Source organism: Benincasa hispida, chromosome 12 (genome assembly GCF_009727055.1).
Source record: "Benincasa hispida cultivar B227 chromosome 12, ASM972705v1, whole genome shotgun sequence".
Lineage (NCBI taxonomy): Eukaryota > Viridiplantae > Streptophyta > Magnoliopsida > Cucurbitales > Cucurbitaceae > Benincasa > Benincasa hispida.
In genome coordinates, this window is record NC_052360.1 from 42,137,364 (window position 1) to 42,209,452 (window position 72,089).

The window sequence follows — 72,089 nt, forward strand, 5'->3', positions numbered from 1 at the left end:
CTAACCGCATATCCAGTAGCCCTATCCTCACCTTCAGAATCATCACCGCAACATTCCCTTCCACCGTCGCGTATTGATGACCCACACGATTTAAGTGAAGGCACCTCTGCCCAACCCCAAAACGTTGCTGGCGAGACATCGCAGGCCCTACCCATTGTCACCTCCTTAGCTGCTGAGTTAGTAGATATGCAATCCCTCTTCTCCCAACAACAACAACTCTTCGCTCAGCAACAAGCCTTCTTCAACCAGAAATTTGATGTGGTAATGGAGCAAGTCGATGATATACAACGCAGTGCTACTACGTCAAGGGAGGCGTTGATCAATATTCAGCACAACATTTATAAGGTCCATTGACACAAAGACAAATTGTGGAGCACAACCATGAGTACTTTAATTTTCTGACAGCATATCTTCATGGTCCCATGGTGCCTCCGCATCTCAGGCAACACTTGAGTTTTGAAGAAGCTCCTTCAGTACCGCATCAGAACCCTCCTCCAGACCCTCTTGCTCCTCAACAACAATCTTTACATTTTTATGCGGCCATTCTATATTTTTATTCAATTCATTATTTTTCTAAGTTAACGAAATTCTTTGATTCTTTGTATAGGCCAACAATTTTTGTATTGCATTAATCTTTAATTATTTGTATACTTAATAAATATTCAATACAAATGAGTAAATATTCTCTCTATTTGTCGGTGCCTTTTTCTTTATCATTCTTTGTAATATTTGCGATGTTCTTAATCTTTCTTTTTGCATTATTCATTGCGCTGCCATGATGTATAATATGTTTACACTTAGAAACATTTCCCATACTTTGTAAATTCTAACTCACACTTAGTTAATTCGTAGCTTAGCAATACGTTACCTTTTACCCTTCAAAGTTCGGCTCAAACCTTCTTTTTGAAAATTTTTCCAAGTGTTTGCCTATTCTGTCCAAACAACGCAATGAGGACCTTGCGCATCTCTAAATTTGGGGGTGGTGAAAGTTTGAGCAGATGAGATCAAGATTTGCGGACTTTAAGAAAATGCGTTCATTTCAAAAAAAAAAAAAAAAAAAAAATCATATCAACTCCAATGTCAGCGCAAGGGAAAACTTCAAAAACATTCCCAACCTGATAAGAGTTAGTTGTGAAAGGAACCTATTCGTAGTTGGATGTTCGCATGACACCCGTTGGAACAAGCCAAAATGAATGTAGGTTTCCAAGAACAACGCAATATGAAAAGAGAAAAATGCAAAAAATAAATAAAAGAAACAAGAGACAAGTCCTCTAAAATTCATGAGTTAAAGTTGAGATTGACACACAACCGAAGTTGGATGTTCGCATGACACTCGTGGGAACAAGCCAAAACGAAGAGTGTAACCATGATCAATAGTCTCTAATAAATGACGCAAGATTTTACCACCACATACGGATGCATCAAGTTGTTTTGATAAAGAAGAGATAAACATTCTTTTTAAAACTAGAAAAGCATTTTTTAGCAGAAATTTGTAGTATAGAAGAATAAAGTGAGGCTTTGTTATGAATTAGCAAGGATAGAAGAAAATTGCGTTGTCAAGTAATGTGCCTAAGTGGAGCATTCGGAGCAACGAATCGACACAAAATTTAGGAGAGGAACTGAGCATTTTTGCCAAGCATATATCTAAATTTGGGGGTGTGATAACTTGTAGAAATACAAGTTATTTATACTGCTTTATTTAGATATTGCGGCCAAAAGAGAGTAAAGTTGTGTCAATTGTATGGAAATTGGTTAAGAAATACAATAATTATAAATTGTCGTCAATACACCCACTAACACCATCGCGATGGTAGAAAAGAATATTTCAAGTTTCTTTTGCAGGATATCCAGTCACCGTATGTGCTCATGGCTCAAGAGAGAAAGATTAACGCATCTACGTCGCATTGCGCCAATCATTCAGGAATGAATTGTGAACCCCGAATCCTAATTTCTCTACTTGAGTATGTTCTCTACTAAGACTAGTGTGATGAGTAGGTTGGTGTGGAAACTAGTGTGGAATGGTAGAGGAAAAAGTGGAGATTTGAAGAAAAGAGGAAATTTGGAAGTTTAACTCTTGGGAAAAATTTGGAAAATTTGGCTAAGTATAGAATTTTGTGTGGGATGCGTTGGAAGGATGCGTTGGATTATGGATGCGTTGGATGCATTTGATGCATTGGATGATGGATGCGTTGGATGCGTTGGATGATGGATGTGTTGGATGCATTGGTGAAGGAAGGAAAATGGAAGTGAGGCATTGGGATGGCACGAGGGCTAGAGGGTGGCATGCGTCGAGAAACCTCGGCCAAATGCCCAGTCATGTGTCGAGCAGCCTCGGCCAGCGCCCAGGCCATGCGTCGAGTAGCCTCGGCAAGCGTCAAGGTGCCCTGCCATGCAGCCAAGCGCACAGCCCATGTGGGCAAGCACGCCCATGTGGCCGAGCGATGGCCAGCATACGCCACACGCCCATATGTTGAAGCAGCACACCCATTGCCTAAGCACCCGGCCAAGCATGCCCATGTGTCGAGCGGCTAGCCCATGCAGCACGCCTATGCATTGGTGGCCAGCACCATGCGCCCATGCCAACCAAGTCGTGCGAGTGAGCCATGCGTCGAGTATGGACGGTCACCCTATGAATTGGTGATGGTTAGCTCCTTGTGATGGCTAAGTTGAATTGTAATGATAGTGAATTGGCTTGCTATGCGTTGAGTGGAGGCTATGCGTTGTTTATGGACTAGGTGTTGAGCATCCAAGAGTTGGACGCATACAAGGGTGAGGTCACATAGAAACGTCATCAAAACCATGTGTCTTCTTGGGAGGAAAGCCTTAAGCCTTAAGAATTTGAGGTGGTGGCATCAGATTGGAGGCTCATGCAATGGCAACATGGGAGTAAGACACTTAGCTTGCGATGATCACAGCATTGCATTGATGAGGTGAGAAGTAGACACTTGGCCATGCAGCCAAGTAGGTGGTGTCAAATCCGAAGAAGGTTTGGATGCCTATAAATAGAGCCATGAGACTTCATTTTTAGATCAAAATTCATAAATACCATAAAAAGAGTGGGAGAGTGGAGCAAACCTTGCGATGGAGCCAAATCCATGCGTTAGTCATAGAGGACACATTAGACAGTGAGGTCTGAAGAGGACGCATCAACTTGGGACGAGAAGTTCTCCCAATTTAATTGTGCGTTTGGAGTGATTCTAAAGCCACCAGAAAGCTGTGAAAGTCTAGTTTTCAGGATAAGGCTGCCGGAGGAAAAGCTTGAAGGTATCAGGCTGGAAACTGAGAGGAAGACAGAAGGGTAGGCTGTCAGATCAGCTTGGGCCAGTCTTGAGGATTCTGTTATTCCGGCCAAAGCACGAGAAGTTCTGAGCTCATAATTTAGGGTACGCTTCTTGAGACATTTTAGAATATTTTTGTAGAAGGAAGTATTTCAAAATAAGGTCCAGAACTATAAGCAATCTAACCTATAAATTGAATCTGGATTCTAGGGGTGAAAAGGGAGCCCGAGGTAGAAAAGGGAGCTACTAGAGTGAAAAGCTCCTAAGAAATCAAGGTGAGTGGCTAAAACGTTTTGACTAAAACATTTGCTTAAAATGTTTGACTACAACGTGTTATAGAAGGCATGGTTTAAAGAAGATTATTCTCATGCCAGCTAGTTTTACAAGTAATTTCCAAGCAAACCATGAGTTACGTTTTAAACGCGTGCATGTGTGAGAAATTGTTGAAAAGCGATTTATATGTATTAAATATACTCAGCATGCATTAGTACCTTTAAAGCCATGTTTTTATATGTGTTATACTTTACATGCTTTAAAGAGAGAGTCATTTATGACTAGTTTTACTTAAAACGCGATATCGAAGGACATTTGAGAAGGTATCTGCCCAACTAAATACTGAAGGACATTTGAGAATGTATCTATTGGTACTGAAGGACGTTTGAGAAGGTACCAAACCAACCAAATACTGAAGGACGTTTGAGAAGGTATCTGAACAGAAGTACCTAAGGTATGATGGTACTTAGTATGGCCATGAGCACGTAGGTAGAGTCAGAGATTGAGCAAAAGGGTTCTCTCTTGACTAGTAGTTGGTGTTGGGATCATTTTATCCACAGTAAGGATTATTCTCAACTGAAAAAAGTTTTACTGTTTTATGATTAAAACAACTTTATATGTTTTATGCTTGGAAAATATTTATACTGCAGTACAAGTATTGTAAAAGCTTATATTTCAGTTCAACTCTTTATTGAGATTTTGCATGAGAATCAATTATCTTTCTTAAGTCACTCGCTGGGCGTAAGCTCACCCCGTTTTCAAATGTTTTCTCCCCCCCCCACATGTAGCGGTCAAATCCTCTGAAGATGGCTTTGCATCTGCTCTGCCACTAAAGGAGTAAGAGATTTGTAACCTGTTGGTTTAGGTGGTTACTGTTAATATTGTACACATGTTGCTGTTTTTCATATAGGGACTAGGGTTTTTGGGTTTTGGGACTTGTGAATCTAGTGTTGTAATGACTTTAAATATGTTATGTTTCTGAATTAATAAATTTTGGCCTAAAGATATTCCGCTGTATATAAGTTATATTTTGGTATCAGAGTTATTCTGCAAGAGTTATTAGGCAGTAAGTATCAGCCAAAGGGTTGATAACTACTGCAGTCACGCCCTTCACTAGGCTAAGAGGGTGGTCTAGGGCGGGGTGTGATAGCTTGGTATCAGAGCATAAGTTTCTAGGAAGGTTAAAGTGTTAGCTGATACCAGCTTGGTATCAAAGCAAAGGTATACGTAAACTTGGGAAAGGTTTGAGCTAGTTTAACACTAAAGCATAAGGTTTTGGGTGAAAGAGAGAGTTCATGCATTAGATTAAGTCCCATAGATAAGTCCCTAACATGTGTACTTAATAATTAGGCAAAGAATGCTGATGAGAAGTGGCAGGCCGAGCAAGCAGACTGAGGAAAGGAATGTTGACCCTACCAGCGGAGGTCCTGAGGTTGGACGGGACCCAGATCCAAAAGGGGAAAAGAGTTAGAGACTCAGTAGAGCAGGAAGCAATTTCTGCAAACGAGCTGAGTACACCAAGGGCAGGTGTGGAACCCCAGATGGAGGATCGAGTATTTGATAGAATCACTTAAAGATTGGCGACAAGTATAGGATCGATTCAAAACGATCCAGAAAAGAAATTTGACGTCGACAGGCTGAAAGCTTTAGGAGCCACGACATTCGATGGAGCCACATATCTAGTAGATGCTGAGATCTGGTTGTATTTGATTGAGAAATGTTTTAAGGTTATGAGGTGCCCTGAGGACCGTAAGGTCAAATTAGCGGCATTCTTGCTGCAGAAAGGGGCTGAAAATGATGGAAAGTGATAGAAGCCAGAAGGAATAGTTCGGAAACTATGACTTGGTCTGAATTCATACATGCAGTTGAGGATAAATACTACCCTAGTTCTTTTAAAGAAGCAAAGAGGGAGGAATTCCTTAGGTTAACTCAGGGAGTGATGACAGTTGCCGAGTATGAACAAAGATTTACTGAGTTATCTCAGTATGCTCTTCCGATCATCGCGGAAGAAAATGAGAGGTGTAGGAGATTTGAGAATGGCCTAAGAAGGAAGATACGTACACCCGTTATCTCTATATCCAATTGGGTGAATTTTACTCAGTTAGTTGAGATCGCTATCCGAGTAGAGCAGAGTGTAGCAAGGGAAGATGTACTCCAGCCAGGTGAATGACAGTTTAGAATGCCTGGAGAAATGAGAAGTAAGAGATTTACACACCCGTTCTCTGGACAATCAAGTATAAGGAGTTTTGGACGCACGAGCCAAAAAAGTTTAGGTCGAAAGAGGTCAAGACCTGCAGCTGGACCGAGTGGTAGATCAGTATCAGTTCATGGTAGCGAGTTAGTCGCTAGTACAGGGAGGAAACCACTTTGTGTAAACTGTGGAAGGCCTCATACAGGAGTATGTTATGGTAATAGGAATGTGTGTTTTCAGTGCGGACAAACGAGGCATTTCAAGAGAGATTGTCCTCAGCTAGGTCATGGAGCACAGAGTGAGCAAAGAGGAGTTACCCAGCCTAGAGTGACCGGAACAAGAGGTGAGGGATTCAGTGTAGCTAAGCAGAAAGGGGTAGCTGGACGACCCCAACAGCAATAGCAACAGCAGCGGCAGCAGGGTAGAGTATACGCTATGACACACCAGGAAGCACTTCCAAATAGGTATGAGAAACCATCTACTAATAGAAATGACTATATCCTTAAGAAGTATCCAACATGTAAATGATTAAGGATGTTTCTATTAATTCCTATATTAATGAGGTTACCACTTTCATTAATAAGTTGAAATCTGTTAAGATAGACTTTAGTAATGAAGTGTATGTTATTTAGATGTTAATGTCTTTACCTAATAGTGAGGAAAACAACGAAGACAACAATGTCTAAGTCAATCGAGGTAATATGATACAAACCAAGAAATCTCATTTCCATCATATGACCTAGTTACAATTAATAAACCTATGTTGATAAGAATTATGGAATCCAAGCAATTAAAGACTTTTTTTTTGATTAGTTATCATAACATTTTTATTGTAATTTCAGTTTTATTTTCTTTTTATGCCCAGTTAATGTTTCAAGGTGCATAAAAAGGGTGGTTGAAAAGATGGAGGTTACTTTTCGTTAATGAACATGCATTAAAGACAGTATTATAAAATATGAGATTTGCTATTAATGGAGATGCATTAAAGATGTTGGTGATACTTACAAGTGCACGCGTTCAGTAATAACACAATAAAACAGTCAAGGGATCGAGTATCATCCTTTGAAAAGTAGGTTTCAAAAACTTTTAGCTATTCAGAGTTCCTTCTAATTTTATGTAGGGGGCCAAAATGTGATAAGATCTAAACTAAACTAGATCTATAGAAAATAAATAAATGAGAACACCACAATGAAACTAGGCAAAAAACATGTCCAAGTGTAATGATTTCGTTAATGATCTAATGTTTGAATCTTAAACTTATTATGCTCACTATAGACCAAGAAGTTTAATGTCTAGGTATCCTCTCTCGAGCTCAAACCTTTCTAGTTTCTAACCATTAATTCCCATTTGTATGTTTAACTTAGTTCTCTTTTTTTCACAAAGAGGATAGCATGAGGATTTCGTGGAGATTTGTTCTTCTGAAAAGGTGTTTTTTTTTCTTAATTCCTTTTCGTATGCTTAGTTCTTTTTTTTTCTATTATGTAATTTTTCCTCGTCCCAATTCAAGAAAAAAATCGATAAAATGCTTTTGCATTGGGATTCAATTCCTTCAATTGGTATCAGAGCCAATGAATTTGTCTTTGCTTTTTGTTTAGAAAATTCAAAAATTTTATGGTGGGTACAAATTCTGTAAAATTCATGTGATGGATACTGTCTAGTTCTGTTTTTTGGGTTTTGTATGATAGATGGTTTCAGAATTTGGCATTTAGATTTACATCTTTTGTAAACCCTAGAACATAACATCTTAAATAACATACTTAAGATTCATGGTTGTTGTTATTGTTGTTGTTATTGTTGTGTTGTTGTAAGGTGTTCTAAAAGGATGCTTGTGGAGTTAGGTTTATTTGGTTAATTAAGGTTAGCAAATGGGGTCATAGAAGAGGAAATGTTTCTAAGTTCTCAAGATCCAAAGAAGGAGGAACTATGTTGTGATTGAAAACTATTCTAAGGAAAAGGTACCTCTTTATTCAACTTGGAAATTCTAACACCTAGCCAAAATTTTGTGAAGTTATTGAGAATAAGGAAGCTAGGCATGGAACCTTGGCATGGCAAGCTTAGGCGATGATCTTGGCGGGCAAGTCATGGGAGGCTAGTCAAGAAAGGAGGAAGCTTGCAAGAAGGCCTAGGCGAGAAAGTAAAGGAAGTCCTAGATAAGGAGAATGGTGAGTGGTAGGCGATGGCATGAAGTATTGTGATAGCTCTCCAAAAAAGCTATTTTTCTTGGCTTAATCCATGCTTGTTCCTTGGTTTTATCGTTTAAATTGTCGGTTTTGTAGACTTTGAACAGTTAGAATGTAGGTCGGTCCATTAGAGTAAAAAAGAGACTTAAATGATAGAGTTAGGATGAAATAAATGGAAGCAATGAAGGCTCTAAGCACTCTAATTACATCAATTTTCATAAAAAAAACATGTATGTTCGTGATTTTAATATATTAGGGTTTCCAGTCACCTTTGATCATTCTCCCAGATTAACTGAATGCACCTCGAGTTTCTTCTTCAATTTCTATAGTAGACCACCATAGAAATCTTCTTTACTGATCTCAGATCTTAGATTGAGTGGTTGAACTCAAATTGAGAAGAACTTTGGTGTAAATTTGGGTGTTGGTTTGAAGAGGAAAACTTTAAAGGTTTCTTTAGAATTTTCAGTTGCATGAGTCTAATTCAATCGGATTAACTCTCTATTTATACAATAAAATTATGCAACACTTAATTAAAGGGTGCTTGACACTTGAAACTCCATTAATTTAATGGATTAGATGGTGAAAATTGGAAAATCCAACTTCCAATTTTAAATTAGTTTTTCTCACTTTTTGTTTAAATTTTATTTTAATTTTCATTAAAAATATAAAATAAATTAAAAGAAATAAAAAACCTATTTTCTTGAATTTGAATTTTGCAAATTCAAAATTTCTTAAAAAAACTTTATAAACAAATAATTAATTAAACAATTTTAATTAAATAATTAATTTAATATCAAATATTAAATTAACAAAATACCTAATCCGCACATGAATTGATTCATGTACTTCATATTTAAATCTAATTTAAATAATTTCAACTCTCCAAATATGTTTAATTTGTAAATTAAACATTTAATTATATCAAATATAATAATCCAAAGCCTAAGCCGTATTTGAACATTTCAAATTCTATCAACACGCTAAGGTTTAATCGTTTTATGAGCTTGTAGAGGGACCTAATGGACCTATAGATCATGAGCTTCAATGATTTGAGATTAATTGGCTAAACTCTTTAAGCTGAATTAATCAATATTCATTAATTATCAAGACGTACTATTATTGCTCAATAGTTACACTCTTCTTACTGTAGATATATTTTTGTCAACTTGATTTACCCACATTCAGTAAGTCGATCCTTCATAGGTCGTTCGTATTTATAACTAGGTCAAAATTACTATTTTATCACTGTAATACATTTTGCTCCCTAAGTTTCCACTGATCCTCTAATGAACAATTTGTTTATGATCCTACCAATAAATCGAATCCCTCATAGCCACAAGAGGGCGGGTCTCCTTTGTTCAAGACCAGGAGTCAGTACTTAAGAGAACAACCTAACTGCTAACCCTTAAACGTGTTGGATTTTATGTCCTAAAACTCATAGTCTGTAAATTGATTAACATATTCTGTTTTGTTTTTCAATAAAATTGTTATTGATATTGTAATCTTGAATCCAATAAACTAAGGTTCTGAGGCTATTTAATGTAGACTTGAACTTTATGTGATGACATAAAACATGGATCAAGTTCGAGTATTAGCCTAAAAATGGTCTATAGTATAGGGATAAGGTTGGGCGCCTTGTTCTGGGGACACTATGGATGTGGCCTACTTTGTAGTTAGTATAAACGATGTGATTCTGAATCGTTCATATAGAGATATGTGAGTGGGGGCATCCTATGCAATGAGTTTGTTTAAGATTGGATCACGACTTAGTCACTTTTGCTTTATAACACTGTTTACTGTATAAAACTGAGCTAATTATGAACTCCTGTTTATTTGGGATTATCCTTAGATATGCATGGGTAAGAGCAGCTCAACAACCCTGGCTCAATAAGCCTCCCATTTCAAGGGTAAGACTGGGTAAATAGCTGGGGATATAGGGTGCAAGATGGACTTCACTCCTACTCGTCTTTAATGGTAGTAGATAGGTTGTTCCCTTAAGTGCTGACTTCAGAATTAGAACAAGGGGCCCCACCCTCTCGCTAGGCTGAGAGGGACTCAATTTGTTGGTTGGACCACAAATCAATTGTTCTTTAGAGGTTCAGTGGGACTAAAGGAACAAGAAGTGTTCTCGGGGGTAAAACAATATTTTGACCCAGCGAAGACCACGAACAACCTATGAAAGATTGACTTACTGGTTATGGCTATATCAGATGGACAGAAATATATCTACAGTGAGGAGAGTGCAACTACGGGACTTTAGTGGAATGACCCGTCAGTTAACAAATGTTGATTAATTAGGTTAAAGAGTTTTACCGGTTAATCTCAGATTGTTGGAGCCCATGATCTGTGGGTCCATTAGGTCCCCTTGCTAGCTCATATGGATTAAATTTAGAACAGTATGTTGGATTAATTCGAATTGTTCGAATTAGAAAAAGGGAGTAAAACCAACAAGTATATGCGATATCGCTATCATGTTTTTTGTATGGCGCTCTATATTCAAATTTGATTTGAATTTTGAAAATATGAATGCGGATTCATGTTCGGGAGGTCAAAATTAGTCAAGAGGGTCAAAACTGTAAAAAGTCAAAGGGTTGACTTTTTTGCTAGGGAAAGTCAAAGTTTGACTTTGACCAAATGGAAAAAGACCATTTTGCCCTTGACTAGAGTTAGTGGAATTATCCAACATTTTTGTTGGATAATCCCCTAACTTAAGTGGACCATGTGTAAACATTATAGAATGACACATATCCCACTTTAGTTTAGTGTTTTGTGAGGTGTTGATCTTTGGTGAGTTTTTACATGCATTAGATGCATGTAATTATTTTATAAAAGGAATTTTTCTTTTGAAATAAACTTCTTCTTTTTCTCTTTTAGAAAGTTGACTTTACTATTTTATTTGGTTTCAAAATTCTCACCAATTCCCTTTTTTCTCACATTAACCTTGAACCTCCCTTTCTTCTCTTTTCATTCCTTCATTCACTGGGTCCCACAACCTGGTTCTGAGTCTAGAGGATAGTAAGAAAACTCTAGTGGTGGTTTGGTAGAGTTTGGAGATTCAGCGAGAAGAAGCATTTTTCGGGAGCTACAAAGGTTGTACACTATCTCTTTTAGTTTACTATTTTTTTTATTTTTGTTTTTTGCATGCTAGTTTCCTTTTAATTAGAGTATAATTAGATCATTATTCCGCTGCGTATGTCTCGTGTTCCATCAAAACAGGTAGGAGTGAATTTTGTCTTGTAAGACTATGTCACCAGCTATCTATCCCACCTTGCCCCTAAAATGAGAGGCTTATTGAGCGGTGATGTTGAACCAATCTCATCTATGTAGATTAAAGGATAATTCTGAATAAACAAGAGTTCATTGTTAGTTCAGGATTAAGATCGAGTTACCTTAGGTCATCAAATTGAAATAGTCAATTTTAATAGTAAATGGTTGTTATAAAGAAAAAGTGACTATTTCGTTGTCCGGTCTTTCCCCTAGAATGGGAGCCTTATTGAATGGTGATATTGAATCACTCTCATTAGGTAGATTAAAGGATAATCTTGAATAAATAGAAGTTCATAGTTAGCTTAGGATTAAGATCGAGTTACCTCAGGTCATCGAATTTAAATAGTCAATTTGAACAGTAAACAATTGTTATTGTGAATAGAATATGTTTAATGTTTACAAACTGCGAGTTTTCTGACATTCCCAACAAACTCCCACTTGGACTAAAACTCCAGTGGTTTTAAATGTATAAAATATACAATGTTGAGTATGAGAAAATAAATACAATAAACTACGGCATCTATATTCCCATGAATTCTCCCAATTTACTAGATTTATGAAGCTAGTCATCCTAGTCCCACACGGTGCCCCTCAAACACTTTAGTCGTGAGGGCCTTAGTAAATGGATTAGAAAACTTGTCTTCTAAGGCTATCTGCATGACGATCACATCTCTTATGTGTATTATCTCACTCATTGATTTGGGTTATTGGTTCTTTCCTTGATTTGGTTTATTGGTTCTTTGAGTTGGCAACTGCTCCACTGTTATCATTATATAGGATGATTTGAATATACATATTTGGAACCACTTCCAAATCTGTCAAGAACTTTCTAAGCCATACTACTTCTCTGGTTGCTTCACATGCAGCTACATATTCAACTTCCATGGTGGAGTCAGAATACAACTCTATTTAATGTTTCTCCATACTATAGCTCCTCCATTGAGAGTGAATACTATGCTTCTCCATACTCTGTTTAACTCGGTATTGTTGACTATTTTCTTGTAAACACAAGGTTCGTCAACATTCTATTCATTGCCATAAGATTTGATTGTAGTGTTAAACCTTAAATTCCAGGATTGAGATGCTTATGTTAACCCATAAATGGATATTGTAACCTTGCAAACTCGTTGCTCTTTATCCTATTCAATGAACCCTTCTAGTTGAGACATATAAATAATTTCTTCTAGATAACCATTCAAAAAGGTTGTCTTAACATCCATTTGCCATATTTCATATTCATAAAATGCGGCAGTGGATAAAAGTATTCTAATAGATTTAATCATGGCAACAGGAGAAAAGGTTTCTTCATATTCTACCCTCTCTCTTTGGGTAAAACATTTTTCCACTAGTCTAGCTTCGTACGTCTGTACCTTACCAACTTGGTCTCTTTTTCTCTTGCAGATCCACTTAAAACCGATAGATTTTACCCCATCTTGTTGATCTACAAGTTCCCAGACATAATTGAAGTGCATAGACTCCATTTCAAGGTCCATGGCTTTTGTCCATTGGTTTTTATGTACATCTTCCATTACATATTTAAAGGTCCATTGATCCTCTAAGCCATCATCAGGTATGATGACCTTGGCTTTTGTTAAACCCATGTACCGATTAGGCTATTGAAAAACCCTCCCACTACATCGAGGTATTCTCAATTCATGAGAAGGATGTGATGGACAAGTTTGATCAACAACTCTTGTTGAGGGACCAGCCTGATCAACAACTTTTGTTGATGTATCAGAATATTCTTTGGACATCTCATTTAATACTAGTTTACTACGTAGTTGATGAATTCTTATGTGGTCTTCCTCTAAGAATGTAGCATTTGTCGATACAAACACTTTGTCTTCTTAAGGATCATAATACATGTTGGATGGACACCAGCACGTAGTGGAAGGGAATCAGGATCCATAAGCATTCTAATTCATTAATTTTGGTTGAAAAGAAACATACTAAAAATAGAGTATAATGGGTTTCATGAACATACCTTGGCTAAACCAACGAAATCTCTATTTCCAGCTGCAAAATCCTCTGAATTCTTGTGTAGACCACCACAAGATCTTCCCTACTATTCTCTTGGTGCTCTAGATTGAGTTGTGTGACTCAAAATAAGCTGGAATCAAAGGGAATATGGAGAAAACTCACTAAACCAACCCATTGAAGAACACCTTCTTCATCCGAGTTTTTCAGCAAAAATTCTCTCTTCAATATATTGCATACTTTCATGCAAAGAGATGTGCTACATGGGATGCAACTCATGCTTGGAGTAAATCAAAGAAGAAGGTGGGTTCCTTGTAAGCTAGTTGAAGATGAAAAACCCATTTTCAATTTTGTGTAATTTTTCAATTTCCAAAAACTATTTTGATTTTAAAATCATATTTTATTTCTAAAATCAAAATTTATTAATTTTACAAATTAATTTCATAAATTAATTTTCTAATAAAATTAATAAATAATATTTTAATTAATTTAATATCTAATATTAAATTAATTTTTACACAAATTCATCTTCATATATTTAAATCATATTTAAATATATTTTCTCCAATTTCGTTTGATTCTAATTTGAATGTTTCAAATTAACTTATCACACTACTCTAGAGCTAATCCATTTCTGAGCTAGTAGGGGGACCTCATGGACCTATAGATCATGGGCTCCAACGATTCGAGATTAATCGGCTAAACTCATTAGACTGATCTAATCCCCATTCGTTAACTAATGGGTCACTCCACTAAAGCCCATAGTTGAACTCCCCTCACTGTAGATATATTATGTCCACTCGATATAACCATGATTAGTAAGTTAACCCTTCACAAGTTGTTCGCAATAATGGCTGGGTCAAATCTCTGTTTTACCCCCGAATTACCTCTTGTTCCTTAAGTCCCCACTGATCCCCTAATGAACAATTCTTTTGTGATCCAATCACAAAACCGAGTCCCTTTCATGCCAAATGAGAGGGTGGGATCACTTGTTCAAGTTCTAGAATCAGTACTTAAGGGAACAACCTCTCTACTAACCCTAAAGTGGGTAGGAGTGAATTCCCTCTTCCACCCTATGTCCCCAGCTATCTATCCAATCTCACCCCTGAAATGGCAGTCATATTGAGCTAGCGCTGTGATGACGGGCAGAAATGCACGTCATCTTAGGCTTTTTATGTAGAATTATTAGGATTGTTAAGTGAAATATGCAGTGAATTTGTAGGAATTCATGAAAAAATGAGTTTGCATCGTTCGACATCAAAAATCTCGGCTAACCCACTATTATGCGTTATTATGCATTCAATTGCTTATTTTTGTAGCTAACGCAAAAAGCGGATGCATACACGAAAGTCGGGCTATCGCAAAGACGATCGCATGCGGAGAATTTATCCATCGCAAAGGCAAATGCATACGATCAACGCATGGGTGTTGCAGTAATCGACCGCATGTGTCCATCGGATAAGAGTTGCGATCGTCAAGCGAATGCAGTCATCGTAAGATTGTGGCTACACGATGATATCCATAATAGCGAGATAAACGCAAGGTTGGTGGAATGGAAACATTAACACATACCTCGAGAGAATCAAAAGATAATGTTGACATTTCACCTACCATGCCATTAGCAGCAAATATTCAGAAAAGGACCAACGTGCCATGAATGTCAAAATCAGAGCAGGTCCATTAATGCTGTCGGCGATCCAGCTCTATAAATAGAAGTCGTCGAGCAGAAATTCAAATCATCCAAGTTTCTACCTTCGGGTGGATCCTTGTGATCCAGACGAAAGTGTGAAAGGAAAGCTTGAAAGTTCTTCATCCCCTTCATCCATTCCGAGTGACGACTAAAGCCTTCTCTAGGGTTAGATCTTGAGAGAGTCAACTCCACCGCCTTTCCATGGCACCACCGGCAGCCTTGACACATATCTGCTAGAAGCAAGAATTGCTTTCAGCTAGCCTTTTTCATTTCTCTTCTTTTCTTATATTGTATTGTATTATATTTTGGCTTTAGGAATTAATACATTTTGTGATCAATTTATTTCTATATTTCCTTCAACTCCTTCTCCATCTTCATTTATTAGCATCCATAATCTTCATTGCATCACTTAGTGAGACTGTTAGAGTATCGCATACTTAGTCATGCGGCATAGGAATATGAAGCATGTAGCAAACCACTGGGAGGTGTGCGTTGTGTGAGAGTGTGAGAAAACCTTATTTTCTTAGTGTGAAGCTGTAGCGATGCTTGTCTATAAGTGGACGCAATGCTTGTCTATGAGTAAAATTAGCAACAGCTAACTGCCTTGGAGGGTAAGTGGTTGTTCGCATTAAGCAATGTAAGCATTCACTAGAGATAGGAATAATCTTACGTCAGGCAGGTTTATGCGATTACCTTGTCTTATGAACGCATCATTCATCATTTAGGCATATTTGGGAGAGTAGTCTAAAAATCAGATCTAAGATTCGAGAGAGGGGATCAGATTGCATAAGCAAGAATGGGAAACTTAGAGATAAACTCCGTTTACTATTACACAACATGTGCACACTAGAGAGGATATTGCATGCGTCCAAGATGTAGGATACGATGGTATGTGGTCATCTTGTTTATGTGTGGGAGCAGATGAGCAGGAATAGAGACTTAGGAATAAGACCTCTCGACACTTCGCATATACATCGTATACTTTCTAGAATTAGACACAAGTGTGTGTAGCATGATCGTATAGCTTGCGTTGGCTTGGGTTGCCCTTGCGATCAATCTTAAGGGTTGCGATGAAGACATCCTCACATTTTATCTATTTTTCCATGCATTTACTACGTATCAGCAGTTGTCGTGTCTCTACCTCTCAATCATATTCTCACTGCTTAATTTGTTAGTTAGGAGTAGGAGTAGTTTGTAGCTTAAACCCCCCATCATTCTTTTATTCATCCGCCGCACACACATTACCGCATACCCTTTAGCTTCAAGTCCCTGAGTTCAACCTTGGATCACGCGAGAAACCTGCGTTCGTGTTATACATGGCACAGGCGTAAGAAAACGCTTGACGGGAACACATGGTCATCGCATACATTCGTTGATGCATAGTTTCATTCCAATGCATGACCACCGACGAATGAGAATCAATGCATAACCTATGACATGCATCGCATATTACGTTCACCCACATAATTTTAGTCATCAAGTCTTTGACGGCTAATTTTTGGTCACCACACTATTGAGCCAACCCTCATCTATGCAAATCTAGGGGCAATCCCAGATAAACAGGAGTTAATAGTTAGCTCAGGATTAAGGTCAAGTTACCTAGGTCATCACTTTGAAATAGTTAGTCTTGAACAGTAAACAATGTTATAAAGTAAGGGTGACTCATTTCGTGGTCCGATCTTGTACAATTTGAAATTGATATACGATTGAGGCTGTGAATCTCACCATTGCAGAGGTTATAAAGCCTTCCATTGCATATCAATTTGAATGCGGTGAGATTCACCATAGTTAGCTCAGGATCGGACCAGCAAATAGTAAACAATGTAGGAATCGATTGCATGCGGTGAATCTCACCATCGCAGAGGCGATCACATATGCATAGATGTTACGGCCATTAACCACATGTGTCCATGGAATAGAGGTTGTGACTACAGAGTATAACCATAATAGAGGGATGAATGCAAGGGCAATGGAATGCGACGATACTTCAGAAACCAAGCATGAACGCATACCTTGGGAGTATCAAAAGGTGATGTTGACATTTCACCCACTACGCCGTTATTATCAGAGATTCAGAGCAGGTCCATCATGTCGTTAGCAGCAGAATTTCAGAAAAGAACCATTAATGCTATCAGCGATCAAGCTCTATAAATAGAAGCTTTATAGCCCAACTTCAATTCATCTGAGCTTCTGCCTTCGGGCAGATCCGTGTGATCCAGACGAAAGCGTGAGAAGATATTCTTGAGAGTTCTTCATTCCTCCTACAATTCTGAGTGACGACCGTAGCTTCGTCCGAGATAGATCTCAAGAGAGACTACTTCACTGCCCATCCATGGCACCACAAGCAACCTTGACACACATCTGATGGAAGCAAGACATTGCCCATCTGGCCCTCCATATCTCTTCTATCTCTGTGTTGTATTACATTATGGCTTAAGAGATTAACACATATTGTGATCAATGCATTTCTTTATTTCCTTCGATTCCATCTTCATTTACCTCTTTTTATCTTCCTTTACTTTCATTCCAACGACTAAGTAAGATTGCTAGAGTATCGAATACTTAATCATGTGGCATAGACATATGAACCATGTAGCAAACCACCGAGAGGTGTGCATTGCGTAGGTATTATGAGAAAATCCTATTTGCTTAGTGTGAGCCTGTAGCAACGCTTGTCTATGAGCTAATCAGTAGCGACTAACTGCCTGAGAGGGTAAGTAGTGGAACACAAACAAAGTAAGTAGTGTTCCTAGAGATAGGAATAATTTTATGTCAACCAAGCTTTATGTGATTACCTTGTCTTATAAGCGCATCATTCATCATTTTGGCATACTTGGGAGAGTAGTCTAAAAAACAAAATTGAGGCTTGAGAGATTCAGATTGGAACGTATAAGCAAGAATAGAAGCTTAGGAATAAGTTTTGTTTGCTATTACACAATATATGCACCCTATAGATAGGATATAAAAGTATGCGGTCATATCGCATGCGTCCAAAAGTAGGATACGGTGGTATGCGGTCACCTTGTTTATGTGTGGGAGAATGTGAGCAAGAATAGAGACTTAGACATAAGTTCTATCGACACTATTGCTTATGCATCACATGCATCTTCGTCAAGTATGTATAGCATAATCGCATAGCTTGCGATAGCTGCGGTTACCCTTGCGGTCAAGCTTATTGATGCGATGAAGTCATCCCCGCCATTTTATCTATTTTCCGATGCATCTTATTACGCGTTAACAGTCGTCGTGTCTCTAACTCTCATAGTCAAACTTTCATTGCTTAATTTGTTTAGTTAGGAGTAGGAGTAGCGCATAGCCCCTAAACTTCAATATTCTTTTATTCTTTGCCGCAACACATTACTTCATAACATTTACCTACAAGTCACTGAGTTCGACCTCGGACCACCCCGAGAAACTTGCAATCTCGTTATACTTGGCGAGAGAACAAGAAAACTTGTGGCAAGAATGCATGGTCGTCGCATAAATCCCTAGACGCGTATTGCATATCTCTTAGACCAACGCATGACCAACGACACGTGGAGAACGAATAATCAATGCATATTTATTTACTCCATTTTCCATGCATCATGGAGTGACACTACATGATAGTTCACTCAGTTGGTCGTCTTCTAAATGATCGCGGGGCTTTTGCTATACAATAGCTTGCCTTCTTCTAAACGATTAGGCATTCTTCTATACGATAGACACTTGTCTGTTGCAGATGATGCCCTAAAGTCTTGTGTCCTGTAGTTTGTAAACAGTTTGTACGAATGCTTATGATGTATAATATATGATATTTACTTCACTTCTTGATTTTGCTCATTTGGATATTTTATTTGCTTTACCACAAACCAATAAACTAAAATCCCTGGTTGTCTTTATGTAACTTAAGCATGTATGTGGTGACATAAAGGTGGATCATGTCTTAAGTGATAACCAAAATGGTTTGTAGTATATGGATATAGGAGGGAGACCTTATCCTGGTAATGCTACAGATGCGGCCTGCTTTGTTGAATAGTTACAAATGTTGTGACTTGTCACAAACGGTCTGATCCTAATCATTCGTGTAGAGGACATACGAGCGGGGATGTCCTATACCTGTCTCTTATACACATCTAGATGTGTATAAGAGACAGGCCCTATACAAAGAGTTTGAATAAGACTTGACCACGAAGTGTTAACGTCTCATTATATAACGCCGTTCATGACAGAGATTTCACTTCCCTAGGATAACCGTAGGTAACATGACCTAAATCCGGAGTGAGTTGGGAACTCCTTCCATTGAGGGTGGTCCTTTGATTTGCATGGGTGCAAGTGGCCAGGCCATTAACTCAAACATACCACTTTAGGGATTCGTCTGATTTGGGAGCTGGGAACTCAACTACACAAGATGGAATTCACTTCTTCCGCAAAGCAGGGGTATGTAGATAGATAGCTCCCTTAAGGGCTGATCCAGGGGCTTGAATGATGTGACACCACACACTTTCTCAAGGCCTGAGAGGTGTTCACACATAGTAAGACTATGTTGTATTGTTCATTAGAGGAATCAGTGATACTTAAGGAGTGAGATGAGGGGAAAATTGGTAAATTGGCCCAGTTGTACTTAGGAGCATCTGTGAAGGGTTATCGTACTCACAATTGGTTATATCCCATGGACACAAAAATGTATCTATGGTAAGAGGAGTTTAGTTGCCAGTCTTTAGTGGAATGCCTGACAGTTAACGAATGGTGGATCTCTTGGCTATAGAGTTTAGTCAGCTATTCACATACCATTAGAGCTTTGAGCCATAGGTTCATAAGGTCCGGTTGGTCGCTTGGATATAAGTTGAAAATCAGTTTTTGGGTCAGTTTGAAATGTTCAAATTGACAAGAGAGAGTTCGATTATATATGATATATTGAACTGGTTAATTATATATGATATGATTGACTAGATGTATGAGATACATTAATTTGGAGGAAATTGAATATAAATGTGATTTATATCAAGTAGAGGAGAAAACACTATGGTTGATATACGATATCAAACTATAGGTTATGAATATAATATGATTATATTTATTATTTTATTAATTGGATGGTTATGAGGTAATTGCCTGACATTTTCTCCAAATTCCTGCGTTAGTGGGAAGTTCATTTCAGTTTTCATAACTGAAGAATAAAATGAAAATTGTTTTCATTTTGTAAGATATACGCATATTAGCTCACGGTGTGATTAGCAATTGATTGCATAGTACTCCATAGCCTATACGATAGTGCTTCAATTTACTAGACTATTTCACACCTGTGCGCGCTTTCTCTAAATGATTGCTTACCATTTCCTAGACGATCGCTTAACGTTTGAGCTAAACTAAACGATCGTATAGATGATCGCCTAGAATTTCTTAAACGATCGTGTAACTCGACTAAACGATCAAGCATCCCGACTATACGATAGTCTTTCACTTCTTCAACTTGCTTGATCTTTTGTACATGATAGTCTTTCCTTCTCACCTCTACCAAATCTGAACAAAGCCCACCGTTTGGATTCTCACTCCGAGAATACTGAGAGCTCCAAGTGGTGGTGTCGTCCCCATTTCCTGATGTTCGTGAGAAGCTGTTCGTGGTAGATGATGGGAGAGTTGTTGAACGATTGCCTGACATTCTAGTAAGAGGAGTTCGTTCGGGGAAAGAGTGAGATTTCGAGTGAAGAAAGTCTTCAACTGGTATGTTCTCTCAGTCTCTTGTATTTCATTCTTTAAGCATGCCAGTAATTTAGTGTTGTTAATGCATATCCGTTTATGTAAATGTATATGTGGAAATTCTATCACAATGAATTGGAAAGATCTACTTCCACTCCGAGGTACTCTTGTATAAGAGTTCTTTCAATTGGTATTAGAGTCAGGTTTCTGATATTCAAATTTTGTTGCTGTAAAGAATTGCATATAAATTCTCAATGGGTGAATCATGTCTACTCTCTGTTTTAATTGTTAAATCGGTTGTGGATGTGTGGATTAATGGAGTTTTCTTGGATGAAACCTCGATTTGTTAAATTCTTTGGGCATAATTGTAAAGGCCCTCATGTTTTTGGGCATAATTAATTACTATCGAGTCTGTAATTTCAAAGTTAATTTGAGTTTTGAGTCATTCATGAAGAAGCTTCATAGCAAGGGTTGCTATTCTTCAAAGAAGAAGACGATCAAGCGTTGGTCAGGTTGTGTAAACGATAGGTAGACGATCGCTGAGTATTAGATGCTTGGGTGTCGTTTAATGTGTGTGCGCACTAGATGATCGTATAGCTCAACAAGCCTCATCGCTTAGTTTCTGACTATACGATCACAGAGTAAATTGCGTGGTAAATCATTTACATATCGTGTGTTAAGCGATCGTCTAGACGATCAGGCTTCGTAGCCTCGTTGTGCTCTAAGGGATCGTTTAGCACTCGCGCTATCGTCTAGTGTGCGCTGCACGATCATTTACCTGGAAGCAATTATTACACAATGGGAGCTTCGCCCAGCGGTTCAAGACCCGGTTTGCTCGGTGAAAAATGTAATAGATAGAATTTTTCATTCCAGTTTTGTGTTAGTTCATCCCGGTCGATTAATCTGTGGTTTTATACATGTGATGTATGTTTATTTTATATGTCATATGGTATGCACATATAGAAAAGTCCCATCTTAGGTTATGCATTGGTCATGAATCATCTCTTTATTATAATTGTTATGATTTAGAGAAGCATGATTTAAATTACGTAAGAGCATGCTCATGCATCATATAATATAAGAGTTATATTTATGCATGCATAAAAGCATTAAAATGCATCATTTTTATATTATAATTGTTATAGTATAAGGGTGTATGGAAAGCATGTTTGCTTGGTTATTAATGTTGGGATTGGTGTCCTAATTTTTCCCGAGTCTCATTGTTTTCTAAAGATGCACATTTTTTAATGAATAAAATAAATGTTATTTAATTCTGGCATTTACTCATATCCAATAAACAAACCTCCTTGGTTATCTTATGTGAACTTAAGCATGTATATGTGATATATAAGTGGATCATGCCTTAAGTGATAACCTAAATAGGTCTGTAGTATAATGATTAAGGTGGGATACCTGATCCTGGTGACACTACGGATACGACCCGCTTTGTAGAGGTTTGCAAGTGTTGTAAACTACTACAGATGGTAGATCCTAACCATTCATGTGGAGATGTGCGAGTGGGAGTGTCCTATACAAAGAGTTTGTATAAGATCTAGACCATGAGATGACTAGACTTTGTATATAATGCCGTTAATACTAGAGACGTGCATCTCACCTAAACGACCATCACGACTTCAATCCTGAGTGGTTTGGGAACTCCTACCTTTTTGGGGACTTGTCTGATCTTGGAGTTCGGAACTCAATCCACAAGATGGAATTCACTCCTTTCCTGAAGCAGGGATAAGTACAGAGATTGCTCCCTTAAGGTATGATTTCAGAGCTTGAACATAGTGGCCACGGCTTCTCTTTGGAAGAGAAGACTCAGTCATAGTAGGACTATGACTTATGTTCATTAAAGGGATCAATGGTACTTAAGGAGACAGATGTAACTATAGAGGCATAACGGTTATTGGCCCAGTTATACTTACGAGCAATCTGTAAAGGGTTGTTGCACTGTTGATTGGTTAAGATGGACACATAATATATCTGTGGTAAGGAGAGTTCAGCTGTCTGTCTTTAGTGGAGTGCCTGCCAGTTAACGGATGGTGGATCCTGTGAATAAAAAGTTTAGTCAGTTATTCACATACCGTTGGAGCTTCGAGCTACAGGTCCATAAGGTCCCCTTGGTAGCTCAATGGATTCAGTTGAGGATCAGTTCTTGGTGTTGATTTGAAATGTTCAAATTGACAAGAGGTATTTTGATTATATATAATATAATCGGGATGATGTATGAGATACATCTAGTGGAGGATTTATGTAAATGAGATTTACCTTAAGTACGATGGAATATAAAAAGAACTATGATTTATATGTTTCATGAGATGAAATATTAAAACTATAGGTTATAAATATAATATGATAAGTTGATTATCATTTATATTTATAATAATATTAATTATTGGATAATTAATTCTTTTTCTTTAATAACCAAATGAGTGGGTGGTTATTGGATTCATGGTAACCGTGAGTTTAAAAGGAAAGTAGTTTCCACTTTTTGTAAAGATGATTTACAAAAGATTGAAAAACGTTTTGAGATTTCTCTTGGCAAAAAAGGGATCTCACGGAGTCTTCTAGTAAATACGGGTTTACTAAACGATTGCTGGGCGAGCTAAACGACCGTGCAGTGGCGAGCTAAACGATCGTGCATTATTTACTAAACGGTCGCATAGTTTTGCTAGACGATCGCTTGCCCAATGTAAACGATCGTGTGGAGTCTGTAGGCGATAGACCGAGCTAAACAATGAACTAAACAATCACATAGCTTTTGCTAGACGATCACTTATCTTTATCTAAACGATTGGGCATTGACCTATACGATAAGTCTCCACCATCTCCCACTTACCCAGTCGTGTACGCGATTGGTCTTTCCTCCTTTGTCTGCCTCATACCAAATCTGAACATAGCCCACCCTCTGGATTCTCACACTAAGAATACTAAAGTCACCTTGTTGGTGGTGTCAGACTCAACTCGACACCATCGAGGTTTTCTAGAGGTTGTTCGTGACCGAGGCGATCACTGAGGACAAGCGTGTTGTCCGTTCATGTTGCTAAGGAGTTCGTGGCCGAGGCGATCGTGCTGTGTTGCGGTCATGTAGATCGAGCATTTGAAGTTACTGTTATTCGAGCGGTCGTGCGCATCGGAGCGTGGAGACGCATCTGCACATGTTCGTACAGTTTTCCCTTTGTGCATTTGTAGTTTTTCATGCTGTAATTTCTCTTGAATTGTATTACCGTTTGTTTGAAGTCGACTGTAAATGCATTGTTCAATAATGATTGTGATTTGGAATAATATTTTTTCCGCTGCTCATGGAAATCTCGCTTTCGATTTCCTTCAATTAACTGTATATAAAAGTTCTGTACAGTAATGACCGAACATTGCAGAAGCATGACACATAGGTTATTTTATAAGCTTTATAAACACCTTGTTGTGTAGTAATGTATGTTTTTTTTTTTTCTTTTTAATGGTTAAAGAGAAACTAGAACTAAAAGCAATAAGAAAGACATGCATGCTCACTTAATTTAATTCATGGTTTTAAAAGTTTTAAACTTGGATGACATAGACCTAAGATCACGATTCTAATATGATTAGCAACCCTTAGGCTTTAATCTTTTAATCAGTTTAATAGGATTAAATTGACTAATAAAAGGTTAAAGTGTAGCAAATCTATCTATAAGGGACCTTTTGTGTCAGGCTGGTTCTGTCTAGGCTGGGGTATTTAAGTTGACGGAAACATAACACCCCTACCTGGGAACCTACCTGGAAAGGTGAATTAGTTAGATTTGATGCATGCATGCAAATTAAGGACAGTCCATTAAAGTGTTTAAATGTGACTACTTGAACTTGTTCTATTTCATAGACAAAAGTTGTTTATGAGCGGACTTAATAAATGACTTAGACTAAAATAAGTAGCCAGATTGTCTAGGTTAATGAACCCTAGGTAGAACATTCGGTGGGATGTACATGAGGCATAAGATGCTTCATTTAAACCTTTAATGTTTCTCCCTTATAGTTGATGCGTTATTTTATGAGGTGGAATTATGGATGAAATGCGATGATGAAAATGCATTGAGCACTGATGTTTTCTTAGTGGAGTCTAAGTGTAAACCCCACTGAGTTTCTTGGTAAGTCCAGGGTCGAACTAAGGGACTTGGAAAAGCAATATGCGGTGGTAATTTTCAGAAGATTTTGCGGTAACCGGTAACTCAAATAGTTGTTTGGTTTGTTGTTTGCGGTAATGAAAAATAAACAAATGTGGCGGAATTTCGAAAAGAGCTGATAAAACGAAAGATGTGATGAGTATGCAGTGAACGAGTTGAGAAGGGTTCGGTTAACACTTCCTAGGATGCGTTCATGTTATGCGACCATGCAACACACATACAATAGTAAACCATCTCTCGATGCGAATGCTATGGCTTCTAATGTTAGAACGCATGCGATATATGCGACAAGTCTATAGGACCTACACGTAAGCCTCTATTCTTATTTATGCGATGACAAAGTGACACACACACAAACAAGGCGACCATATAATATCATACCTATCTCTAGGATGCATGCAATGCAGGTTGACAAACAGAGCTTATCTCTAAGTCCCTATCTCTTGTTTATGCAGTTCTAATCTTGCTCTCTCGAGTCTAGATTCTAACCTAGCTTTCTTAAGTCTTAGGTTCTTTCTCTAGACTCTCTCTTGAGTAACTCTAAAGGTATGTTGGGCACAACATAAAACAAGATAATCGCAAGCAATGAAGATCCTAGGTCATGTTAGCTTAGTTCTTCTCAACCCATTCGATAAGTTTAGCTACTCATGCGTGCTAAGAGAGTGAACAAATGTAGATAAAGAACTTCCATTGTATAAATATAGAGTTGAAGTACAAAATAATAATGCAAGAAGAGAATAAAGAGCCTGGTAGAAATCTCTTGCTTCCCCGGCTTTTTACACTATCTTTTCTACTATTGTTCAAAAGATAATCTCGCTCTTGCGAGAGTCGGCCCGCTCTCTACTTTCTACGCCTCCAGGTTCTCTCTCGAGTTGCCCTGGGTGACCTGCCGACGTCTCCTCTCTTCTCTTGCTCTTCCTAAACAAAAAGAATGGAAAACTATGGACAAATTTATCTAAGTATCCGAACTGGTGAACTTGTGAACCTTGAATCGGTGAACAAGTGAACCCCTTTTCTGAAGGATGCCTTCGGTATTTATAGAGCTTTGGGGTGAAGGCCGGCTTTTCTCTTATGATTGCATAGATGGGATGGCTTTAATTCTCTGACTGATGCACCAAATATTTGTCACCGAAAAGCTGAGTGTACTTGTTATCGTTAGCGGCTTGTCAACTTAATTCAGATTCGACCGTCATCAACTTTCTATCCCATTGTGATTAATTATGCCTTTCACCTAGATGCACTCACCAAGTTGCGTCGGCCCTATGTGACAATCCTTCTTGAACAGATATTTACGAATACCAATCACCACAAAGCCTTGCGGTAATGCTGCGCTCGACCGACGATTTCTTGTGATTGCGCTTTTCGCCTTGCGTTAACGCATATTCTATATAAAAATACCAAAGTTAACTATTCTAATGCAACAAACGCATGCGGCCGCAATATTATGAACTTAATGCTTTTTGGACGCAATCTAACATACTTTATCAACGCAAACCTTCATTGTTTAATAACTCAGTGCTGTAATAATATGCATTTCTGTCCATTATCACATCCCCAAATTTAAACAATGCTTATCCTCAAGCATAAGATAAAGATTTACTTTAACAAGTCGACCGCAATGTTCTTTTCCTAGATTTCTCAAGGATACTTCATTCCACTCCTATACACCAAAATTTCCTTAAGTCTTATTCAAGTCTCTTCTTAAAATATTTCTAAGACCTAGGGACTGCAAGCTTAACCTTCAAAAGGACTTTACTAAATTCTGGTACATCGCATGATTTATTTCAAAAAGAAAACTTTTCCACCGGGGTGTCAAATGATTTTTATCCTTGCATATTTCTTGACATTATTATTTTTTTCTGACCTTGCGCTAATCCATGTGCCTTGCCTTCATTTTGGCTTGACCCCACGTGTGTCATGTGGTCATCCAACTACGAGCAATGCACTCTTTCTCAGACTAAGCTCATACCTACTTGGTAATGGAGTTTCGGACATTTATTTATGTGTTGATCCTGGCGACATACTTTCATTTTGGGTTGCTCCCACGTGTGTCACGCGGACATCCAACTATGAGTAAGTGCCCTTCACAACTTAACTTTTATCAACATGGGTTTCCCCATTGCGTTGACAGTGGAGTTGTTATTCTCAAAATTTTCTTCTTTTTCTTATTTTCTTCTTCTTTTTTTTTCTTTTTCTTTTTAGAAAAGAAATAGATATGTGATAATAGATAATAACAAGATGATGAAAGTTCACGAAGTAATGCTGTAGGATAAAGGATATTCAAAAGGATTGCATCCCTAATGAGGTTGAGTCATATAATAACTTAGGGACCGCTTATTCCAAGCTGGTCTTTTCACGTCCACGGTCTCCCTCTAGGAGTGTCCCCCTATAGGATGGCAGTGTGTTTCTTTATTTAATCTCCTGTAAGAGGATAAGGTTACTTAGTCTCTTTTCCTAATCTGCTTCTTCCCTATTGTGGGCTCATTAGGGCAGAACTTTGGTGCCAAAAACGAGGGGTCACATCTACACGAAATTGTTAAGGGTTAACAGTTTTGGACCAAATAAATGGTTTCTGTTAGGTTAAGTTCCAAGAGTTGGTTCTGCCTAATTGTTGAGAATGTCTCATCCCAGTGAAGGGCATCTGATCACCCCATCAATGACGTTTGTCCTACCTCGTTGGGGCATCATTGCAAAATAGAAGTCTTTCAATTAGGGTACTTGGAAACTATTTTACTAAAACTAATTGGTTAAAATGTCTATAGCCATAATAGCTTTACTTAGCGTCGAAAAACATACTGGCGAAAACTATTCAAGTTGGAAACATATGATCACGATGATACTCATCATCGAGGATCTAATGTTTGCCCTTACAGAGTTCTATCCTATTCTAGCTCCCAACGCCGCTCGAAATATTTAGGAGGCATACGAGCGATGGACACGAGAAAACAAGAAGGCCTGAGCCTATATCTTGGCTAGTCTTAGTGACGTGTTGGCCAAGAAGCATGAGCCCATGGTCTCAGCACGTGAGATAATGGAGTCCCTGTGAGGTATGTTTGGACAGCTCAAGCACAATGCTCTGAAATACATCTTCAACTCCAAAATTGAGGACGGCACCTCTGTTCGTGAACGTGTGCTTAATATGATGGTCCACTTCAATGTAGCGGAGATGAATGGGTTTAGAATCGATGAGGGCAGTCAGGTTAGCATCATCCTGCATTCATTTTTGGAGAGCTTCCTCCACTTTGTTATCAATGCGATTCTTAACAAAGTGGAATATACCATTACAACTATGCTCAATGAGTTGCAGATAAACCAATCTTTATTGAAAAGTAAGGAGAGGAAAAGTGGTGAGGAAAAGTTTAGTTCATCTTTTAGGACATTCCACTAAGGTTCGACCTCAGGAACAAAGTCTGCACCTTCTACTTCTAAATCTACAAAGAGGAAGAAGAAGAAGGGTGGTAAGCAGAAAGGTAAAGTGCCTGCTAACCCACCACCTGTCACACCAAGGAGGCGTCTGCCGCTGGTTCAAAAGGGAAAATTTCCCACTACAACCATGATGGACATAGAAGAGGAATTGTCCTCACTGGCTAAAGAAAGGAATGCGACCAAGGCTAAGGCCAAGGCAGACAAAGGTAAATATGATTTACTTGTGCTAGAAACATGTTTAGTGGAGAATGATGATTTGACCTAAATAATTGATTCGGGCGCCACTAATCACGTTTGTTTTTCTTTTCAGGGGATTAGATCCTGGCGACAGCTAGAAGCTGGTGCGATGACGATGCGAGTAAGCACCGGGCACGTCATCTCAGCTGTGGAAGTGGGAGCCATCTAGTTATCTTTACATAATAGGTTTCTAGTATTAAAATATGTTTATGTAGTTCCTGAACTCAAAAGGAACCTTATTTCTGTAAAGTGTCTGTTAGAATATAAATATACGCTTTCTTTTAATGTGGATAAAGTGTTTATTCATTAAGATGGTGTTGAAATTTGTACAGCTAAATTGGAAAACAACTTTTATGTGCTAAAACCGTTAACTTTAAGTTCACTCCATAACATAGAGTTGTTTAAATTTGTCGTAACTCAATCTAAACGTCAACGAATTTCTCCAAAAGAAAATGCCCAACTTTGGCACCTTTGATTAAGGCATATCAATCTTAATAGGATTGAGAAATTGGTGAAGAATGTCCTTCTAAGTGAGTTAGAAGAAATTCTTTACCGGTGTGTGAATCTTTCCTTAAAGGTAAGATGATTAAAAGACCTTTTACTGGAAAAGGTTATCGAGACAAAGAGCCTCTTGAGTTTGTACATTCTAACCTTTGTGGTCCTATGAATATGCGAGCCCGAGGTGGCTATGAGTATTTTATCAATTTCATTGATGATTACTCTAGGTATGGGTATGTTTATCTGATGCAACAGAAGTTTAAATCCTTTGAAAAGTTCAAAGCGTTCAAGGCTGAAGTTGAAAATGCCCTGGATAGACAGATTGAAACACTTCGATCAGATCGAGGTGGAAAGTTTTTTTATTCTAGGTTCTACGACTATTTGATAGAACATGGAATCGTTTCCCAACTCTCAGCACCGGGTACGGCTCAGCAGAATGATGAGTAGATAGAAGAAAGAGAACCTTGTTGGACATGGTTCGTTCGATGTTGAGTTAGGCTTCCTTACCGGACACGTTTTGGGGTTTCGCAGTGGAGACTGCAATTTACATACTAAATTGTGTTCCTTCCAAGAGTGTTGCGAGAATACCTATGTAGTTGTGGAATGGCCGTAAAGCTAGTTTACTTCACTTCTGCATTTCGGGTTGCCCGACACATGTGGTTGAGCTGAATATTAAGAATTTGGAACCACAATCGAGGTTATGCCTCTTTGTAGGCTACCCCAAAGGTACACGAGGGGGTTATTTTTATGATCTGTTGGAAAATAGGGTGTAAGTTTCCACGAACATTACTTTCCTAGTGATAACTGGTAGAAAAAGAAGTTATTACAGCTCAAATTAGTAAAACAATGAGAGAAAGCGATGGTAAAATAAGCAATATCATGTCTGAAAGCGCCAAACTAAAAGCAATTGTGATCGTGGTGCTCATCGCATAAAAGCAGTTAGTTTACCTATTTTGTGCAGGTACAATGCGATGACGCATATAAAATTGCGATCCACAGGCACAATGCAACTGCATGCTTGAAGTTGCGATCGCAAGTCATGCGATCATGAGAAGTTTCTCAAAAAGTGATCGCATAAAGACCTCGCATCAAGGCGACAACATGATAAATCATGATGGGATGTAAAGTTGATAGAGGTCAATTCCGAATTAAGTTGATAGGCCGTTAAAAGCCATATTGTAGCAAGTGCATTGAACTTTCGATGACTTTTAAATGGTGCAATAGAGTAGGGAAATTAATGCTACCCATCATTGCAATCATTAGTAAGAAAAGTTGCAACACCTTGAAATCTATAAATACCGAATGCCATCAGAGAGAGATGGATCAACGCACATACATATAAATATACATAAAGGATGGAGAGAGTAGGGAGACGAGACAAAGTCGGGAGAAATCGCTCCCAGACAACTCGAGAGATTTTAGGAAACCAATACAAAGGAGAGAAGGCCAACCCTTGCAAGAGCAAGAATCCACAACTAGAACAGAGTTGAAGTGATAAAGAGAAGTGTAAAAGGCCACAGGAAGCAAGACATTGCTTATCGAGCTTGTTATCTCTCAATTCCATTTTTATTTTGTATTCAGTACTCTATTTGTAGAAAATGGAAACTTCATTTCGATCTATGTTCAATCTCTCCACACCATGCATGAGTAGATAAATTTCTAAATGGGTTGAGAAGTACTTAGCTAGCATGACTTAAGATATGCATTTTGCATTGAGAAATGGAGTACTGATATTTGTGTATAGCATGATTGCATAACTTGTGCACAATCTTGGGAAATGTTAGCTAAACCCCATCTCAACCCCTTCATCGCATACTTATTATAACTCTACGCTTTCATCGCTCAATGTTCAACTCCGTCGCATAGGAAAATCTAAATCAAAATACCATCCACTTCTTTTTCTCCACCACAAGAGAATCAAAGAGTCGATCGCATATCTATTTAGTAGTCCATGTGTTCAACCCTGGCTTATCAGAAACCTAAGAAGGCTTATACTTGAGCTTTGTTAGGAAAACTTGTATGACCATCACATAACACACATCATCGCATAGACACATCATCGCATACTCACATCATCGCATAATAATTCTACGAATCAAGTTTTTTGGCGCCATTGTCAAGGACTACGGTATATATTACGTTAACATCAAACCTCTTTGATCTTTGCAGCTTTCGACCTCTGTTGCATTGCCATTCCCTCGGTAAAGGAAGAAGCAAATGTGGTATGGGCGAAGGACACCCTCCTAAGCCCAACTACGACCCAGAGATCAAAATAACATTTCGCAAAAGACAGAGCGACAGACGTAGACGACAAAGAAGAACTCACAAAATGGCAGAACACCCTAAAGAATGAGCCGTAAATGAAAACAACATGATGGAAAATCCTATCCTACTGGAAAATGATCACAATAGACCCGTCTGGGACTATGCATCACCAAACTTGTATGATTTCTCCCCAGGAATCATCATTTGATGGATCAAGGTTTGAGATGAAGCCAGTAATGTTACAAATGATACAAACAGCAGGACAGTTCGGAGGATGGCGTGGTGAAGATCCGCATGCCCATCTACGAAGCTTCATTGAAATTTGTAACACTTTTGTGTTCCCTAATATCTCCGCAGAAGAGGCTCGACTCATGCTATTTCCATTTTCACTATGCTATAAAGTAGGAAAATGGGCATGCTCCCTCGAACCAGGAGAGATAACTTCATGGGAGCAAGTTGTGGAGAAGTTTATGAAGAAGTATTTCCCTCCTACAAAGAATGCTAGAAGGAGGAAATTGATCACCAATTTTGAACAAGAAAAAGAAGAATCGCTCAGTGACACATGGTCGAGATTCAAGAGACTAGTGCGTGACTGCCCACACAATGGATTACCGAATTACCTCCAAATAGAGATTTTCTATCATGGACTAAATTCTGCATCATAGACAGCTGCCAATGCAGCAGCAGCAGGAGGTCTATTGGACAAAACTTATGCCGAGGCAAAGAACATTCTTGATCGCATCACGAAAAACCACAAAGATTGGCAAGAAAGTGATCAATGAGTAAAACCCAGAGAAGGTAATGCAAGTAATGGTGCCATCACATCATTGCAAAATTAGATGAATGCGATGATAAATCAATTACAGGGTATCACAATAAATAATCCTGGAATGCAAAGAGGGAAAGTCAATGCGGTAGAACAGACAAGCACCAACTATGCTACATGTGAAGAATTGCATTCTATTGAAGATTGTCCACGAAATCCACAATCAATCTACTTTGTCAAGAACAACCCTTTTTCAAACATGTACAACTCGGGTGGCGAAACCACCATAATTTTTCTTGGAAATATAACCAACAACAAGGTTGTCAACCTATGGCGTAAAGAGAATGACCACCAGGATTTTTCCAAAGAACTAACGGTCAACAGCAATAGCAAGCCAGCAACTCTCAAACACCACCATCATCCTCTCTGGAGAATTTGTTAAAACAGTACATTGAAAAAAATGAAATAGTCCTCCAGAGCCGAGCGACGCCCATTCGTAATTTAGAAATCTAGATAGTACAAATTGCATGAGAGCTAATGAATAGACCGTAGGGGGAACTATCGAGCTCAACTAAGCTCCCACAAAACTCAGGGAATATAGGGAAAGAACAATGCCTAGCAGTCACCCTGAGAAGTGGAAAGGTGACGGTGGAAGTTAGGAAGGAGCTTAGCAGGACTGATTCAAATGTGATGGAAACAAAGAAACCGTTGATGCACACTGAGTCAAAGGAGCCCCAGATTATGGAACTTGAAGATGCGATCATCTCTAAGCCTCCAGACCATGGAACAGTAAAAGTACAGCTACCTCCATTCCCTCAAAGACTAAAAAAGAAGCAAAACGATGAAGGTCAGTACCATTGCTTCTTGGAAATATTGAAACAACTACACATCAATATTCCATTTACAGAAACAATAGAGTAGATGTCGATGTATGCCAAGTTTTTAAAGAATATTGTTTCGAAGAAGAGAAGCATAGGAAAATTTGCCACGATGGCATTAACACAAGAGTGAAATATTATAATCCCACAAAAGATGCGCGACCAAGGTAGCTTTATGATACCCTGCTCAATAGGAGGGATCTACATTCGTCAAGCATTATGCGATCTTGGGGCAAGCATCAACTTAATGCCCCTTTCAATCTTCAAACAATTGAATGTAGGTCAGCTGACACCCACAACGGTGACTCTCCAACATGTAGATAGGTCCCTGGTACAACCTGAAGAAAATTGAAGGATGTATTGGTCACAATCGACAAATTCATTCTACATACAGACTTTATCATTCTAGACTATGAAGAAGATAAAGATGTGTCAATCAAATTGGGACGACTATTCTTGTCTACTGGTCGTGCTCAAATAGATGTGCACAATGGAGAGATCACAATGAGCATCAATGGAAAAAAGCTCAAGTTTGAGGCGATCAAGTTCCTAGAAGATGAAAGCTTGTTAGATTCCGACGATGAAAACACATGTGTTGAAGATGGGAAGTCCGAGGAAGAAGATGAAGAAAGAGTGGATGCGACAGCATCCTTAGAAACCTGCCATGTAATAACAGAGACAGTGAACAATGAAGAAAACTTGAATTTAAATGAAGAGAGAAAAACATAGAAACCTTCCTTAGAGCAACCACCTACACTAGAGCTGAAAACACTACCAAATCAATTGAAGTACGTTTTCCTTGGCCAGAATGAAACCTTGCCAGTAATCACATCCTCTGCGTTACCAGAAGAAAAAGAAACTACGCTGCTCAATATTCTGAAGAAATATATTAGAGCAATCAGATGGACGCTCGCAGATATCAGAGGCTAGAACCAAAATATGATCGCACCAGAAGATTAAGAAAAGGAGAGAAAACCTCCATGGACCCGAGGAGGCCAGAATGAAGAAGAAACGTGTAGTCCCTACATTGATAAGCGACACACATTTATCAGGGATGAAGTATATCCTTTTTTTAGTATCCTTTTGTTATTTTTCTTTCATGAATCTATCTTAATTTTTGCATGATTACTACTCTTTATAATTACCAACTCTTTCTTATCATTGATCGTAGTAAACGATTGCGATGGAGAAATGCGATAACCTTAAACACGCAACCGGTTCGATCAACCCATCGCAATCAATTAATCAGCCCACCGCAGGAAAGAATGCAATAAAAAATGATGTGGGCGACAAAGAAATTTTGGGGGTTGTGTCTTTCCTTGCCTCATCTTATTTCAATTTTCACTTCTCGCATTTCAATTTAATATTGCTGAATTCTACTATCGCATCCTCTTTAGTTTGACTAAATCTTGAATTTTTTATTACTTTATTTGGTCGCCGCATTCACCCCTTGCCAATTATGACTTCAAAACTATTTTTACGAAATTTCCTATGTCCATTGCATGAGTTATTTCGTCTCTCAGAAATGAGGACATTACTGTGTGTTAAATTCGGGGGTGCTAGTAATGTTATTTTCAACCTTGTTACTTTTAGAAACTCGATCTTTAAAAAAAAATTGTATAATGTTGAGATTGGATCCTGCTCATAGTTGGATTCCCGCATGACACCCGTGAGGGCAAGCCAAAATGAAGGTAGGAATTGTGATCAACGCATAAACAAAGTGATCGCAACTCTGCTGCCAAATAAAAAGATGGGCATGAGTTTTGACTGAGAAAGAGTGCCTTGCTCATAGTTGGATGTCCGCATGAGACCCGGGGGGCAAGCCAAAATGAAGGTTGAGCACTCAGATCAGAGTAAGATCACAAAACGAATATCTGAATCACGCAAGGGTCAAAATCACTCGAACACCCGAGTTTGAGAAAAGTTTGAAATAAATCGTGTGATGTCCTAGAAACGAGTAATATTTTTTTGAAGGTTAAGCTTGCGGTCCCTAAAGATTAGAAATATTTCAGGAAGAGAACAAGATAGAAATTAAGAAGGCATTGGTTCATTGAAATTGAATAAGGCATCTAGAGAAGTCTAGGTAGGGTAAATGTGGTTGAATCTTTAAAGAAAATCTTTAGTTCATGATTGAGGACAAGCATTGTTTTAAATTTGGGGGTGTGATAACTGGAAGAAATAGAAGTTATTACAGCTCAGATTAGTAAAACAATGAGAGAAAGCGATGGTAAAATAAGCAATACCATGTCTGAAAGAGCCAAACTAAAAGGAATTGCGATCGCGAGTGCTCATCGCATAAAAGCAATTAATTTACCTATTTTGTGTAGGTACAATGCGATGGCGCATATAAAATTGCAATCCAAGGGCACAATGCTACTGCGCCCTTGAAGTTGTGATTGCAAGTCATGCCATCGTGAGAAGTTTCTCAAAAAGTGATCGCATAAAGACCTCGCATCAAGGCGACACCATAATAAATTATGATGGGATGTAAAGCTGATAACGGTCGATTATGAATTAAGTTGACAAGCCGTTAAAAGCCATACTGTAGCAAGTACATTGAACTTTCGGTAGCTTTTAAACGGTGCAACAGAGTAGGGAAATTGATGTTGCCCATCATTGCAATCATTAGTAAGAAAAGTTGCTTCACCTTGAAATCTATAAATATCGAATGCCACCAGAGAGAGAGGGATCGACACATATACATATACATATACATAAAGGATGGAGAGAGCAGGGAAACGAGGCGAAACCGAGAGAAATTTCTCCCGGATAGCTCGAGAGACTTCCGAAAAGCAATACAAAGGAGAGAAGGCCAACACTTGCGAGAGCAAGAATCCACAACTAGAATAGAGTTGAAGTGATAAAGAGAAGTGTAGAAGGCCACAGGAAGCAAGACATTGCTTACCGGGCTTGTTATCTCTCAATTTCATTTTTTATTTTGTATTCAGTACTCTATTTGTAGAAAATGGAAACTTCATTTCGATCTATGTTCAATCTCTCCACACCATGCATGAGTAGATAAATTTCTAAATGGGTTGAGAAGTACTTAGCTAGCATGACTTAAGATATGCATTTTATGTGAAATCTTGTCTTATGTATGCGTCATTCACCCTTTAGACGTACTTGAGAGAGTAGTCTAAAGATAGAATCTAGGCTTGAGAGAGTTGGATTAGAATCTAGGCTTGAGAGAGTCAGAATAGATTGCATAAACAAGAGTAGAAACTTAGAACCAAGTTCTATCTGCTATTTACACATCGCATGCGTCCTAGAAATAGGAATGGTGGTATGCGGTCATCTTGTCTTATGTGTGCATCATTCATCATTTGGGCATACTTGAGAGAGTAGTCTAAAGATAGAATCTAGGCTCGAGAGAGTCAGATTAGATCACATAAGCAAGAGTAGAAACTTCGACATAAGTTCTATCGGTTGTTTCGCATATACATCGCATGCGTCCTAGAAATAGGAATTATGGCATTCTGCATTGAGAAATGTAGTAGTGATATTTGTGTATAGCATGATCGCATAACTTGTGCACAATCTTAGGAAATGTTAGTTAAACCACTTCTCAACCCGTTCATCGCATACTTATTGTAACTCTATGCTTTCATCACTCGCGTTCAACTCTGTCACATATGAAAATCTAAATCAAAACACCATCCACTTCGTTTTCACCACCATAAGAGAATCAAAGAGTCTGTCGCATATCTATTTAGTAGTCCCTGTGTTCGACCCTAGACTTACTAAGAACCTAAGAAGGCTTATACTTGGGCTTTGTTAGGAAAACTTGTATGACCATCGCATACTCACATCATCGCATACTCACACTATCACATCATAACTCTACGCATCACCTGGAGGAAGATCATATCAGGGAGCACAGTCCACGTAGTGAAGTCATGTTATGTGAGCTTTCCAACAAAACTATTGAAACTTCGACAAGAGTTGTTGAAGGGCCTACTTCATCAACAAGAGTTGTTGATGGGAGTTCATCCAGTAGGTTGGTTCCACCTCAAGTTTTAAGGGAACCTCGATGCAGTGGGAGGGTTGTGAACTCGCCTTTATCTATCTGGGTTTCATGGAAATCCTTGCTATGGTAGCAGATAGTGACGTTGAGGATCCTTTATCTTATGAGAAGGCAATGGAGGATGTAGACTGGGATGAATGGGTCAAAACCATGGATGTCAAGATGAATTCGATGTACTTCAACTCAGTATGGGATCTTGTAGATCAGCATGATGGGGTAAGACCGCAAGGTTGTAAATGAATCTACAAGCACAAACGAGGAGCCGATGGGATGTGGAAACCTTCACGGCTCGACTTGTGGCAAAGGGTTATACCCAGGTAGAGGGAGTCGACTATGAGGAGACTTTCTCGCCTGTTGCCATGTTAAAGTCGATTTGCATCCTCCTGTCCATTGTAACTTATTATAATTATAAGATCTGAAAAATGGACGTCAAGACGGCCTTTCTGAATGGCAATCTTAAGGAGACCATTTACATGGTACCACCCGAGGGATTCATTGCCCAAGGTCAAGAGCAAAAATTTTGCAAACTAAATCGATCCATTTGTGGGCTGAAACAAGCGTCTTGATCTTGGAACATTCGGTTTGATACTATGATCAAATCGTATGGCTTTGACCAAAATGTTGATAAACCTTGTGTCTACAAGAAGATCGTCAATGGTTCAACAGTTTTATTAGTGTTTTATGTAGACGATATACTACTCATTGGGAATGATGTAGATCTACTGACTGCAGCGAAGAACTGGCTAGCGACCCAATTCCAAATGAAAGATTTGGGAGAGACTCAGTTTTTTCTGGGTATACAGATCTTTCCAGATCGTAAGAAAAAACTGCTAGCACTGTCTCAGGCATCGTACATTGACAAGATGTTGCTCAAGTAATACAAGACTCCAAAAGTGGCCTACTGCCGTTGAATCATGGAGTCACTTTGTCTAATGACATGTGTCCTAAGACGCCTCAAGAAGTTGAGGAGATGAGACGGGTCCCATATGCATCTGCCATAGGATAAACATCTGCTATACTGTGGGAATAGTCAGTAGGTATCAGTCTAACCCAGGCCAGGGTCACTAGAATGCAGTGAATAACATCCTCAAGTATCTTTAGAGAACGAGGGATTTGATCCTTACTAGTTACACAGGTTCTGACTTTCAGACTAATAAGAACTCTCGTAAGTCCACGTCAGGGTCAATTTTTACTCTTAACGAGGAGCTGTAGTGTGGCGAAGAAATAAGCAGGGGTACATCGTCGACTCTACTATGGAGGCAGAATACGTAGCGGCCTGCGAAGTTGCTAAGGAGGCCATCTGGCTCAGGAAGTTCTTGATAGATATGGAAGTTGTTCCAAATATGTCTAGGCCCATCACCCTCTATTGTGACAATTGTGTTGCTATGGTGAACTCCAAGAAGCCTAGGAGTCACAGGCGCGACAAACACATAGAGCGAAAGTATCACCTAATCTGCGAGATAGTGATCGAGAGGACGTGATCATCATGAAGATCGCTTTGGAGTGCAACGTTGCTCACCCGTTTATGAAGGCTCTCACGGCTACAGTATGTGAGGGACACCTTCAGATCATGGGTCTACAGGACCGCCGGCGGCTGAACTAGGGCAAGTGGGAGTTTTATTGTACTGGGCCTTAGTGCCCTAGTTTATTGTTTTGTACTAGTTTTTGTACAACCCACTTTGCTTTGGGACAAGTGGGAGATTGTTGGGGATGATGCCCTAAAGTCACGTGTCCTATAGTTTGTAAACAGTTTGTACAAACACTTCTTGAGCATGTATATGGTGACATACAAGTGGATCACTTCTTGATTTTGCTAATTTGGATGTTTTATTTAGGGATTCGTCTGATTTGGGAGCTGGGAACTGATAACTTGTAGAAATACAAGTTATTTATACTGTTTTATTTAGATATTGTGGCAAAAAGAAAGGAAAGTTGCATCGATAGTATACAAATTGGCCAAGAAATACGAAATTTATGAATTGTCATAAATACACCCACTAACACCACTAACAAAAGATAGAATGTTTCAGTCTCTGTTTTGTAGGAAATAGGTCACCGCATGCGTTCATGGCTCAAAGACAAGTTAAACAACGCATCTACGTCGAATTGCACCCATCAATCAAGACGAAAAGATGATCAACGCATGCGACAATCGATCAAGAGCTTTAGCGATCAATGCAATTTCAACTGCATGTGGTAGTCGAAAACAACACTGCATATGGAAATAGATCGGAGATGTGGAGAACAATGCATTTGCAAAAGATTCTGACAAGTGTACAGCTTTCAGTTGTGCATTTCTGACGGGTTGATTGCATAACAGAAGGAATTTTTTCATTCTGCCATTTCAGGAACTACCATAACTATATAGTGGGGACCACAAATTCAAAGAGCCAAATCTCGCCTATAAATAGCTTCTTCAAATTCATACTTGATATACATGTATACATAGAGACGTGCATATACTGATTCTGAGAGAGAGGCTGGTCTGAAGCGACTGTCTAGAGTAAATTCGGGAGAACTATGAGACAAGATCGAGAGGTGAGTCTCCGAGCAGAGAATTCTTCCAATTCCCGTAGTCGAAGCTCTATGTGAAGGTCAATTCTACTGAGAAGGCAAGACTGAGAGGGAAGCTTTCCTCTCCACCACTCCACACGCCGCAAGCACAATCTTCGATCTGGATTTGTGTCAAGACGTTGACACTCTTTCTGTATTTGTTTCTATCCTTTATTTCATCTTTGTATTCATCTTCTATAATATCTCATTCACAACATGAATCAAATGCTTAATTTTAGAATTAAAATTTATCTTCGTCACAATTATCATCTCTCTGTCTCTTTCCATACATTCATAATCCATTTTCTCCATGATGTGTTCTTAATCTCCGGGCAAATAGCGAGAATTAAGCGAGTGAGTTAATTTGTGTTAAGGAAATAATTAAATTTAGCTAAAGCATGCTCGATGGCATCTTCACTTGTGAGAGCAGAAGTGAAAATGTTATTCCGCCTATCGAGAGAAGGTTGGAAGAATGCGTTAACGGAAGTGAGAATTATTTCCAGAGATGGAAACAACCTTGTGTTCATCACGTTCATCCCTGTTTCACCATAGAGATAAGGGAACGCGGCCAATCACTGAGAGGTGTATGCCAATGGAAAGCGGAATCTTAGTTGCATCCTTAACATGATTGACAAACTTGTAATGTTTTTACTCTTTACTCTCTCTTTCTGCTTCATTCATAAGACTTGCCATCGCATACATCAATTCATTTGTACAACTTCACAGTCAGTTCTCGACCTCAGTATCATGTATCATGTATTTTGTATCATGTATCATAATAGTTTAGGACTTTACTTTATCAATGCATTTTTATTTCACCGCAATCTATATTTCTGTACAAACCCAACATTCTTTATTCATTATTAAAAACTTGTCGCATGTATCACATTAGTATCGCATTAATAAAAACAATCCCCGTGTTCGACCTCGGATCATTCTGAGAAACTTGCATTGGAATTATACTTGATTTCAGTGCAAGGAAACTTGTGACACACATTACTTCATCGGATACTATGAGCAATTCATTAATAATGCATATACTTAGACGTAGTATTGCATAAAATTGTCTTTATCGCAAAGCACCTAAGCATATTATATATCATCACAGTGCATGCATACTAATAAAGAACATTCATAAATTTTTGGTTACAAGTTTATGGCAACATGAGCTTGTATCATTCATATTCATCGTTGTCTTTATGCATAAAGATAAAGCAATCATAAATTTATGTCATTAGAAACTCAGCTACACAAGATGGAATTCACTCCTTCCCCGAAGTAGAGGTATGTAGATAGATAGCTCCCTTAAGGGCTGATCCCGGGGCTTGAAAGATGTGGCACCACACACTTTCTCATGGCCCGAGAGGTGTTCACACATAGTAGGACTATGTTGTATTGTTCATTAAAGGGATCAATGGTACTTAAGTAGTAAGATGTAACTACAGGGCCAAAACGATAAATTGGCCCAGTTGTACTTAGGAGCATCTTTGAAGGGTTATCGTACTCATGATTGGTTATATCTAATAGACAGAGAAATATATCTGTGGTCAGGAGAGTTGAGCTGTCGGTCTTTAATGGAATGTCTAGCAGTTAACGAACGGTGGATCTCATGGCTAAGGAGTTTAGACAGCTATTCACGTACCGTTAGAGCTTTGAGCCATAGGTACATAAGGTCCCTTTGGTAGCTTGGATACAAGTTAAGAATAAATTTTTGAGTCAGTTTGAAATGTTCAAATTGACAAGAGAGAGTTCAATTATATATGATATAATTGATCTGGTTAATTATATATGATATGATTCACTAAATGTACGAGTTACATTAATTTAGAGGAAATTGGATATAAATGTGATTTATATCAAGTAAAGGAGAAAACACTATGGTTGATATATGATATCAAACTATAGGTTATGTATATAATATGATTATATTTATTATTTTATTAATTGGATGGTTATGAGATAATTGCCCGGTGTTTTCTCCGAGTTCATGTGTTAGTGGGAAGGTCATTTAAGTTTTTGTAACTAAAGAATAATATGAAAATGATTCATCATTTTGCAAGAAATACACATATTAGCTCAACGTGTGATTAGCAATTGATTGCATAGTACTTCAATTTACCATTTCCTAGACGATCGCTTAGCGTCTGAGCTGAACTAAATGATCATATTGATGATCATCTAGCTTTTCTTAAATGATCATGTAACTCGACTAAACGATCAAGCATCCCGACTATACGATAGTCTTTCACTTCTCCCACTTGCTTGATCTTTTCTACACGATAGTCTTTCCTCCTCATCTCTACCAAATCCGAACAAAGCCCACCCTTTGGATTCTCACTCCGAGAATACTGAGGGCTCTTAGTGGTGGTGTCATCCCTGTTTCCTGGTGTTTGTGTGAAGCCATTCATGGTAGACGGCAGGAGAGTTGCTGAATAATTGTCTGACGTTCTAGCGAGAGGAGTTCGTTCGTGGAGAGAGTGAGATTTCAAGTGAAGAAAGTCTTCAACTGCTATGTTCTCTCGGTCTCTTATATTTCATCCTTTAAGCATGCCAGTAATTTAGTGTTTATAATGCATATCCGTTTATATGAATGTATATGTGGAAATTTAGTCACAATGAATTGGAAAGATCCGCTTCTGCTCAGAGGTACTCTTGTATAAGAGTTCCTTCATTGTCATCTCCCACTTACTCAATCGTTTACACGATTGTTATTCCTTCGGTCTCTTCTTTTAACCAAGTTCACACAGAGCCCACACTTCTTGATTCTCACACCGAGAATACCAAGGTAGCCATTGTGGTGTTGTCTTAATCAATTCAACTGAGTCGAGGTTTTGGAGGCCGTTCGTTGGGTTCCTGATCTTGGAGATCGTTGAGTTCGTGCTTGCTGATTGATAATGCTGTGATGCGATCGTAGTGTTCGAGCATTCGTGATCAAGGAAGTTTGAAGCAAGAGTCTTCAAAGGTATATATTCTATCCCTTAATGTTCTTAAAGCATGTTGAAATTTCGTATTGTGCATGATCCTTAAGTTTCCATTTTTTTACTGTAATTGTGTTTGTTCAATTTCGAATGGAATTTGGTACGATCATTCCGCTGCTCATGGAAATCCTCATGTATGATTTCCTTCAATTGGTATCAGAGCCAGGTTGTTCTGATATTCCAAATTTCACTTTTGTTTTTAACTTCTTTTACAATCTGGTGGGTTTTCTGCATTTGCGTTTAAGTGTTAAATGTGTTTGTGGATGGCGTTAATGGATGTTTACGGGTTAATTGCCTCTGTTTAAATCTTTCTTTTCATTACAAAGTGTTAATTTGTAAGGGCCCTTGTATTTTTGGGCATAATTAACAAGAAATCGTGTTTGTAATTCGAAGTGTTTGAGTTTGTGAAGTCGTTCGTGACGAAGTTTTGAAGTATGGAGATGCGGTTCTCAGCAAAGAAGAAGACCAAGAGTTGGTTGTGTCGTGTAGCCTAATGTAAACCCCAAATTCTACATCTTCTATGTAAGTATGTTTAGCCATGAGGATGTTATGTTAATTAATTGATAAGATGAAATGTATGGTGTAATTATAGGGAATTACGAATGAAGAAGAAAAAAAAAGATTAAAGAGACTTATTAATTGAATTTGGCCGGAAGCACTTAGTTAATGCAAGGTGAGGTGGCGGTTGAATATTCAATCATGGGAGGTGGCCAGAAGTATAAAAGGAGGATGAACTTCAGAAGCTCGGTTTTGGCAAATTACTCGAGCAAATTAAGTGAGATTGGTGCCATTTGAAGGTTGGGAGAATCTAATTTTTGAGGTTTGTCTGCTGAAGAAATATCTCACAAGAAGAAGGATGAAAAGTAAAGAATTTGCAGAAGGGTCAGGTTCTCATATTAATCAAGGCCAGGGGAAAAGATTGGAAGCTCCAGGAAAAAATGCAAGGAATTTAGGGTTGAAATTTTAAGGTAAGAAAGTTAACTCAATCTAAACAAGTTTGTAGAAAGAAATTTCTTGATAAGAGTTCTGGATTTTGAGTTATAAATTTTTTAATTTGAAATAGGATTTCGGTGCATAACCTGATAGCTGCTTGGGAATATCAAGCAAGAAACTCCCCATAGAGAGCGAGAGCGAGATAAGGTGTAACGATCCGAGTTTAGGAGGGGTATATGAATGAACAAATATCACATCCGAATGAGAGGTATCCTGAGAACATGAAAGTATGGTTAAGAAAGTCTTAAAACAATTAAAAGTTACTACCTATACCAATAAGGTGCACCTTCTTTTCAGTGTCTCAATCATAGGAACTCCAAAGTTAAGTGTGCTTAGCTTGGAGCAATCCTATGCTGGGTGACCTCCTGGGAATTTTCCTAGGATGTATGTGAGTGAGGACAAAGCATGCTGAAAGGACCTGTGATTATCTTGCTAGTTTATGTGTCAAATCCCGCTCAAGAAGAAAATCCCGTTGAATTTTTGGACTGGATCTTGCTGGAGTTGATATAAATCTTGCTAGAATTGGTAAGTCTCGCTGTCATGAAGTTTTGCTGGTGAAATTCTTGATCTCACTCATGGGGATGATCTCGCTCATGATGACAATCTCGCTAGTAATGATGATCTTGTTGCTAAAATTTCTATGTTTGTGTATAAAAGACCATGCAATTTTCAGGAATATAGATGTTGAGTTTATACGTTACCAAGCAAGAATTTTTTTATGTATTGCATAGCATTTCTTCTCCAGCTTGTATATGTTCTATTGCATGCCAAGGTATAATGTAAATTCAATACAAATTTAATGATTCTTAATGTAAATGGTTTACTATTAAAGCTTGAATTGATGCTAGAAAAAAACCTGGTACTGAAGGACACGGAGAAGGTATCTGGGTAAGAGTACCTAAGGTGTTGATGGTACTTAAAAAACTCCCCATGCACATAGGTAGTTTTGAATGAGAGGCCGAAGTATGGGTCTCCTAGGCCATATATCAGCAAAGAGAGGCCAAAGTATGGGTCTCTTGGCTAGAGATAGTTGGGAGCTACAGCGATGTATGCTCGTTCTCAACCAAGGTTTAATGATGATTAAGGATGTTTATGTTTCTTTTTTAAAGGAAGTTGCTTGAAATGTTTCTCATTATGTTTACATGTTTATAATAATGTAAAGCATGGCATAATATGATTTTTGTAGTCGCTCACTAGGCTACTAGCTCATAGGTTTTCTATGTTTTCCTTTCCCAGGTAGCGATCAGATTCCTCAAGGTTGATCCTGCTGCTGCTTGCCACTGAAAGGCTCGACTAGTTAAAAAGAACTTAGGTTGATGGTCTATATCTATGTACACATGTTTTGAAGGAGATCAAGGCTTTGTTAGTGAAGTTTGGGTCCAACTGTAAATATTTTACCTATAGATGTTATGTCATGACTTTTTGCATGTGATTATATAATATTATGTAGATCCTTCTGGGGGCGAGCTATCCGTGTACGTTGATAATGTTTATTAGGTTGGTACTTAGGTTAGAAGGTTAAGGTGGTAAGTGCTGGCAATAGGCCTAGTAACTGCTACCGTCACATCTTCTTTCAGGTTAAGAGGGTAATCTGGGAAGGGGTGTGACAAGTTGGTATCAGATCCTAAGGTTTTGGGAATCAGAGGGAAAGTGCATACGTCTACGTCACTAAAGTGAGTCCCTTACATGTGTACATTTTAATAGGTGGAATTTCAAGGGAAAGTTGCAGACAAGAGACAGGAATATTGATCCTACTGCTAGAGGCCCTGAGGTTAGGAAGAACCCACCAGGAAGAAAGAGGAAGGTAAACGATCCAGTGAGTCAGTAAATGATGTTTGAGGGAGAGTCTAGTACTTCTCAAGCGAGGGCACATTCCCAAATAGAAGATATAGTTTTTGACAGAATAGCGTGAGGTTGGAAGCCAGTTTAGGCTCAGTACGGGCCGACCTAGAGAATAAGTATGGCATTGAAAGGTTTAAAGCCCTAGGGGCTGTGACATTTGAGGGTACAGTAGATCCAGTTGAAGCCGAGGTATGGCTGGATGTAATTGAAAAATGTTTTAATGTTATGGGCTACCCTGAGGACAGAAAGGTAGGATTAGCCACCTTTCTACTACAGAAATGAGCAAAGAAATGGTGGAAGCTGATATCCAGTAGACGAGCTAGTACAGATGCGATGTTATGGCTTGAGTTCAGGAAGGTCTTTGATGACAAATATTACGCTAGCTCGTTCCAAGATGCGAAAAGGGATGAGTTCCTTAGACTGACACAGGGAACAATGTCACTGGCAGAATACGAGCAGAAATTTACAGAATTATCACAGTATGCTCTGCCGATTATTGCTAAGGAAAGAGATATATGCAGGAAGTTTGAGCAAGGATTGAGGAAAGAGATTAGAACTCCAGTGACATCTACAGCTAATTGGTTAGACTTTAACCAGTCAGTAGAAACGGCAACATGGGTCGTGCAGAGTTTAGCAGATGATGAGCAGTTGCAAAGAGGCAGTGACACTGTAGTAAGGCCGAGAGATAGGGGATTCTGACCTCCAGTTGCGAGACAGCGTACTGGAAGCCAATTCAGGGGAATGAGTTAGCAGGGATCCAGAAAGAGGAAATCAAGACCCACGAATAGTGCAGTTAACCAACCAGAGATGCCACAAGCTGGTGAGTCGGTGGCCAGTATAGACAGGAAATCAGAGTGCTTTAGTTTTGGCAAGAGGCATCTTGGAGTGTGCTATAGTGGAAGAGGGTTTGATTCCAATGCGGTCAAGCAGGGCATTTCAAAAGAGATTGTCCCCAGGTGAACAAGGAAGCCCCAACAGCAGAACAAATGACTTCACAGATAGTTAACCAACCAAAGGGCGCTGGAAATCAAGGTGAAGAGTCAAGTGGTGCCAAGAAGAAGGGTGTCGTAGGTCGACCCTAGCAGTAGGGGAGAGTGTATATCGTGACACACAAGGAGGCAGTAGAGTCTCTAGATGTTGTGACTGATAATGTGATATTATGTGGATAGTCTACTTATGTTTTATTTGACCCTGGTGCATCACATTCATTTATATCCAACATGTTTGCATCTAGTATAGATAAGTTGTCTGAGCTTATGCCTAAAGAGTTGTATATCTCTACTTCTATGGGAGATGTGGTAATAGTAGGGGAACGTTATAAATAATGTGAAATGCTGATCAATGGTCATGCTTTTTGTGTTAATTTACTTCCCTTGGATTTACTAGTGTTGGATGCTATTCTAGGGATAGATTTCCTAAGTAAATATTGCGCCTCAGTGGACTGCTACAAGAAAGAGGTAGTGTTCAGAAAATCAAAAGGCCTAGATTGCTAGGAAGTAAAAGATTAACTATGGGAAGTCTAATAGCTGCAGTGAAGGCTAGAAAGCTGCTGAGTAAGGGATGTAAAGCCTACTTGGATCATGTTGTGATTGCTCAAGGGAAAGAGCTGAACCTAGAAGACGTCCCAGTGGTAAATGAGTCCCAGGATGTATTTCCTGAGGAATTAACAAGATTGCCACACATAGAGAAGTGGAGTTCACTATTGACTTAATTCTAGAAACAACTCCTATATCACAGGACCCTACAGAATGGCGCCAGCTGAGTTAAAGGAATTAAAGGTTCAATTGTAGGAATTAATTGACAAGGGATACATTCAACCTAGTGTATTGCCTTGGAGAACTCCAGTGTTGTTCTTAAGAAAGAAATATGGTACACTTAGATTGTGTATCGACTATAGGCAGCTGAATAATGTAACGATTAAGAATAAATATTTGTTACCACACATCGATGATTTATTCAATCGGCTAAGAGGAGCCACGATGTTTTCAAAGATAGACCTGAGATCAGGTTATAATAAGTTGAAGGTGAAGGAGGCTAACATTCTTAAAACCGCATTTAGAAAAAGATATGGACATTACGAGTTCTTAGTCATGCCATTTGGACTAACCAATGCCCTTGAGTATTCATGGACCTGATGAACAGGGTATTTCATCCCTAGTTGGACCAGTTCATGATAGTATTCATTGATGATATATTAGTATATTCTGGCAGTAGGGAGGATCATATGACCCACCCAAGGATAGTATTGAAAACGCTGCGAGATAGGAAGTTGTATGCTAAGTTCAGCAACTGTTTTTTCTTGTTAGATCGATTTGTATTTCTCAGGCATGTTGTTTCAGTCGATGGTATTAGTGTAAATTCCCAGAAAACGAAAGTGATAGTTAATTGGGAACGACCCATGACTATTTTAGAGGTACACAGTTTCCTAGGTTTGGTAGGTTATTACAGAAGGTTTGTGGAGGGTTTTTTTAAGATAGCCCTTCCATTGACGAACCTGACCAGGAAAGGCGGAGGTTTGAGTGGTCATCGGAGTGTGAGCATAGTTTTCAGGAGCTAAAACAGAGATTAGTATCAGCGCCATTACTTACCTTGCCTAGTCCGGGTAAGAAATTTGAGATTTATTATGATGCATCTCGACAACGACTGGGATGTGTGTTGACGCATGATGGGTAAGTGATTGCATATGCATCTCGTCAGCTTAAGAAGCATGAGAGCAATTATCCTATGCATGATCTAGAGCTGGCAGTAGTTGTTTTAGCTCTTAAGCTGTGGAGACATTATTTATTTGTAGAACGTTGTAGAATATTCACAGATCATAAAGGCCCGAAGTATATTTTTGATAAAAAAGAGTTGAATATGAGACAAAGAAGATGGATTGAGCTGATCAAAGACTTTGACTGCTCGATCAGGTACCACCCTGGTAAGGCAAATGTTGTAGATATTGCACTAAGTAGGAAATCCCCGTGATCCAATGCAATTATTGGATTAGTGAGAGAGATGTTATTTCAGGAGTTCAGGAATTCTAGAACCGCCTTATCAGTGGGACAATCAGAGGGATTGATAGCTACATTCTAGGTAAGATCCACCTGAATAGAAGACCTTAAGCAAGATCAGTGGAAGGACCTTAATCTTTAAAAGATTGCTGATGATGCAAGTAAGGGAATCAGAGCTGACTTCTAATTGAGAATAGATAATGTACTAGAAAAGGATGGAAGAATGTGTGTGCCTAATGATGACATGCAGAAATGCATGTCATCTTAGTCCTTTTATTTAGAATTATGAGAGCTGATAAGTAGAATATGCGGCAATTATGTTAGGAATTCATGAGAAAATGAGCTTGCGGCGATAAACATTGAGAATCTTGACTAACCCATTATTATGTGTTATTATGCATTGAATTGTCTATTTTGTAGCTAACGCAAGAAGTGGACGCAAACGCGAAAGCCAGACTACCGCTTAGACGACCGTATGCGGAGAAACTCTCCATCGTAAAGGCGAATGCATTCGATCAACGCATGGGTATTGCGGTAATCAGCTGCATGCGTCCATCACATGGGAGTTGCGATCGTCAAGCGATTGCGGCCATCGTGTAGAAGTTGTGGTATTAAGCGAATGCGGTCACTAAATGATTACGGCTATGCGATAACGCAACTAATGGGCTGTCTCTTATACACATCTAGATGTGTATAAGAGACAGCATGGGAGTTGCGATCGTCAAGCGATTGCGGCCATCGTGTAGAAGTTGCGGTATTAAGCGAATGCGGTCACTAAATGATTGCGGCTACACGATAACACATAACAGAGGGATCAACGCAAGGTTGGTGGAATGAACGCATCACCGTACATCTAGGGAAAATCAAAAGCTGACGTTGATATTTCACCTACCACACTGTTAGCATTAGATTTAGAAAAGGACTAATGCGCCGCGAATGTCAGAATCAGAGCAATCCGTTAATGCTGTCAGTGATCCAAGCTCTATATAAAGAAGCTGATGAGTAGAATTTCAACTCATCCAGGGTTATCCCTGCGATCCAGACTAATGCGTGAGAAGAAAGCTTGAGAGTTCTTCATCTTCCTCATCCATTCCGAATGACGACTAGAGCCTTCGATCGGAGCTAGATCTCGGGTGAGTTAGCTCCACTACCCATCCATGGCACCACTGGTAGCCTTGACGCACATCCGCTGGAAGCAAGTCATTGCTTCCAGCTGGTCATTTCACTTTCTCTTCTTTTCTTATAATGTATCGTATTACATTTTGTGATTAAGGAATTAATACATTATGTGATCAATGCATTTCTATGTTTCCTTCGATTCCATCTCCATCTTTCTTCACTTAGTATCCTTAACTTTCATTGCATCACTTAGTGAGATCGTTAGAGTATTGCATTCTTAGTCATGTGGATTAGAGATATGAAGCATGTAGCAAACCACCGAGAGGTGTGCGTTGCGTGAGTGTGTGAGTAAACCTTATTTGCATAGTGTGAAGCTATAGTAAGGCCTATCTATAGGCGGACGCAATGCTTGTCTATGAGTAAAGTTAGCAACAACTAACTGCCCGGGAGGGTAAGTGGTTGGTCGCATTAAGCAATGTAAGCATGTATTCACTAGAGATAGGAATAATCTTATGTCAAACAGGCTTTTGCAGTTACCTTGTCTTATGTATGCACCCATCACATCTTTAGAGCTACTTGAGAGAGAGTCTAAATAAAGAACCTAAGACTCGGAAGAACTAGGTTAAAATCGATGCTTGGGAGAGCTAGATTAAGATTGCATAAGCAAGAATGGAGACTTAGAGATAAGTTTTGTTTGCTAATACAAATCACGTGCATTTGCGGCGGGCGTGTATGGCATGAGTGCATCAGCTTGCATTAGCTTGCATTAGCTAGGTTACGCTTATGATCAAGCTCAGTATTACAATCAAGATATCTCCGCATTTTATCTATTTTTCCATTCATTTACTCCCTGTCAATAGTTGTCGTGTCTCTACCTCGCATTCATATTCTCATTGCGTTGTCTGTTATTTAGGAGTAGGAGTAGTGTTAGCTTAAAAACCCCTCCATCATTCTTTTATTCAACCGCCGCATGCACATTACAACATTCATCTAGTTACAAGTCCCTGAGTTTGACTTCAGTCACCTAAGAAACTTGCGTTCGCGTTATACTTGGCGTGAGCGCAAGAAAACATGTGATGGGAATGCATGGTCATCACACACATTTGTTAACGCATAGTCATTCCAACGTATGACCATGACACATGATAATCAATGCATACATTAAAGACATGCATCGCATATTGCGTTTCACCAGATTTTAGTTGTTGAGTAATTGACATCTAATTTTTCGTCATCACCTAATAGGCTACAGCTTAAGTAGGCCATTCGGGAATAAGCGCATGATTCTGCTTATGCTACGCATCCAGGAAGCACCAAGATGTATAGAACCTCAAAGAGATCTTACTGGTGGCGTGGAATGAAGAGAGACATAGCGGAATTTGTAGATCGATGTTTAGTCTGTCAATAGGTGAAACTTGAGAGGCAAAGGCCAGCAGGATTACTAAACCCACCTCTAGACCCTAGAAGGCCTATTGAAGCAATATATAGAGAAAAATGAGACGGTGCTTCAAAGTCAGGCTACGTCCATCCGCATCCTTGAATTGCAAATGGGCCAAATTGCAAATGAGCTCAAAAGTAGACCACAAGGGGCGCTGCCAAGTTCAACCGAGCTTCCACGCAACCCTAGGGGTTCAGGTAAAGAGCAATGTCAGGTTGTGACATTGCGCAGTGGAAAGACTGTGGAGGGAGAAAAGAAGGAGAAGAACAGATCAACCTCCATCGTTGATAACTTGTAGAAATACAAGTTATTTATACTGCCTTATCTAGATATTACAGCCAAAAGAGAATAAATATGTACCAATTGTATGAAAATTAGCTTCGAAATACAATAATTATAAATTATCGCAATTACACCCACTAACATCTCTAAGATGGAAGAAAAGGAGATTTTACTCTGTTTTGCAGGAAACCGAGTCACCGCTTATGCTCAATGCTCAAGAAGAAATGATCAACGCATCTCTGTCACAATGCGCCCATCAATCAACAATGAAGAGATGATTAACGCAATGACGATGCAATGCGATAGTCGATCCAGAGTTGACTTTCAATCGCATGCGGTAATAAAAACAACACCGCATGCGAACTCACGATCGAACGATACAGCTGAGCAACGTAGACGCGAAGGATTGAGACAATGTACAACTAACGGTTGTGCAGAATTGACAATCTGATTGCATAACAGAAGGAATAATATCCCTCCATCTTCGAAATTTCCATAACAACAAGTAGAGACCACAAGGCCGGAGTCAAAGAGCCTCACCTATAAATACCCCATAGATTTCAGAGAAAAAATATGCTACTGGATACGGGGCTAATTGCTGCTAAAGTATTGAGAGGAAAGGCTGAGCTGAGTGCTTAACTGAAGAAATCCGGGAAGAAGATGAGACAAGGCCGAGAGGTGAGTCTCAGTTCTATTCTGCCAAATACCTGCCGAAAAGCTCTGTGTTGAGAACCCTTCTACCGATTGAGCAAGCCTTAGAGCAAAGCTCATCCATGCATCTGATCCATCCAATCCGACAAGCAGAACTCCACTCGAATCGGTGCCAAGACTTTGGCACTTGTTTGTATCCGTTCTATCTTTTTTCATCATTATATTTCACCTTCTTTATCTCTTCATTCACACCATGTATCAAACAGTTAATAGATATATTAAATGTTTTGATTGCTTTCATATCCCATTTTCTATCTACTTCCGTTCCTCCATTAATCGCTTTTTGCATGATGTCTTCCTAATCCCCTTGTAGTTAATATGAATTAAACGAGTACTTAACTTGTGTTAAAGAGATAAATGTGTTTAGCTAAGGCATGCTAGATAACATTTTCACCTGTGAGAGCAGAAGTGAAGATGCCATTCTGATCTATCGAGAGAAGGTTAGAAGAATGTGTTAACTAAAACGAGTAGTACTTCCAGACATGGAAGCAATCTTGCATTCATTACGTTCGTCTCTGTTTCACCACAAACATGTGGGAGCGCGGCCGATCACTGAAAGGTGTATGCCAAGAGATAAGCGGAATCGTACTTATAGCTTCAATGCAATTAAGAAACTTGCATTGTTTATATTAGTTATCTTTCTCTTTCTGTGTTGTACATAAGACTTGTCGCCGCATTCTTTGTTCTTCGCATAACCTTCACAGCCAGCCTGGATCTCAGCATTTTGTATCATGAAGCCTGTATCTTGTATCATCTAGCTTAGGTTTACTGTACTTAATTTATTATCGCATTTTTTTTGCTTCTTTCCTTTACTTTACCACAATTTTATATACTTGTACAAAACACTCTTTAAAGATTGAAAAACCTAGTCGCATATATCACAAACATACCACAATAACCTCAAACAGTCCTTGTGTTCGACCTCAGATTACACCGAGAAACTTGCGGTGGAATTACACTTGGTTCCAATTCAGGAAACTTGTGACAACGCATGGCATACTACAAGAACATTCATAATTAACACATATCTAGAAGTAGTATCGCATCATTTCGAGCATAGCATAGCATAGCATAGCATATCATTTTAGCATCAATCCTAGCGTTCATCGACAAGTTTATGGCGCCGTTGCCGAGGACTGGTTAACGATTTATTGTTTGAGCATGTTTATGGTATTTTGCAGGACAGATCTCTTTGTACTGGCTGTTCAACGCAGAGAGTAGTCTGACGGCTTATGAGTGCTAGAGTGATCTAGTGACTCTAAGCGAACCCAGAGATCAAGTGTACTATTCGCGCAAGAGTTCATCAGGGCCAAAGTAATTGGTGAAGAAGTATGGTTAATGAAGATATGGCACCGGCAGGAAACCAAATGGGAAATTTACCAGCGCAAGATCCAATTTTTCTTACTGGTGACCATAATATCCCTATGAGGGATTATGCGGCTCCAGACTTTTATAATTTCTCACCAGGAATTTCAAGACCTCTGGTTGAAGGGAATGTAAGCTTTGAGATGAAACCTATTATGCTGCAAATGATTCAGAATGTGGGACAATTTGGAGGATTACAAGGAGAAGACACACATGCGCATCTGACAAATTTTGTAGACATGTGCAGCGCATTCTCCATGTTTGGTGTGGCTCAAGAAGGGCTTAAGCTATATCTATTCCCATACACATTGCGGGATGAAGCCATGAGGTGGGCTCAAGGATTAGAAACGGATGAAATTAATGAATGGGAGCAATTGGTTGATAGGTTCATGAACAAATTCTTTCCTCTGTCTGTCAACGCAAAGAGAAGGAGGGACATTTTGAATTTCGAACAAAAGGGTTACGAAACCTTAAGCATTGCCTGGGTGTGATTCCGGCAGTTAGTGAAGTGCTGTCTGCACATCGGGATTCACAATAGTATTTTGATGGAAACCTTTTACAATGGCTTAGACCAATCAACCCAAGCAGTTGTCGATGCCTCCGTAAAAGGGGGATTAATGAATAAATCATATACGGAAGCAAAAAAACATATTAGATCGCATCTCACGACATTCTGATGAGTGGGTTGATACCGGGCTTGAGGTAAAAGGTCGGGAACAAGAGAGAGTAGAGAGTGCTAATTTGTTAACAGACACAATGAGCGCACTGTTCGATCAAATGACCATAATGACCTCACTCCTCTAGACTGTGGTTAATCAGTAGAAAACTATTTCTCAAGGATCAGCACAAGTTAATGCGGTGACTCACATAGGCGCAATGGATTGCACTCTTCCAGTAGAAGCCTACCCATGGAATCAACAACCCGTATATGCTGTCTACAATGAACCATTTAGCAACATCCACAACCCTGGTTGGTGGGACCATCCAATTTTTTGTTTTGATGAGAATCTCGATCAAGAGAGCCATAGTTTTCAATTCAGTTATCAAGGGGATCGAGGCAACCCTCTGGTCTTCACTAATCCAGACTGCAGCCCAAGTAATTCTCAAGGTATGCCACCCTGTGACCAACCTTTCTTATATGACACCTCGTGTAGCACCTCGTCTCTAGAGACATCGTTAAAACATTATATTGAAAAGAGCAAGGCAATGACCAATCACAAGCTGACTGCCTAAAAGAATTAGAAGAATAGTTAGATCAGTTTGCGAGGGAATTAAAGAAGAAAACGCCTGGTGCGCGGCACAGAAACTCAAGAGTAGCGGGGCCCAGGGGTAAAGAACAATGTCATGCAGTGACATTAAGGAGTGGTAAAACAACAGCCCTTATTATGCCAAAAGCACCAGATGCGGCAACAACACTAGTAGATTTGACTGTTGATGATGACCAGTTGACTAATATTGGAAAAAGTACCAGTTCAGAAGTAAGCTCATCTTCAAAAGATGAAGCTCCTCAAGACATGAATTCTCAATCAACGCAACCTCTAGCTAATGACACATAACGAGCACAGGACCTCACCAAATAGCCAAGTGAACAAGAAATTGATAACTTGTAGAAATACAAGTTATTTATGTCACCTTATCTAGATATTATGGCCAAAAGTTAGTGTATATGTGTCGATTGTATGAAAATTAGCTTAGAATTACAATAATTATAAATGATCGCAATTACACCCATTAACACCATAAAGATGAAAGACAAGCCGAATTTTACTCTGTTTTGCAAGAAACCAAGTCACCGCTTGCGCACAAGGCTCACGAGAAATCGATCAACGCATTTCTGTCACATTGCGCCCGTCAATCTCCAATGAAGAGACGACTATCACAATGACGGCGTAATACGACAGTCGATCCAAAGTTAACTTTCAACCGCATGCGGTAATAAAAACAACACCGCATGCAAACTCACGATCGAAAGATGCAGCTGAGCAACGCAAAAGTGGAGGATTGAGCCACGTGTACAACTAACGGTTGTGCAGAATTAACGATTTGATTGCATAATAGAAGGAATAATATCCCTCCATCTTCGGAATTACCATAACAATCAGTGGGGACCACAAGGCCGGAGTCAAAGACCTGCACCTGTAAATATCCCATAGATTTCAGAGAAAACTTATGCTACTTGATACGGGGCGAATTGCTGCTAAAGTGTTGAGAGAAAAGGTTGAGCTGAGTGCTTTATTGAAGAAATCCAAGAAGAAGACGAGACAAGGCCGAGAGGTGAGTCTCAGATCTATTCTGCCAAATACCCGATTCGAAGCTCTGTGTAAAGACCCCTGCTACCGGTTGGGTAAGCCTAAGAGGGAAGCTTTTCCTATCATCAGATCCATCCAATCCGGCAAGCAGATCTCCATCGAATCGGTTCCAAGACGTTGGCGCTTGTTTGTATCTGTTCTATTTATTTCATCGTTGTATTTCACTTTCTCTTTATCTTCTCATTCACACACCATGTATCAAACGCTTAAGAGACATATTAAATGTTTCGATAGCTTTCATATACTATTCTCTGTCTATTTCTGTTCCTCCATTGACCACTTTCTCCATGATGTCTTTTCAATCCTCTGATAGTTAATATGAATCAAACAAGTACTTAATCTGTGTTAAAGGTATAAAATGTGTTTAGCTAAGGCATGCTAGACGACATCCTCACCTGCGAGAGCATAAGTGAAGATGCCATTCTAATCTATCGAGAGAAGATTAGAAGAATGCATTAACTAAAGTGAGTAGTACTTCCAGACATGGAAGCAACCTTGCATTCATTACGTTAGTCTCTGTCTCACCACAGACATGTGGGAGTGTGGCCGATCACTAAAAGGTCTATGCCAAGGGAAGAGCGGAACCGTATTTATAGCTTCAGTGCAATTGAGGACTTGTTTATATTATTTATCTTTCTCCTTCTATTCTATTCATAAGACTTGCCGCCGCATCCCATGTTCTTTGTATAACCTTCACAGCCAGCCTTGATCCCAGCATCGTGTATCATGAAGCCTGTGTCTTGTATCATCTAGCTTAGGTTTACTGTATTTTATTTTCATTATCGCATCTTAATTGCTTTCATTTACTTTACCACAATTTTATATACTTGTACACAAAACACCCTTTTAAAGATTGAAAAACCTTGTCGCATATATCAAGGACATACCACAATAACCTAAAACAGTCCTTGTGTTCGGCCTTGGATCACACCGAGAAACTTGCAGTGGAGTTACACTTGGTTCCATTGTAAGGAAACTTGTGACAATGCATGGCATACTACGTGAACATCCATAATTAACGCATATCTAGTAGTAGTATCGCATCATTTCGAGCATAGAACATCATCAATCATACACATCAGCGTTTTCAAACCAACAGAAATACGGCGGGATCCTCCACCTTTCCCGTCCAGGCTGAAAAAGAAAGATGATAACAAGCAATTTCAGAGGTTTCTAGACATTCTCTGGCAGTTACACATTAATATTCCCCTGATAGAAGCCGAGTTATGTAAAGTTTCTCAAGGATATTCTCGCCAATAAGAGAAAGATTGAAGAAAATGAAACAGTTGCATTAACATATGAGTGCAATGTTCTATTTCAAAACAACCTCCCCGCTAAAATGAAGAACCCTAGGACCTTTACATTGCCCTACACGATAGGAGGGAAGATGGTCAGGAATGCGCTGTGTGATTTAGGGGCAAGCATAAATCTGATGCCCTTGTCGATTCTTAAGAAGCTGGATATCAGCAAAGCAAGACCAACCACGATCACATTACAGTTGGCCGATAGATCGATAAAGCTTCCTGAGGGCAAGATAGAAGATGTTCTCATGCAAGTGGACAAGTTTATCTTCTCGGCAGACTTTGTCATATTGAATTATGAAGTCGATAGAGAAATCCCTATCATCCTAGGTCGTCCATTTCTCGCCACCGGGCGAGTGCTGATCGATGTGCAGAAGGGAGAACTGACCATCAGGGTTGACGATCGGGAAGCAAAATTCAACGTGCTCAATGCGTTGAAGTACCCAGGTGATATATAAAACTGCAATATATCGAGGAACTGCGGGAAAAACATTGGCATGAAGCCCTGAAGAATTTGGAAGAAGAAAACTTTGAAATCGGCGTAATATATGAGGAGGGTTATGCCGTAATTCAGGTAGAATCTAATTTTGAGCCACTCAAGTTATCTGTAAAGACATCACAACGCATTAAACCATCTTTGGAAGAACCACCCATGTTAGAGTTAAAGCCATTACCCGTGCACCTTAAGTATGCTTACTTAGGAAGTAACGACACATTACCAGTTATCATTTTCGCATCGCTAAGTAAGGAAAAAGAAGATGTGCTCATACAAATCCTAAAGAGTAACGCAAAGGCCTTAGGATGGACCTTGGCAGACATTCACTAATGACAAGAATGAATTGATTCCCACAAGGACGACTACGGGGTGGAGAATTTGTATGAATTATCGCAACCTGAATTTGCCCACTAAAAAGGACCACTTCCCACTCCCATTTATTGATCAGATGTTAGGAAAACTTGTAGGGAATGAATTTTTCTGCTTTCTTGATGGCTATTCAGGTATAACCAAATAGTAATTGCACCGAAGGACCAAGACAAGACAACCTTTACGTACCTATTTTGTACGTTCGCATTCCGACGCATGCCATTTGGACTCTGCAATGCACCAGACACTTTTCAACGATGCATGATGGCAATATTTTCAGATTACTTGGAGGAGTCAGTCGAGGTATTCATGGATGATTTCTCAGTTTTCAGCAGTAATTATGACTCCTGCTTGTCTAACCTTGAAAAGGTCTTGAAGAGATGCGTGGCAACGAATCTTGTTTTGAACTGGGAAAAATGCCACTTCATGGTAGAAGAAGGTATAGTTCTAGGTCACAAAATCTCTAAGGCAGGATTGGAAGTTGATCAAGCAAAGATCGACGCAATTTCCAAGTTACCTCTACCAGTGAATGTAAAAACACTTAGGAGCTTTCTAGGACACACTGGGTTTTATAGAAGATTTATTTGCAACTTCTCCCAGATAACAAGGCCACTAAGTGCACTCCTTGAAGCTGACCGAGAATATAACTTCAATGATGCATGCACCAAAGCATTCAACACATTGAAAGATGCGCTCATCTCCGCACCCATTTTGATTGCGTCAGATTGGACGCAACCATTTACGTTGATGTGTGATACTAGTGGATATGTTGTGGGCGCAGTTTTAAGTTAGTGCAATGATAAGGTATTGCATCCTATTTATTATACAAGTAAAATATTGAATGATGTGCAGGAGAACTATACAACCACGGAGAAGGAAATGCTCGCAGTAGTATTTGCACTGGAGAAATTCCGAAAATACTTAATTGAAACAAATGTGGTGGTGTATACGGATCACTTTGCGATCAAGTATTTGATGATGAAGAAGGATGCAAAGCCAAGACTTATATGGTGGGTGTTGCTCCTGCAAGAGTTTGACCTAGAGATTAAAGACCGAAAGGGCACCGAGAACCAAGTCGCAGATCATTTGTCTAGATTGGATAATTGCGAGGTTCAAGGGACAAAAAGATATTGGTAGTGGGCATTAATGTTCCCTGGTATGCGGATATCGTGAATTTCATTGTTTGCGATTAAATACAAAATGACTATACTCACCAGCAGAAGAAGAAGATAAGACATGATGTCAAATTTTATTTCTGGGATGATCCATTCCTATATCGACAGGGACCTGATCATATATTACGTTGATGCGTTCCTGAGCACAAAGTCAAGCACATTCTAGAGCTTTGTCACGAGTCCCCGTATGGAGGACATTTTGGGGGGCAGCAGACCGCAACAAAGGTCCTACAGTGTGGCTACTACTGACCAACATTGTTCAAGGATGCCCACACCCATGTTGTGCAATGCGACAGATGTCAGAGAATGGGAAATGTGTCAAAAAGAAATGAAATGCCATTGACATCAATCTTAGAAGTGGAATTATTTGATGTTTGGGTGATTGACTTCATGGTCCCGTTTCCACCATCAGAAGGTCATCACTATATCCTTGTTGTGGTTGATTATGTATCAAAATGGGTTGAGGTTATCGCATGCGTCAAGAATGATGCGGCCACAGTGGCGAAGTTTTTGAAAAGAATATTTTTGCTCGTTGTGGGACGCCACAGGCTTAATCAGCGATGAGGGCTCTCACTTTATCAATCGTATAGTTGCCAACCTGTTGACTATTCAACGTCAGCCATCGAGTTGCAACTGCTTATCACCCACAGACTAATGGACAAGCGGAGATTTCTAACAGAGAGATCAAAACCATCTTGGAGAAGGTAGTCAATACTTCGAGGAAGGATTGGTCACCCAAGCTTGATGAAGCATCGTGGGCTTATAGGACTGCCTACAAAACACCAATTGGCATGTCTCCGTATGCCCTGGTCTTTGGAAAAGCTTGTCATCTGCTGCTTGAATTGGAACATAAGGCGATGTGGGCATGTAAAAAGCTGAAGTTTGATTTAGCAAGTGCAGGGAAGGTTCGGAAGCTGCAATTAAATCAGCTGGTCAAATGGCGAAGGGACGCTTATGAAAATGCCAAGATTTATAAGGAGAAAATCAAGAAGTGGCATGACGACTGCATAAACGATCGGACATTCACCAAAGGTCAGCTGGTATTTTTATTTAACGCTCGGTTGCGATTGTTCCCAGGAAAGTTGAAGTCTCGCTGGTCTGGGTCGTTCAAAATCAAGATATGTCAATGGTCAATGGATTAAACCTTACTACGAAGGAGACATCAAGGGACGCATGGACACCATTGACTTGGCCAAGGGGGATTAAACCACTTGCTGGGGAAGCGATTACGGTAATCCTGAGAATTTTTTTTTTTTTTAATCAGCATCCCTATCTATGTTTACTTGCGTTCTTTACAGTTTTGGTTTACTGCTTTCTAAATCATGTATTTACTGCTTTTTACAATTAGCCTTTACTGCTTTTTGTAATTCTCGTTAATTCAATTTTTCATGTCATGATTAATCCTTTTAGTGTATACATTAGTAGCGCTATTCTTTAATTTTTGTGAATGATTTGATGAAACATCGCAAAGTTTTTTAAGACTTTCATTTCTGATGAATTAAACAGAAAATAAAAAAAAAACTGGTATGTAACGCGATGATGGGTGCATAGTGTGTTAACAAGAGGTGTGTTGCATGCGTATATGTTCTTTGCCCATCCTTAGCTAAATACACTATGTTGAGGTATCCTCTAGAAATGCATTGCGTTAAGGGGTGTGTTATAGGGGTGTATGCGTTGTTGCCCGTCCTCAGCAAAAATGTACTTGTGCTAATAGAAGCACGGTGTTAATTTTTTTCATGCACAAGTCTGAATCAAATTTAATCGATGACATATCAATTCTTTGATTCCTGTACAGGCACAAATTTTGTATTGCGTTAATTTGTAATTAGTTGTATACCTTGTTAATATTCAATACAATGAGTACATATTCACTTCATTTTTGCCTGCACCTTTTTCTTTATCATCCTTTGTCAATACTTGCAATGTTCTGAATCCTTTACTTTTGTGTTCTTCATTGTGTTGCTATGATGTATAATATATTTATACTTAGAAACATTTCCCATACTTTGTAAATTCAAACTAACACTTAGTTAATTCTTAGTGTAGCAGTAATTTACCTTTTATCTTTTAAAGTTCTGCTCAAACCTTCTTTTTGAAATTTTATTCTAAGTGTTTGTCTAGTCTATCCAAACAACGCAATGAGGACCTTGCTCATCTTTAAATTTGGGGGTGGGGAAGGTCTGAGCAGATAAGATTAGAATATGCAGTATTTAAGAAAATGAATTCATTTTCATTACAAAAAAAAATCCATACAAAGCTCCAATGTCAGCGCAAGGGAAATCCTTAAAAATATTCCCAACCTGATAAGAGTTTAGTTGTGAAAGGAGCCTGCTCGTAGTTGGATGTTCGTATGACACCCGTAGGAGCAAGCCAAAACAAAGGTGGGTTTACAAGAACAACGCAAAAAAAAAATGGAAAAAAAAAATAAATGCAAGAGACAACTCCTCTAAAATTCATGAGTTAAAAATTGAAATTGACACACAACTGTAGTTGGATGTTGGCATGACACCCGTGGGGACAAGGCAAAACGAAGAGTGTAACCATGACCAATAGTCTCTAATAAATGACGCAAAGTTTTGCTCACCGCATATAGATATATCGAGTTGTTTTGACGAAGAAGAGATAAACATTCTATTGTTAAAAATTAGAAAAGCATTTTTTATCAAAATTTTGTTATATAGAAGAATAAAGTAGGGCTTGTTAAGAATTAGCAAGGATAGGAAGAAGTTGCGATGTCAAGTAATGTGCCTAAGTGTAACATTCGGAGCAACCAATCGATGCAAAAATATGGGATAGGAATTAAGCTTTATTGCCTAAGTAGAAGATATGCTTGAGGACAAGGATATATCTAAATTTGGGGGTGTGATAACTTGTAGAAATAAAAATTATTTATACTGCCTTATCTAGATATTGCGGCCAAAAGAGAATAAATATGCGCCAATTGTATGAAAATTAGCTTCGAAATACAATAATTACAAATTATCGCAATTACACCCACTAACATTTTTAAGATGGAAGAAAAGGAGATTTTACTCTGTTTTGCAGGAAACCAAGTCACTGCTTGCATTCAAGGCTCAAAAAGAACTGATCAACGCATCTCTGTCACAATGCGCCCATCAATCAACAATGAAGAGACGATTAACGCAATGACAGCTCAATACGACAGTCGATCCAGAGCTGACTTTCAACCGCATGCGGTAATAAAAACAACACCGCATGTGAACTCACGATCGAAAGATGCAGTAGAGCAACGCAAACGTGGAGGATTGAGACACGAGTACAATTAACGGTTGTGCAAAATTGATGGTCTGATTGCATAATAGAAGGAAAAATATCCCTCCATCTTTGGAATTTCCATAACAACAAGTGGGGACCACAAGGCTAGAGTCAAAGAGCCTCACCTATAAATACCCCATAGATTTCAGAGAAAAAATATGCTATTGAATACGGGGCTAATTGCTGCTAAAGTGTAGAGAGGAAAGGCTGAGCTGAGTGCTTAATTGAAGAAATCCGAGAAGAAGACGAGACAAGGTCGAGAGGTGAGTCTCAGTTCTATTCTGCCAAATATCCGCCGAAAAGCTCTATGTTGAGAACCCTGCTACCGATTGAGCAAGCCTGAGAGGGAAACTCATCCATCCATCTGATCCATCCAATTCGGAAAGCAGATCTCCACCCGAATCAGTTCCAAGACGTTGGCGCTTGTTTGTGTCTATTCTTTCTCTTTTCATCATATTTCACCTTCTTTATCTCTTCATTCACACCATGTATCAAACGCTTAATAGATATATTAAATGTTTCGATTCCTTTCATATCCCATTTTCTGTCTACTTCCATTCCTCCATTAATCACGTTCTCCATGTTGTCTTCCTAATCCCCAGGTAGTTAATATCAATTAAACGAGTACTTAACTTGTGTTAAAGAGATAAATGTGTTTAGCTAAGGCATGCTAGACAACATCTTCACCTGTGAGAGCAGAAGTGAAGATGCCATTCTGATCTATCGAGAGAAGGTTAGAAGAATGCATTAACTAAAGTGAGTAGTACTTCCAGACATGGAAGTAACCTTGTGTTCCTTACTTTCGTCTCTGTTTCACCACAGACATGTGGGAGCGTGACCGATCACTGAAAGGTCTACGCCAAGAGAAAAGCGGAACCGTACTTATAGCTTCAACGTAATTAAGAAACTTGCGCTGTTTATATTAGTTATCTTTCTCTTTCTGTGTTGTACATAAGACTTGCCACCGCATTCTCTGTTCTTCGTGTAACCTTCACAACCAGCCTGGACCTCAGCATCTTGTATCATGAAGCCTGTATCTTGTATCATCTAGCTGAGATTTACTGTACTTATTTTATTATCGCATTTTTTTGCTGCTTTCCTTTACTTTACCGAAATTTTATATACTTTTACAAAACAATCTTTAAAGATTGAAAAACCTGGTCGCATATATCACAAACATACCACAATAACCTCAAATAGTCCCTGTGTTTGACCTCAGATCACATCAAGAAACTTGCGGTGGAATTACACTTGGTTCCAACGTAAGGAAACTTGTGACAACGCATGGCATAGTACAAGAACATTCATAATTAACACATATCTAGAAGTAGTATCACATCATTTCGAGCATAGCATAGCATATCTTTCTAGCATCAATCCTAGCATTCATCGACAATCGTAGCTGAACCTGAGATTGCGATAACGCAAGAAAAAGAAAATGAAAATGAAGCAGTAGAACCTGAGGTTGCATCAACCTCAAAGTCAAATGAAACGGGAACCATGAAAGTCCAGTTACCACCTTTCCCTCAGAGGCTAAAGAAGAAGAAAAGCGAAGAGGTACAGTACCAACGCTTCCTATCTATGTTAAAGCAATTACATGTTAACATTCCTTTCAGTGAAGCGATTGAGGAAATTCCTGCCTATGTCAAGTTTGTGAAGGACATGGTAACCAAGAAAAGAGGCACTAGAAAATTTGCCACGATGGCACTAACACAAAGTTCCAAATCTATTATCCCACCGAAGATGAGCGATCCTAGAAGCTTCACTATTCCTTGCTCTATAGGAGGACTTTATATTGGGCAACCCCTGTGTGACTTGGGGGCCAACATAAATTTGATACGGCTGTCAATCTTTCGACAACTAAATATGGGGCAACTTGTGCCCACATCCGTGACTCTCCAACTGGCCAACAGATCTCTGGTTCATCTAGAGGGTGGGTGAAGAACGTGGTGATCACGATTGATAAATTTATTTTGCCAACTGACTTCATCATCCTGGATTACGAGGCCTATAAAGATGTGCCCATCATTTTGGGGCGACCTTTCCTATCAACGGGTCGTGCTGAAATTGATGTGTACGGAGGGCGAGATCAATTTGAGCATAAACAGACAGAAGCTCAAATTTAATATAATTCGTGCCATGAAATTTCCTGATGAGGAAGACCTGCCAGATTTGGAAGATGACTTGAATTTGATTAAAGAAGAAAAGTCTGATGAAGAGTATGAAGAAGAGGATGCCGATGCATCCATAGCTACCTACAATGTGATTGTAGCAAAAAAAACAAAGAAGAAGGATCGATCGCAATGCAAAAAGAAGAGCCGATGGAAGGAAGAAAATTAACACAACCTTCTCTCATGGAACCCCCAACCCTTGAACTAAAAACCCTACTAACAGATCTAAAGTACGCATTTCTGGGGCAGAATAAGAAGCTGCCAGTAATAATTTCCTTTGCGTTCAATGTAGATCAAGAGAATGCATTGATGAGCATTCTCAAAAAGCATGTGCGAGCAATCGGCTGGACACTCGCTGATATAAGAGGAATTAGCCCCGCGTACTGCATGCACCACATTCATCTTGACGACGACCTGTGAACCCCGAATCCTAATTTCTCTACTTGAGTATGTTCCCTACTAAGACTAGTGTGATGAGTAGGTTGATGTGGAAACTAGTGTGGAATGGTAGAGGAAAAAGTGGAAATTTGAAGAAAAGAGGAAATTTGGAAGTTTAACTTTTGGGAAAAATTTGGAAATTTGGCTAAGTATAGAATTTTGTGTGTTGATGCGTTGAAAGAGTGGTTGGTGAAGGCATGCGGCTGGAGAAGGAAAAAGAAGATGATGCATTGGAAGACACACGAGTAGGCGAGGCATGCATGGAAAGGTAGCCCATGAATCGAGCAACCTCGGCCAGTGCCATGCCATGCGTCGAGCAGCCTCGGCTAGCGCCCATGCCATTGCATCGAGCAGCCTCAGTCAAACGACCTACCCATGCATCGAGCAGCTTCTCAACCGGATGCCCTACCAAATGTGTCGAGCGGGCACACCCATGCGTTGAGTGCCCTGCCATGTAGCCAAGCGCACAACCCATGCGGCGATCGAGCGAGCGATGGCCAGCATACGCCGCACGTCCATGCGTCGAAGCAACAAGCCTATGCGCCGAAGCACCCGACAAAGCATCAAGGCGTCGCACGCAGCCCATTGCGGCCAAGCACACCCAATGCATCGAGCGGCCAGCGCGCCCATGCGTCGAGTGACCAACCTATGCAGACGTGCCTATACGTTGGTGGTCAACACCATGCGCCCATGCCAGCAAGTTTTGTGCAATGCTACCTAGTGAGCCATGCATCGAAGATGAACGATCACCCTATGGTGTTGGTGATGGTTAGATTTCTTGCGAAGACTAGTTGAATTGTAATTGAGAGTGAATGGTTGCTTCTCATGTTATGTTTGATGATACTATAGCGACTTAATGCGAGATTGAGTGATGTGATCCAACTTATGTGTGGAACGACTAACCAAGAGGTTGGACGATATCAAAGAAGCAGCGGGAGAACATCATCAAAACCATGTCTTCTTGGGAGGAAAGCCTTAACTTAAGATTTGAGGTGGTGGCATCAGATTGGAGGTTCATGTGTTGGCAACGTGGGAGGAAGACACTAAGCTTCGATGATCATAACATTGCGTTGATGGGGTAAGAATGAGACACTTGGCCATGCAGCCAAGTAGGTGGTGTCAACTCTGGAGAAGGTTTGGATGCCTATAAATAGGGCCAAAAGACTTCATTTTTAGATCACATTCAGAAATACAGCAAAAAGACTGGGAGAGTTGAGCAAACCTTGCGTTGGAGCCAAATCTATGCGTTAGTCATAGAGGACGCATTGGATAGTGAGGTCTGAAGAGGCTGCATCAACTTGAAACGAGGAGTTCTCCCAATTTACTCCTGCGTTTGGAGTGATTTTAAATCCACTTGAAAGCTCTGAAAGTATAGTTTTCAGGGTAGGGCTTCCAGAAGAAAATCTCGAAGGGATCGGGCTGGAAATGGAGAAGAAGACAGAAGGGTCAAGCTGTTAGATCAGTTTGGGCCAGTCTTGAAGATTCTGTGATTTCGGCCAAACCACGAAAAGTTATTAGTTCAAATTTTAGGGTAATCTTCCTGAGATATTTTAGAATATGTTTGTAGAAATAAGTATCTCAAAATAAGATTTAGAACTATGAGTAATTTGAGCTGTAATTTGAATCTGAATTCTAGGGCTGAAAAGGGTGCCCGAGGTAGAAAAGGGAGCTACTAGAGTGAAAAGCTCCTAAGACATCAAGGTGAGTGGCTAAAATGTTTTGACTAAAACATTTGCTTAAAATTTTTTATTACAACGTGTTATAAAAAGCATGTTGTAAAGAAGATTATTCTCATGCCATCTAGTTTTACAAAGTGAATTCCAAGCAAACCATGAGTTATATTTTAAACGCATGCATGTGTGAGAAATTGTTGAAAAGTGATTTATATGTGTTAAATATACTCAACATGTGTTAGTACCTTTAAAGCCATGTTTTTATATGTGTTATATTTTACATGCTTTAAAGAGAAAGTCATTTATGACTAGTTTTACTTAAAACGCGATATCGAAGGACATTTGAGAAGGTATTCGCCAAACTAGATACTGAAGGACATTTGAGAAGGTATCTATTGGTACTGAAGGACGTTTGAGAAGGTACCAAACAACCAGATACTGAAGGATGTTTGAGAAGGTATCTGAACAGAAGTACCTAAGGTATGACGGTACTTAGTATGGCCACGTGCACGTAGGTAGTTAGGGTCAGAGATTGAGCAAAAGGGTTCTCTCTTGACTAGCAGTTGGTGTTGGGATTGTTTTATACACAGTAAGGGTTATTCTCAACTGAGAAATAGTTTTACCATTTTATGATTAAAACTTTTTTATATGTTTTATGCTTGGAAAATGTTTATACTACAGTACAAGTACTGTAAAAGCTTATATTTCAATTAAACTCTTTATTGAGAATTTGCATGAGAATCAATTATCTTTCTTAAGTCACTCACTGGGCCCAAGCTCACCCTGTTTTCAAATATTTTCTTTTTCCCACCCACAGGTAGCGATCAAATCCTCTGAAGATAGCTCTGCATCTGCTCTGCCTCTAAAGGAATAAGAGATATGTAACCCGTCGGTTTACGTGGTTACTGTTAATATTGTACACATGTTACTGTTGTTCATATAGGGACCAGAGTTTTTGGGTTTTGGGGACTTGTAAATCTAGTGTTGTATTGACTCTAAATATGTTATGTTTCTAAATTAATAAATTGTTGGCCTAAAGACATTCTGCAGTATATAGTTTATATTTTGGTATCAGAGTTATTCCGCAAGAGTTATTAGGCAATAAGTGTCAGCCAAAGGGTTGATAACTGCTGCAGACACGCCCTTCTCTAGCCTAAGAGGGTGGTCTGGGATGGGGTGTGACAGCTTGGTATCAGAGCAAAGGTATACGTAAACTTGGGAAAGGTTTGAGCTAGTTTAGTATTAAAGCATAAGGTATTGGGTGAAAGAGAGGGTTCATGCATTAGATTAAGTCCCATAGATAAGTCCCTAACATGTGTACTTAATAATTAGGCAAAGATGCTGAGGAGAAGTGGAAAGCGGAGCAAGCAGACTGAGGAGAGGAATGTTGACCCTATCAGTGGAGGTCCTGAAGTTGGACGAGACCCAGATCCAAAGGGGAAAAGAGTTAGAGACTCAGTAGAGTAGGAAGCAACTTCTGCAAACGAGTCGAGTACACCAAGGGTAGATGTAGAACCCCAGATGGAGGATTGAGTATTTGATAGAATCACTCAAAGATTGGCGGCGAGTGTAGGATTGATTCGGAACAATCCAGAAAAGAAATTCGGCATCGAGAGGTTGAAAGCTTTAGAAGCCACGACGTTCGATGGAGCCACAGATACATTAGATGGTGAGATCTGGTTAGATTTGATTGAGAAATGTTTTAAGGTTATGAGATGCCCTGAGGACCGTAAGGTCGAGTTAGCGGCATTCTTGCTGCAGAAAGGGGTTGAGAAGTGGTGGAAAGTGATAGAGGCTAGAAAAAGTAGTTCGAAAACTATGACTTGGTCTGAGTTCAGACAAGTATTTGAGGATAAATACTACCCTGGTTCTTTTAAAGAAGGAAAGAGGGAAGAATTCCTTAGGCTAACTCAGGGAGTGATGACGATTGCTGAGTATGTACAAAGATTTATTGAGTTATCTCAGTATGCCCTTTCAATCATCGCAGAAGAGAAGGGGAGGTGTAGGAGATTTGAGAATAGCCTAAGAAGAAAAATGCGTACACCCATTACCTCTACATCCAATTGAGTGAATTTCACTCAGTTAGTTGAGATCGCTATCCCAGTAGAGCAGAGTGTAGCAAGGGAAGATGTACTCCAGCCAGGTGAAGGACAATTTAGAATGCCTGGAGAAACGCGAAGTAGGAGATTTAGACCCCCGTTCTCTGGACAATCGGGTATAAGGAGCTTTGGAGGCATGAGCCAACAAAGTTTAAGTCGAAAGAGGTCAAGACCTGTAGTTGGACAGAGTGGTAGATCAGTATCAAGTTGTGCTAGCGAGTCAGTAGCTAGTACAGGGAGGAAACCACTTTATGTAAACTATGGTAGACCTCATACAAGAGTATGTAATGGCAATAGGAATGTATGTTTCCAATGCAGACAAATGGGGCATTTCAAGAGAGATTATCCTCAGCTAAGTCATGGAGGCAAGAATGAGCAAAGAGGAGTTACACAGACTATAAACCAACCTAGAGCGACCGGAACTAAAGGTGAGGGATCCGGTGTAGCTAAGCAGAAAGGGGTAGTTGGACGACCCCAACAGCAATAGCAACAGTAGCAGCAGCAGGGTAGAGTATACGTTATGACACACCAGGAAGCGGAAGAGGCTCCAGATGTCCTAACTGGTACGATAACATTATGTAATCAATCCGCTTATGCATTATTTGATCCTGGTGCTACGCAATTATTCATATCTATCATGTGTGCATTACATATAGATAGAGTGCCTGAGCGTATGAATGACGATTTGTTTATCTCTACACCTGTATGAGATACTCTAGTTGTACATGAGTATTAAAAGAATTGTGAAGTAATTCTTGGAACTCAGAGTTTTTGGGTTGACTTGATTCCATTAGAATTACTAGAATTTGATGTTATCCTAGGTATGGATTTCCTAAGTAAACACTATGCCACTATGGATTTTTTTAAGAGAGAAATAATGTTTAGGAAACTAGGTGAAAAAGAAATAACCCTAGTGGGAAGTAAAAGACCCAGTGTGTCGCCTTGGGGAGCGCTAGTCTTGTTTGTTAAGAAGAAACACGGTACTCTTAGATTATGCATAGACTATAGACAGTTGAATAAGGTGACCATTAAGAATAAGTACCCATTGCCTCGTATAGATGATCTCTTCGATCAGTTAAAGGGATCCATAGTGTTCTCTAAGATAGATTTGAGATCGGGTTATCAACAGTTGAAGGTGAAAGACACAAATGTTTCAAAGACTGCATTCAGAACTAGGTATAGACATTATGAGTTCCTAGTAATGTCGTTTGGATTGAAAAATGCTCCTGCGTTATTTATGGACTTGATGAATACGATATTTCATCATTATTTGGATCAGTTTGTGATAGTTTTCATAGATGATATACTAGTGTATTCTAATAGTGCAGAGAAGCACAAAGAACATCTGAGGATGGTGTTACAGATTCTAAGAGAAAAGAAGTTATATGCCAAATTTAGTAAGTGTGATTTTTGGTTAAATCAAGTCGTATTCTTTGGGCATATAGTTTCAGCTGACGGAGTTAACGTTGATTCCCAAAAGATAGAAGCAATAGTTAATTGGGAACGACCCCTGAATGTAACTGAAGTATGCAGTTTTCTAGGTTTAGTAGGCTATTATAGGAGATTCGTGGAGGGCTTTTCTAAGATAGCTTTACCATTGACAAACCTGGCCAGAAAAGATGTGAAGTTTGAGTGGTCGCCAGAATGCGAGCATAATTTTCAATTACTGAAATAGAGGTTAGTGTCAACACCAATATTAACTCTACCTACACCAGGTAAAGAGTTTAAGGTCTTTTGTGATGCATCCCGACAAGGGTTAGGATGTGTGCTGATGCAGGAAGGAAAGGAAGTAGCTTATGCTTTTTGACAGTTAAAGAAGCATGAATGTAACTACCCTACACATGATTTAGAATTAGCAGTAGTTGTGTTAGCTCTAAAGTTGTGGAGACATTACCTGTTTGGTGAGCGATGTCATATATTCACGGATCATAAAAGTCTAAAGCATATCTTTGATTAGAAGGAACTAAACTTGAGACAAAAAAAATGACTTGAGTTAATCAAGGATTATGACTGTACCATTGACTATCACCTAGGTAAAGCAAATGTAGTAGCTGATGCCTTAAGTCGAAAAACCAGATCAGCTAAAGCTAGTATCAATTTAGTGAATGGTACACTGATTCATGAGTTGTATAATGCTAGAGCAGCATTATCAATCGGTCAAAAAGGAGGGTTATTAGCTTCATTTCAAGTGCGTCCTACGCTCGTAGAAGATATTCTACGTGAGCAATTAAAGGATTCTGATTTTTCAGAAGTTACCTGAAGAAGTAGACAAAGGATTGAGGATGGACTACCAATTAAGAGCTGACAGAGTGCTATTGAAAGAAGGTAGGTTATGCGTACCTAATGACTTATCACTTAAACAAGCTATTCTAGAGGAAGCACATAGTTCGACCTATGCTATGCATCCGGGCAGTACGAAGATGTACAGAACATTAAAGAGATCGTACTGGTGGCCTGGTATGAAAAAAGAGATAGCAGAGTATGTTGATAGGTGCCTAATATGTCAACAAGTTAAACCAGACAGACAGAGGCCAGTAGGATTACTTAATCCACTCCCAGTACCAAAGTGGAAATGGGAGCATATTACAATGGATTTCCTGTTTGGATTACCTAAGACACCAGCGAGCTATGATGGTATATGGGTAATTGTGGATAGATTGACAAAAACGGCTAAGTTTTTACTGTTTAAGTTACTTATACCCTAGACCAATTAGCTAAGTTGTATGTTGATCGAGTCGTGAGTCAGTTTGGAGCTCCAGTTTCAATTGTATCAGATCGAGACTCTAAATTTACATCGAAGTTTTGGCCTAGTTTGCAGAAAGCTATGGAAACCAAGTTATATTTTAGTACCGCTTTTCATCCATAGACAGATGGTCAGTCTGAGCGAACAATCCAGACATTAGAGGACATGCTGAGATCATGTATATTGCAAGTTAAGGGTAGTTGGGATACGCATCTGTCGTTAATCGAATTTGTGTATAACAACAGTTACCATTCGAGTATCGGGATGGCACCGTATGAGGAATTATACGGAAGGCCATGTAGGACTCTGATATTTTGGAATGAAGTCGGTGAAAGAAAATTACTAGGTCCAAAACTTGTGCAACAAACATCAGACAGCGTTAAGATTATAAGAGATAATCTTAAGACGGCTCGAGATAGGCAAAAGAGTTACGTTGATAAGCAGATAAGAGAATTAGAGTTTGAAGTTGGTGATAAAGTATTTCTAAAGTTATCTCCATGGAAAGGAATACTCAGGTTCGGTAGGAAAGGGAAATTAAGCCCAAGATATATTGAACCTTACGAGATAATAGAAAGAGTTGGCCCAATGGCATATCGATTGGATTTACATTCAAAGGTATTTCGTATTCATGATGTGTTTCATGTGGCAATACTTAGAAAGTATGTGCCAGATCCTACCCATGTGTTGCCTGAGCAATCGGTACCGTTGAAAGAGAATTTGTCTTATGAGGAGGAACCAGTGGAAATTCTTGACAGAAAAGAACAGGTCTTAAGGAATAAGAAAATCCCATTGGTAGAGGAAAAAGTGGAGATTTGAAGAAAAGAGGAAATTTGGAAGTTTAACTTTTGGGAAAATTTTGGAAATTTGGCTAAGTATAGAATTTTGTGTGTTGATGCGTTGAAAGAGTGGTTGGTGAAGGCATGCGGCTGAAGAAGGAAAAAAGAGATGATGCGTTGGAAAACACACGAGTAGGCGAGGC